Genomic DNA, 72,089 nt, shown 5'->3' on the forward strand with positions numbered 1-72,089 from the left:
TTAGAACCTGTCTACTCCCTTTCTTATTTTTCTCTTTTAGCCATCTTCTCCTTCGTGGATCTCTCTCTCTCTCTCTCTCAACCTCCCTTGCTTTCATTTGTGCTCTCTCCCTCTTTATTTCCTTGTTCGCACTTGTTCGCAATGATAAAACATCCATCCTTTGCATTGGGCACTTTTATTCCCATAGTATGTCATATCTATTTTCGTCTTCACATTGATATTAGTGTCAGTGTAACCATCCGTCATCTTGCGAGCGGAGAGTGAATATAATCAACTCTAACAACCCAAGATACAAAATCACAGGAGCGTCGATATAAGTTTGTGGCTTAGTGCAATTCTCAAAATAGACCGATTTGTTTATCTCAATTAGACGTAATGAAACCCTAGTCCTTCTAGAAGACAAGGCATTTAACAAGATCCGTCCCCAAACCACAGCCCATACAACATCTTTCACCACCAATATTCTCCTCATACAAAGCGCTGCATCCAGTATTTCTTTAAAATATTCTATTCGAGTTGAAAAGCAAATTATAATCCTAAAAAAAACATAAAGCTTAATTTTAGCATTGAAACCCAACTTCCAATAATCACAATGCATTAAGTTCATAATGCCGTAATGCTGAGAATGCTTAAGCCTCATTTAGTTTCTTCTTTGCTTGTCTACTTCTTTGTTTCCACCATCAACAAAGAGTCAACATCAACTTCCACTTAACTAATAAAAAAAACTGTCAGCCTTTGAACTAAAGTCAGTGAACTTAATTCGTGCTAGATAACTTTCCCTTAGAGTTGAGGCAGATGAGCTGTTGATCCTCTCTATCAAGTTGAGCTCTGATGTTAGTAGCCAATACAATCTGATGATGATGCTTGGGAAGGAGAGAACCACAGCAGCATCACTACCAGAGATGACTACCAGACCATCACTATCACCGCAAACACAACTGCTTGTTCGACATGAGAACCCTACTTTCCAAGCCAATGTCTCAATCTAATAAAGTCTTCTATTCTCCTTCAACCCTTGCTGCTACGTCCTTCATTCCCAGGATAATCTGCCACTCAACGTGTTACAATATCTATCGTCTCCACATGATAAGGCTCAAAAATCTCCAGACCGATGCTTAGAAGCTCTCTGATAATGACTGTATCTTCAGATATTCTTCTCCCAGAAAGGAATCGCTGCCACCTCCCTCCCACATTGAAAATCATACAACATCCCTCTGATCATATAAGTCTCCTTTGTGTGGCTGTAACATGTCCTTTCGTTGAACAACGCTTCCCCATAATTTGTCGACAAGCAGCCCAAAACAATGTGGATAATGAAATAGTGTTTGTGAATCCATCCTTCTTCATGATCCTAGTTTCCGACTGCAAGAAATGATATCATCCATCACTTGCTATGCCCCCTCCCTCCTCTTCCATATGGCCACCTCCCTCTTGTTGTAATCCTTCCTCCAATCAACAAAGTTGTGGCTTCAAAACTTTTCCTTTAAAGCTAAGTTTAGTCTTGATTCTTTACTTTTCCTACACGCTTTCTTTGCGTGTATTTTCATAAATATCATTAATATTGAAATCACATCTTGTTCTTGGATACATTCATATGCCCAAGTATCAAGGAAATATCCGATCATGTCTTGATTTGAAACACCTATTGAAGTCAAATTTTCATGTTTTTTGAATAAAGTTCACCTCATTCATGGAATCAATCTCATGGCTACTTAAGTTTCTGAGTCATGTAAATACAACCTACCATAACTCTCAACCTGCTAACTCTCTCAAAACTAGACTTCTTGTGTCCAAATTATTGCAAGCTAGTGTGTGCTTGCTCCACTTCACCAAGATGTAGTTTTGCACTTATGTGTGATAGATCCATCTATCGCGAAAACATGTGACACCATACTACCATCAGCATATACACTGGTATTAGCCTTGGTATATAACAACGGCTATCACAATGAACTTTTAATCCTTCCCTATATAGGAAAAAAAAAGGGCATTCCCTATCAATTCCCTAGTTAAAAATACACATAAGTAGGAAAACTAACTAATAGTGAAAATGGAACATTCCCTAGTTAGAGAAACTAGGGAGTTGCAAATAGGAAAACCCTAGAACAGACCTACTATAGTACTCTTAACACCTCTAGACTTGCATTTTTGGACTAACAAGGTAATTAATCTAAAGTCTCATTCACTAGATAAAATGATAATTTTTCACCACTCCAAGCACGAGAAGCATAACAATACTCAAGTATAAACGTAGTGAACACCAATAAGTGTAATATTTCTGTTGAAAATATTACGAGCCGCGTGAGTCTCATGCAATGACAATTCCAGCATTGAAGATACGGACGGTGAGAACTTTAACGGTACACGACAACATGACCCTCCACTGGCAAAAATCGAGACTAAGGTTTCAAGAAACTGTGCCGCCATTCTTTCGCCTTCTATGCCGCCAACAATCATTAGAAAAATCGTCTTCTCTCCTCCAAGTGGAGTATCTCATGGCTACAGAAGCTTCCAAGAAGCTTCTTGGAAGCTTCTAAGGGGGCTCTCTAAGCCCCCTTTCTCATTGAAATTCCCACGCAAGTCCTTTTTAACCCCCTTTTTGGACCCTTTTTCCTTGCTCCCCCGGGATTTAAGCACCCTTCCCGTGAAAATTCCCACTCAAATTCATATTACTTGTAGGTTTCTTAAAAAACCTTTTCTATTGCCCTTCTCAAGCGGTTTTTTTTACACTCCCCGGGAATTAGCCCTTTTCCCCCTTGCATCCCCCATAAATCTCACACTAGCCGGGTTTTTAAGCCCCTTTCCATAGCATTTCCACAAGGCTTTTAACCCCGTTTCCTTTTAAAAGCCTCCCATTGCATTCCTACACAAGCCATATTAGTAGGTTTTAAACCCTCTTTTCCGTTGGTTCTCCTTAAGTTCACTCTAACCACCGGATTCAAAAACAATTTTTCCTATTGCAACTCCCACAAGTTTTTCTAACCGAATTAAAAGGCCCTTTTGAACCCTCTGAAAGCCCAAATTTCTTTCCCCTCTTAAGCTTCGAGGAGGAAGCCTATAAGGTCTTCCAAAGCTCATTTTCACAAGACGGAGCATCAGTCGGAAGCCAATTCTCAAAGGGAATTGCGCGTGCGAGGGAGACGGGCCAAGATCATAAGTCTGCAGCCAAGGCAAGAAGGTCGAATTCTTGATGGCCCCTAAAAAGGCACAAGGCGCACAAGGCACAACGGCAGGAGGATCATCTCCTAACATTCATGTGGACATTTCACCAAATCCACAAGTCCAGGTTTTCTTCCTAATTTGGGTTTACGTCGAAATATTGCAATTGTGCATGGATAATTTATGGAATTAGGATGCACTTTTGGCTATTTTAAAGGAAATAACTCACAATCGAAGAATCAGTCATTTGTATTTTTCAAAGAAACAAATGAAAGAAGGACATAAGACGTCTATGCATTCTTAGCAAGTTGTTTTTATGCATTGCAAAGTAACGAATTTAGATCAACTAATGATCATCTTTACAAAGTCGAAATTATTGTTGTACACTTCGATTATGCATGGAAAGATAAAATCGCATGTTGCATTATTAGACTCCTCTTTCTTCGCAAGGATTCATTAAAGAAGATTGCTAATGACCTGTAACGTGTCCACTAGAATCATCCCGGACACGTCTTAGCAGTCCATCGGGAAGGATGTCTAGAAAGCTCCACCCGGCACTCCCATGGAATGTTACGGGACTTGCGATCTAGGTCTTCCCGCGTCTGCCACGTAGCGGAAGTATCCTGGCCGTTCCCACTTAGGATCGACCTGAGTTTGGGTTTTCCTGTTTGGTCATTAGCTAGCAACAACTAGCGTCAGACCCGAGCGAACTACTTTACGCAGAAACGCCAGGTCCGAAGCGGATTCACGCTGCACTTGGTTCAAGGAGAATGGGAAACGAGAGGGATGCAAGGCTTGACCTCTCTGCCATAAGGCATAGTCCCATTCCGTTCCCCTAAAACAGCGTGAATCGGGTAATAGTTAATTCTAAGTCATCGTTCTCGTTACTTGTTTCGGAGATGACGATCATCCTCTGTTCGTCGAAGACTTTGAGAAAAGTTCCCGGCTAACCGGGACCACCCATCCATAGGACGGACCCATGGTCCATCCTCCGCACTTTCCTCGGTTTGTTTTAGTTATGTAATTACCTACCACATTAGTTTGACATATAACAACCAGCTTCCTTGATTAGCCCTGTTAAGCACTGGTTCCTTCACCTAATCTTATCACAGGACATAAAGAAAACAATGTCAAACAACTCCTTTATTATCATTTTATCCTTTTATCTTTGAAATACAAGGAGTTCCCGCCCGTAGGCGTATTCATAATCCGCCCGAAGGCTATCCAGTAATCCACCAGGGATCACTATTCCAAGTTTCCGCCCGTAGACTAGTATGCGGGCCTCGAGATCCAATCCCGAGTCACGTTAGCCTCTTGTGCAGGGCCCGGAAGGCGAGGGATTTACAGCCAGAGCCCCCCCTGGCACCCAAGCGTCCTCCTTCTCCAAGTAGAACTCAACGGAGAGACCTCTCACGGCGGGTTCGGTCCACGTTCCCGGCGCGGTTAACAACCCCCTTGGTTAGGGTCAGGCAGGCAGTCGGGGGTAACTGAAGCTGCCTCTCCCTTCAGGCTTCAACCTGAAGTATTTAGATATCTTTTCATCCTTTAGTTCATTGAGCAAACAATGCAAACAGTCCTTTCTAAACTGTTACAAGCACAATCAATTTCAATGGTCGTTTAGCTGGCAAACTGTTAAGGAGTGACTCCTTTTCTCCGAATGCAACCCGCATTCGATCCGGAATCAATTGCAACTTGGCAAGATTCCTCTCATTCTTGGGTTAGGGTCATACCCTACCAATACTTTAGGTTTTGTTGTGGCAGGATCCAGCGACCATGTCGCTTTAGTTTATTGTCTGGTCATTTGCTTCAAGGCAAACACCTAACCTTTCCTTTTCCTTGGCAGTTATCCCCCAAGAAAAGTGAGTAACAGGATGATTACCCATCCTCTTGTAAGTTAAATTCTTTCAATAACTTGCCAACCTCATTTCGAGAGATGATAAAACTCTCTTGTGGGCAAATCTCAAGTCTATACAAAGTTGCATCTTTTTGCACATGTATTGCATCTATTCCACGGGATCATTCTACCCAATTGCTTAGCGTTTTCCGGTCACGAAACTTACCTCCAGCCGAGTGGCAGGGTTTTAAGGTATTCTCCAAACCATTCCTAATTATGTTGGCCCATGATCCTAAAAATAGGCAACTCCGTCGGAGTTTCATCATTTTAAACGAATGATTCTTGGGATAAAACCTTAGATCATTTCATGCATGAACTTCCAATTGATTCGACATTTTGTGAACGTGTGTAAGATCTTTGGGTTTGCGGTTTTAGACTTGGCAACAAGTGTAAAACTAGGTCGAAATCTTATTGCACTTGGCACTTGGGATACCTTTCATATCGACTGAGCCATGCCCATATGAATCCCTTGTGTTTTAGGTTACTTAGACAACTCAATATTCTTGTATTGCAACAAGGATGAACCTTCTAAAGGTAATAAACTAAATCTAATGGAGAACAATAATTACAACTACACCAATACGCGTAAACATGCGATTTATTGCTTCTACGCATCACATGGTTCACAATAACCCTATCCTTCCTTGGTAAGGTAAAAATGCCTGGTAATCTGGACACTAACTTCCCTAGGTCCTACTAGGACTTACATCAAACAATCATGCCACTTGCATGTCCATAGATCATTTTCGTGCCCTTTTATTCCTTTTCGAATAACATCTTATGGGTGCTAACTTTTCCTCATGAATCATTACAAGGAAGATCTATCTAAAAATGGGACATGCCATTAATCTTCCCATGCCTAGTAAAAAGGTGTACCTCAATAATTTCAACCTTGTAATGAGGTAACAGTCGTCCTAGGCTCGTCGCTTTTGAATGCACAAAAGGAAACTTACTAATAAGGTCCTGCAAATGCATAGACACCTTATACTCTTTTCATTAACTCCATTGAACGTACCAATGATCAATTTCCATATCTTAGGCTATCTCTAATAAATGTTCAAATAGCCAATTCATTTTCCAATTGCATTTAACTTGACTAGTTGCATTTGACATGCATGAGTGCCTCCTAATCCATGAAGTTATCGTGATTAATTCAATACTTCTGTGTGGAATCCAAATAGATAAAACCTGGACTTGTGGACTCGGGGAGATATCCACTTGTATACTTGGAGATGAACCTCCCGCAGTCGCACCTTGTGATCTTTTTGGGGCCATCGTAGGCGTAAATTCGACTTCCGATTTGCCTTTGTGGTCTACGGAGTGTCTTGCCTTAGCATGCAACCTTCCGACCTTTGCCTTTTCTCGTAGGCGGAAGATTTCTTTACGGGATGTCGCTTGCGGCAAAAGGGCTTTAAAGACTTATTGCGAAAGCCTTTTTCGAAGGGTCTTGGGGTTCTTTACGGCCTTCACCTCCTCCTCTTCAAAGTCCCGGGGAGGGGTATGAAGGGGTCTTTTTGGAAATGTGGTGGGAAGGGACCTTAAGGAGGCCCCCCCCTTAGAAGCTTCTAAAGAAGCTTGTGAGAAGCTTCTGCTTCTACAGAACCACGGGGGGGGGGGGGGGGGGGGGGGGCGTGATCCACGTGGCGGGCGGCCTGAGATGGCCGGCGGTCAGGGCGGCAGCGATGGCGGATCGTGGCGGTGGCTGGCGGACCGGCAGCTAGCGGCGGACTGGGCGACTGTGCGCGGCGGTGTCGGCGACCTCCTCCTGCTCGGTGACCAGCACGGCGACCTCCTCACGCTTTCCCTCCTTCAGCTCCTCTCTCACAGCTTCTCTAGCACACCCCCTGCTAGGGGGTGTTTATATAGGCATGGGGGGTGGGGAAGAGGGCCTCCACACACGTGGAGGACTCCCCTCATGCAGTCCCCACTTCACTCCTTCTTGGCCATCCCCCCTCCACACTCCCTCTCCTCCAGCCATGCATCGGCTGGGGGAAGGGATAATTAAAAAAAAAATTTGCCTTGTATTTATCCTATTGCCCTTCCCAAGCGGACGTTTCCTCGCGGTTTTTACGGTCCTCAACCCCGGCCTTTAATTCTTGACGTGGAGACCTCATTTTCGAGCGTGCATGGTGTGGATTAGGTTACCAATAATCACGAAGTAGGGGAATACTCTTGCACAAGGTTTACACGGCGTGCGGGAAGTTAATATTTACGGTACGCGGTACGCGGAAATATTACATTCTCTCCCCCTTAGAAGAATCGAGATGTCCTCATCTCGAGGTAAACTGGGGATATTGAAGATTGGGAGAGCTTTCATCCATCCAGGTAGCATCCTCCTTAGGATAATCTTTCCACTGGACGAGGCATTCTCTCAAGGTCCTGGATCTTAGTTAGCATCTAAAATCTTGTCCGGCCTTAGTTCAAGGTCTCCTTGACTAGGCATTACAATTTGTTGGTCAACAAGTACATGATTAGGGTTAGGTACATACTTCATTCTTCAATAGACTGTTATGGAATACATTATGAACCTTTAGGTTTTCAGGGAATTGCAGTCTATAAACATTAGGTCTTAAGCACTTGAGGATCTTGTATCGTCCACAATACCTTGGACTTAGCTTCCTGCAATCTCCTAAGGATAGAGAACTCTTCTTTGGGCATACGTGAATGAAGACCATGTCTCCTTCCTCAAATATTCTATCTTGACACTTCAAATCCGTGTATGCCTTCTGTCTATCCTTCGCAGCTTTGATGTCCCGAGAAAGTGAAATCATAAGCTTCGCACAATATCTTCTATTTAAATAACCGGCTTGCTTGTATACATGCTCTCATTCTATAGTAGACATGTCCATTATTGACAAAGAAATCACGATACTTAGCCTCTAGCTTTTGTTCCTGGTCCTTGATAGAGACTTCCCTTAGCATCCTTTGATAGGCTAGATCATGGCATCCTTCCTCTCTAGTTAGCTCAAGTATTAGGTCGTTTGGCATGGACGCCTCTGTAGCTAGAGATCTAGCTATTGATAGATTTTGCAAGATTAATGAATTAAGGAATGCCTTGCGATTGAGTGCATCAACAACTACATTCTTCTTTCCAGGTCGGTACTTGATCTTAAAATCATATTCCTCCAATACTTCAATCCATCGACGTTGCCTCATGTTGAGCTCGTTCTGGGTAAAAATCCATTTGAGGCTCTTATGATCGGTTACTAGAGTGAACTTATTTCCCAACAGATAGTGTCTCCAAAGCTTTAGAGCATGGATGACAGCTAATAACTCTAGATCATGCGTGGCATAATTCTTTTCGTGACTCTTCAATTTCCTTGAAGAATATGCTCATGATTTTCCTACATGAGCACATATCTTAAGGCAAGCATGCTAGTATCAGTTACTACCTCTACTCCTTGCTGTGGTCTAGAAGTTTTTGGATCGGTGCTGACACCAAACTTTGCTTCAACCTATCGAAGCTAGTTTGTTCGGCAGTTGACCATGCAATGGACGTTTGCTTCCTCAATAATTCTGTCAAAGGTGCTGCAATCAAGGCATAGTTTTAGATGAAGATCCTATACCATCCTGTCAAGCCAAGAAAACTACGTATCTCTTTGACAGATACTGGTATTGGCCATTCAAGCACATCTTTGACTTTGGCTGGATCTACTGATATTCCTTCTGATGATACTATGAATCCTAGATATTCAATCTGACGTTTGAAGAATGCACACTTCTTCATTTTTACATACAGCTTATGAGACCTCATTGTCTCCAACACAATCCGTAGTTGAGGTTCATGATCTTCTTCCTGTTTAGAATAGACTAAAATGTCATCGAAGAAGACAAGCACGAAGTCATCAAGATATGGTCTAAAAATATCCTGCATTAATCTATTGAAGGTGGCAGGTGCATTTGTAAGCCCGAATGACATAACCAAGAATTTAAAGTGCCCATATCTTGTATTGAAGGCCGTTTTTGGAATATCTTCATCTTTGATCCTGATTTGATAGTAGCTTGACCTGAGATCAATTTTGGAGAAGATCTTTGCACCTTGAAGGCGATCAAGAAGCTCATCTATTCTAGGGATAGGATACTTGTTCTTGACCGTTGATTGATTCAACCCACGGTAATCAATACATATTCGAAGTGTTCCATCTTTCTTCTTCTGGAATAGAACTGGGGCTCCCCATGGTGAATTGCTAGGCCGGATGTAGCCTTGGTTTAACAGTTGCTTGAGTTGTTCCTTCAACTCAATAGCTTCCGATATAGTCATTCTATAGGGTCTCTTCACAATTGCCACAGCTCCTATTACTGTCTTGATCTCATGATCTACTTTTCTTTGAAGTGGGAGTTCTGTTAACTCTTCAGAACTACGTCCCCGTATTCCTTTAGCCAAGTGACCAAATCACTTTACTTCAATACTCATAGTCAAGACAATCGTTGATTAAAAAGTTTTATTCCATTCATATCAGCATAGCCCTTTCAGGCACAATTATTTCTTGGGGCGATGGAATAAGTTAATACATTAATTCGAAGAGAATAAGATATTATTGCATTCAGCTACAGGAACTGAGTAGTAGTACGGATTGGGGTCATTGATTTTCAGGAATCGATAGTTCATTGGAAGATTAGGGTATCTCTTCCTTCGATATCCATTCTTCTCACGACGCCCCAAAACCTTGATTCGGTCGGCAGGGATTCTTTGAATCACTTCCCCGTACACATACTTATTCTGGTTAACCCTTCGACCTCCAACCCGTAGGGTCGTGTTTGCGTGAGCCTCAATAAAGACGAACAGCTTCACGATTTTCAAATCCTCCATCCACTTGATTCTCTTCAAGTTAATTTGAAGGTACGCAAGTTGATAGGCAGTTATGTAATAGATCCCTAAAACACCCATCCATCTCCATTCCACGTACACAGGTGATGGATTGTAAATGCGGTCTAGGATGTTCATCATTTCAATTCTCTGCCTATAATGCGGAGAATGCATTGCAGTCATAAACATGACTCGGAACACTAAGAACCTGTTCCATGCTTCATAATTCTGCAAGACAGTATTCAAAGTAAGGAAATGTTTGGGACACAACATTTGCTTTACTTCTTCTTATTAAAATTTCCTACAAACAAATCCTTTGTTGGTTCGCTCTGATACCAACTGTAACGTGTCCACTAGAATCATCCCGGACACACGTCTTAGCAGTCCATCGGGAAGGATGTCTAGAAAGCTCCGCCCGGCACTCCCATGGAATGTTACGGGACTTGCGATCTAGGTCTTCCCGCGTCTGCCACGTAGCGGAAGTATCCTGGCCGTTCCCACTTAGGATCGACCTGAGTTTGGGTTTTCCTGTTTGGTCATTAGCTAGCAACAACTAGCGTCAGACCCGAGCGAACTACTTTACGCAGAAACGCCAGGTCTGAAGCGGATTCACGCTGCACTTGGTTCAAGGAGAATGGGAAACGAGAGGGATGCAAGGCTTGACCTCTCTGCCATAAGGCATAGTCCCATTCCGTTCCCCTAAAACAGCGTGAATCGGGTAATAGTTAATTCTAAGTCATCGTTCTCGTTACTTGTTTCGGAGATGACGATCATCCTCTGTTCGTCGAAGACTTTGAGAAAAGTTCCCGGCTAACCGGGACCACCCATCCATAGGACGGACCCATGGTCCATCCTCCGCACTTTCCTCGGTTTGTTTTAGTTATGTAATTACCTACCACATTAGTTTGACATATAACAACCAGCTTCCTTGATTAGCCCTGTTAAGCACTGGTTCCTTCACGTAATCTTATCACAAGACATAAAGAAAACAATGTCAAACAACTCCTTTATTATCATTTTATCCTTTTATCTTTGAAATACAAGGAGTTCCCGTCCGTAGGCGTATTCATAATCCGCCCGAAGGCTATCCAGTAATCCACCAGGGATCACTATTCCAAGTTTCCGCCCGTAGACTAGTATGCGGGCCTCGAGATCCAATCCCGAGTCACGTTAGCCTCTTGTGCAGGGCTCGGAAGGCGAGGGATTTACAGCCAGAGCCCCCCCTGGCACCCAAGCGTCCTCCTGCTCCAAGTAGAACTCAACGGAGAGACCTCTCATGGCGGGTTCGGTCCACGTTCCCGGCGCGGTTAACAACCCCCTTGGTTAGGGTCAGGCAGGCAGTCGGGGGTAACTGAAGCTGCCTCTCCCTTCAGGCTTCAACCTGAAGTATTTAGATATCTTTTCATCCTTTAGTTCATTGAGCAAACAATGCAAACAGTCCTTTCTAAACTGTTACAAGCACAATCAATTTCAATGGTCGTTTAGCTGGCAAACTGTTAAGGAGTGACTCCTTTTCTCCGAATGCAACCCGCATTCGATCCGGAATCAATTGCAACTTGGCAAGATTCCTCTCATTCTTGGGTTAGGGTCATACCCTACCAATACTTTAGGTTTTGTTGTGGCAGGATCCAGCGACCATGTCGCTTTAGTTTATTGTCTGGTCATTTGCTTCAAGGCAAACACCTAACCTTTCCTTTTTCTTGGCAGTTATCCCCCAAGAAAAGTGAGTAACAGGATGATTACCCATCCTCTTGTAAGTTAAATTCTTTCAATAACTTGCCAACCTCATTTCGAGAGATGATAAAACTCTCTTGTGGGCAAATCTCAAGTCTATACAAAGTTGCAGCTTTTTGCACATGTATTGCATCTATTCCACGGGATCATTCTACCCAATTGCTTAGCGTTTTCCGGTCACGGAACTTACCTCCAGCCGAGTGGCAGGGTTTTAAGGTATCCTCCAAACCATTCCTAATTATGTTGGCCCATGATCCTAAAAATAGGCAACTCCGTCGGAGTTTCATCATTTTAAACGAATGATTCTTGGGATAAAACCTTAGATCATTTCATGCATGAACTTCCAATTGATTCAACATTTCGTGAACGTGTGTAAGATCTTTGGGTTTGCGGTTTTAGACTTGGCAACAAGTGTAAAACTAGGTCGAAATCTTATTGCACTTGGCACTTGGGATACCTTTCATATCGACTGAGCCATGCCCATATGAATCCCTTGTGTTTTAGGTTACTTAGACAACTCAATATTCTTTTATTGCAACAAGGATGAACCTTCTAAAGGTAATAAACTAAATCTAATGGAGAACAATAATTACAACTACACCAATACGCGTAAACATGCGATTTATTGCTTCTACGCATCACATGGTTCACAATAACCCTATCCTTCCTTGGTAAGGTAAAAATGCCTGGTAATCTGGACACTAACTTCCCTAGGTCCTACTAGGACTTACATCAAACAATCATGCCACTTGCATGTCCATAGATCATTTTCGTGCCCTTTTATTCCTTTTCGAATAACATCTTATGGGTGCTAACTTTTCCTCATGAATCATTACAAGGAAGATCTATCTAAAAATGGGACATGCCATTAATCTTCCCATGCCTAGTAAAAAGGTGTACCTCAATAATTTCAACCTTGTAATGAGGTAACAGTCGTCCTAGGCTCGTCGCTTTTGAATGCACAAAAGGAAACTTACTAATAAGGTCCTGCAAATGCATAGACACCTTATACTCTTTTCATTAACTCCATTGAACGTACCAATGATCAATTTCCATATCTTAGGCTATCTCTAATAAATGTTCAAATAGCCAATTCATTTTCCAATTGCATTTAACTTGACTAGTTGCATTTGACATGCATGAGTGCCTCCTAATCCATGAAGTTATCGTGATTAATTCAATACTTCTGTGTGGAATCCAAATAGATAAAACCTGGACTTGTGGACTCGGGGAGATATCCACTTGTATACTTGGAGATGAACCTCCCGCAGTCGCACCTTGTGATCTTTTTGGGGCCATCGTAGGCGTAAATTCGACTTCCGATTTGCCTTCGTGGTCTACGGAGTGTCTTGCCTTAGCATGCAACCTTCCGACCTTTGCCTTTCCTCGTAGGCGGAAGATTTCTTTACGGGATGTCGCTTGCGGCAAAAGGGCTTTAAAGACTTATTGCGAAAGCCTTTTTCGAAGGGTCTTGGGGTTCTTTACGGCCTTCACCTCCTCCTCTTCAAAGTCCCGGGGAGGGGTATGAAGGGGTCTTTTTGGAAATGTGGTGGGAAGGGACCTTAAGGAGGCCCCCCCCTTAGAAGCTTCTAAAGAAGCTTGTGAGAAGCTTCTGCTTCTACAGAACCACGGGGGGGGGGGGGGGGGGGGGGTCGTGATCCACGTGGTGGGCGGCCTGAGATGGCCGGCGGTCAGGGCGGCAGCGATGGCGGATCGTGGTGGTGGCTGGCGGACCGGCAGCTAGCGACGGACTGGGCGACTGTGCGCGGCGGTGTCGGCGACCTCCTCCTGCTCGGTGACCAGCACGGTGACCTCCTCACGCTTTCCCTCCTTCAGCTCCTCTCTCACAGCTTCTCTAGCACACCCCCCTGCTAGGGGGTGTTTATATAGGCATGGGGGGTGGGGAAGAGGGCCTCCACACACGTGGAGGACTCCCCTCATGCAGTCCCCACTTCACTCCTTCTTGGCCATCCCCTCTCCACACTCCCTCTCCTCCAACCATGCATCGGCTGGGGGAAGGGATAATAATAATAAAAATTTGCCTTGTATTTATCCTATTGCCCTTCCCAAGCGGACGTTTCCTCGCGGTTTTTACGGTCCTCAACCCCGACCTTTAATTCTTGACGTGGAGACCTCATTTTCGAGCGTGCATGGTGTGGATTAGGTTACCAATAATCACGAAGTAGGGGAATACTCTTGCACAAGGTTTACACGGCGTGCGGGAAGTTAATATTTACGGTACGCGGTACGCGGAAATATTACATGACCGTAGAAATTTGCAAGGCATGGAAATGATGCTAGGGCTGCATGAAGTAGATTAAACTCTAGTCAGTTGGCATAAAACTCAATCAATTACGTAAGTAGTTACGAAAAGTTGTGTAATGATCATTCAACATACGAATAACTCATTCAGAAATGGAATTAGGAAAAGGCTGCATGGTTCGTTTTAACATAAAACCCTAAAAAACTTAGTGGCATGAATCGTGAATGCATCAATAGAAATTATGCTGTAACTTAACATACGCTTTGATCTTAACCAAAAAAGGTAAGGGTTGTAAATCTAATCATATGTAGGCAATTAATCATGTATGGTATTGTAATGAAACTAGTTTTTCTTCTCATTGGTCAAGACAATATCTTCATAAATAGACAAGTATATTGTTTTACCCTAAACACCTGAACCACAAAGGACTCGCTTAGGAATGGTTAAATTGATGCAACATATCCCAAGTGCTAACTAGGATTTAGCACGTTGAGGACGTGACCTAGTCGCACTTATTGCCAAGTTGATACTCTCATACCCTAAAGACTTGCCCACATTCACAGAATGTAGGGACGATAGGACATACTTGCAAGAAACGATCTAGGGTTTCTACTCTAAGGATCGCTCGATGAAAAAAGAAACTCAGTTTGAATTGGAACCCTAGGATCGACAATGTCGGCCTAGTGCAATCAGGAACGGATTGGATATGAAGACACCTTAACTCTGTTTCCTATCTAATCATGATTTCGTGATTAGAAGACACCGTTCGATGGGTAGAATAGTCCCATGGATTAGATGCGACACTTGTGCAACAAGTTGCAGAGTCGCATGATCTTGCAGTTTGATCACAAGATGTCAAGAATCGCGTGGTGGAGGGGGTTGCTCAAGATACTGCGCCGTACACACACAGAATGCATAAGGAGAAGCTCACTCAAGAGACAAGAAGAGAGATGGAGGCCAAAACGTTTTCTTGCTGATTTCTTCTTCTTCTTCCACACTCTTTACAATGTACACAAAGTATAGATAAGATACAACATAAAAGGAAAGTGGCCTACTAAGTCAAACAATGCATAACCGACTACACTAGTCGACTGGCGCTATAACTATGCCAGTTGTAAATAGGTGTAACAAACTGAATATAATAAGTAATGAGTCAGTGGCCATGTGAGAGTCATAATGACCACCGACGTGCTAAGTGTAGACGTGTGGACCCATCTAACCAGGCGGTCCATCATCCATGTCCACATGTGTTGAGCTTGCCATCTCAACACTCCCCCTCAAGCTCAACTGCATCTCTGCAACTCCAAGTAAGCTTCGAAACTTTTGAAGCTTCTCTGTACCCAATGCCTTCGTGAAGATATCAGCTATCTGATCCTGTGTGCTGACATACACCAAGTCAATCTCACCTGCTAGTACCTTCTCTCTCACAAAGTGGTAGTGTACCTCAATATGTTTTGTCCTGGCATGGAACACAGGGTTCCTAGCCAACTGTATACTGCTCATGTTGTCACAATAAATGACAACTGGACCTTCCACCTGCACATCCAAATCAGCCAGTAACTTTTGCAGCCATACTATCTCACATGCTGCAACAGCAGCACCTCTATACTCAGCCTCTGTACTCGACAAAGCAACTGTAGATTGCTTTTTGCTGCTCCAAGAAACTGCTGCACTACCAAGAGAGAACATGTATCCGCTGGTAGATCGTCTATCAGACATACTACCAGCCCAATCTGCATCTGTGTATCCAAACACCTGTACGTCTGTACCTGCCTCATAGAAAAGCCCATAATGTAATGTGGACTTCACATATCTCAATATGCGTCTCACTGCATCCAAATGTGGCTTTCTAGGTACTTGCATAAATTGACTCACAAGACCAACAGCATAGCTCAAGTCTGGCCTTGTAATGGTCATGTAGATCAAACTCCCCACTATCCTCCTGAACATAGTAGGGTCTTCTATCTCATCCCCAACATCAGCACTCAGCTTTACATTCTGCTCCAACGGGACTGAAAGTGGTTTGCATGCAGTCATACCATACTTGGACAACATATCCAAGCCATATTGTCTTTGGAACAGCCATATACCATCATCACATCTGATCACCTCAATGCCAAGGAAGTACCTTAGCTTACCTAAATCCTTCATCTCAAACTTCATCTTCAAATAGCCCTTGACTTCAGCAATCCCACTATCACTATCACCTGTAATAATCAAGTCATCCACATAGATGACTATGATGACCAAACCTGCATCTCCCTTTCTCACATAAAGTGAGTGATCAGCATCAGAAACATAAAAGCCAATATTGACAAGATACTCTCTGATCTTGTCAAACCATGCTCTTGGTGCTTGCTTGAGCCCATAGAGTGCCTTCTTCAACCTGCACACATACATGGGATGCTCTAAATCTTCATAACCTGCTGGCTGATCCATATACACTTCTTCCTGCAAATCACCATGCAAGAAGGCATTCTTTACATCCATTTGCTGCAACCTCCAACCTTTGGCTGCTGCCAAAGCAATCACACATCTGACAGTTGCCATCCTAGCAACTGGACTGAAGGTTTCATCATAATCTATGCCATATGTTTGGGCATAGCCTTTTGCAACCAGCCTAGCTTTGTACCTGCTAATAGAACCATCTGCATTGTGCTTAATCTTATAAACCCACTTACATCCAATAGCTTTCTTTCCCTTTGGCAATGATACTAGATCCCAAGTCTTATTGGCCTCTAATGCAGCCATCTCCTCATCCATTGCTGCATCCCAATGAGCATGACCAATAGCCTCCTCAAAACATGTGGGCTCAACATCCTCAACTAGTTTCACCATATAAGCATAATGGTGAGCTGCATAACCCTCAAAACCAAATCTTTTAACAGGGTATCTCACCCTGCTAGACTTGCGTACCACTGGATCACTCAATGGAGTCTTTGCATTAACACGTGCTCTCTGCACACCTGGAGTCCTCACTGAAGGAATGCCAAGCTCATCATCCAAGCTCTCTGAGCCACTGGAGTCTCCATCAAGAACTGCATCAATGCCTTCTGACACTTTATTCTTTCCTTTTTCTTTACCTGTAGTGCTACTAGATGCACTCGAAGATGTAGAGGTACTCCTTAGTCTCCCAGACCAAGGACTACCAGATGATGTCTCTGGTCCACTAAGAGTCCGTGATTCTTGCCTTTCAGCCTGCACATGAGTGTCATGATCATCATCAACATCCAATGCATCACCACTAGATGCATACCAACTGCTCATTTCATCAAAGATGACATCCCTGCTCACTCTGAACTTACATGTGACAGGGTTGTAACAGCGATACCCTTTTTGCTCTAAAGAGTATCCAATAAAGATACACTTTTCAGCCTTTGGATCCAGTTTCTTCCGCAACTCATCTGGCACATGAACATACGCAATGCAGCCAAATACTTTCAAGTGTGAAACATCAGGCTTCTTACCTGTAAAACATTCTTCGGGGGTCATACCATGAACTGCAGCTGTGGGAGTTCTGTTCATAATATAAACAGCAGTATGAACAGCCTCAGACCAAAAATGCTTAGGCATATTCTTTTCAGCCATCAAGGCGCGTGCAACTTCTGCAATATGCATGTTTTTCCTTTCTGCAACCCCATTTTGCTGTGGGGTATACCTGCATGTGAACTGTCTCTTTATCCCATGAGACCTCAGAAAATCACTGAACTCATTTGAGAGGTACTCTCCCCCTCCATCTGACCTCAGGCACTTTACTTTCAAGCCTGTTTCTCTTTCAACTGCAGCCTTAAAAGTTCTAAAGTGCTCAAAAGCTTCACTCTTTTCCTTCATAAAATATACCCACAGCTTTCTAGAACAATCATCAATGAATGTGACAAAGTATGAACTGCCTCCAAGAGATACATTTTGTGTAGGCCCCCAAATGTCTATATGCACAACATCAAGGATATTTCTGCTTACATCTCTGTCATGTGAAAAGGGTTGTCTTGCCTGCTTACCAAACTGACATGCTTCACATACCTTCTGAAATTCTGCAACTTTAAATGTAGGCAAACCTGTAACCAACCCTTTGGAGTGCATTAATTTCAGCCTTTGTACATTTGCATGTCCAATGCGTTTGTGCCAAATTTCAATGTCTGCAACAACACCTTTTCCTTTGGCATACATAGCCGCATTCATAGTAGGAATTCCAGCATCTAGAGTGAACATACGTCCAACTCTACTTCCCTTTGCTACCAACCTGCACTTGTCATTGAAGTCTTCTACAAAGCAGCCCTTTGCATTAAATCTGACTTGCAGCCCTTGCTCTACCATTTGACCGACTGACACCAAGTTCTTTGTAATAGATGGTACATGTAATACATCTGAAAGACTCTTTGTGTTACCATCATGCAAGGACAAGGGAACTTTCCCAATGTGTGAAATTGGGTGGCATGAGTCATCACCCGTCTGCACATAACCTGCATTCTGCAAATCCTGCATCTCTCCAAACCATTCTGCATGGCTGGTCATATGATTGGATGCACCTGAATCAACATACCAAACATCTTCATGTGTTCCCTTTCCTGTAACAGCATTCAGCATATGCTGCATAACAAACAAACGTTCATTTTTGTCTTCATTTTGTCGTGAAGACGATGCATAGTTTCCTTGCTGCAACTTACCACTGCGGATATCATCTCTCTTAGCATAACATTGGGCTGCAATATGACCTGTTTTGCCACAGTAGTGGCACACAATACCAGAGTTGTTAGAACCTCTGTTTTGCCATCCACCTCTTCCTCTAAAGCTCCCCCTGCCTCTAAAGTTACCACGACCTCCTGAAACCTGCATATCGCCAAATTGGTGATTCAATCTGTTTTGCTAGTTGTCACTACCACGTCCTGTACCACGGCCTCTTGAAGAGAACCTGCCGCGTCCCCTTCCAGAACTGGAGTAGAAAGCTTGGACCTGTTCACCACTTCTTTCAGATGTCTCACTCTGCATGTTGATCTCTTCAGTGATCATAAGGGAGACCAATTCATCGAAATCTGGAAATGGCTTTCTGACATATACGGAAGTTACAAAAGACTTCCAAGCCTTTTCATTGTTAAGTCCACCCAAGGTAGACGATACCAAATCATCATCATCGGGCATTGCATCAATCGCTGCCAATGCATCTGCAATGCTTCTTACTTTCAGTGCATACTCATTGATAGGCATCTTCCCTTTCTTCAATGTATTCAACTCTTGCTTGAGTTGAATCTTTCGTGCCTTTGTATTTACAGAAAACATACTTTCAAGTATGGTCCAAGCTGCATATGCATTCTCTGCATTTCTAATGTGTCCCAGCATGTTATTGTCAATTACTGCAGACAACCAATACATGACCTTCTTGTCTTTTGCATTCCATTCCTTTCGTGCCTTTGTCTCTTCTACAGTTGGAGGATCACTCACCTCCGGCTCCTTTTCTTCACCTGAAACGAACTCGTAGAGGCCTTTTCCAATAAGGAAGTTCGTGACACGAAACTTCCATGATGGGTAGTTGTTCTTGTCGAGCTTCTCAATGATGGGGCTTCCACTGTTCTCTGCCATTATCACAAAACTAATACCAAACAGCAAGCAAATCTTCTGCAACCCTTGACCTGTAGTACACAGCAATACACCAGACATCCTTTTTTACTGTCTGCTCAACAATACATGCAATCTACAACTAGTTTGCAGATAAGCCTTGTGTTTACTCACTGATAAACACCTTTGAACTTACAGAACTGAAATCTGTAACCTGCGCACCCACGTTCGGTCAATACAGTCGAAGTCACAGTGTACCCCGAAACTGCTGTCCGCAACCTTGCGGCTCTAAAACGGGCCCTGAAACGGCCTCAAATGCCCAAAATCTCTGTGGGAAGCCCTAAAAGGCTGATCTGCAGAATACACAGCGCTCTTCGCGCACACCAAATCTCACTGCAATCTGAGATTTTTGCTCTGCCCTGCTTCCGGTGCCTCCACAGGCACTATCCAAGAGAAGGAGTGGAAGAATGGGAGAGATTCTTACGCGTAGCTTGCTTGCTCGAACCTTGCTTCTTCTCCTTCACTTCAACCTTCGAAATCAGCCTCTCTCAATGGCGCGGCTCTGATACCATGTCAAGAATCGCGTGGTGGAGGGGGTTGCTCAAGATACTACGCCGTACACACACAGAATGCATAAGGAGAAGCTCACTCAAGAGACAAGAAGAGAGATAAAGGCCAAAACGTTTTCTTGCTGATTTCTTCTTCTTCTTCCACACTCTTTACAATGTACACAAAGTATAGATAAGATACAACATAAAAGGAAAGTGGCCTACTAAGTCAAACAATGCATAACCGACTACACTAGTCGACTGGCGCTATAACTATGCCAGTTGTAAATAGGTGTAACAACCTGAATATAATAAGTAATGAGTCAGTGGCCATGTGAGAGTCATAATGACCACCGACGTGCTAAGTGTAGAGGTGTGGACCCATCTAACCAGGCGGTCCATCATCCATGTCCACATGTGTTGAGCTTGCCATCTCAACACAAGAGAATGGCCAATTCCTCGAAATGAGATTGGGAAATTCTTGTGCAAGTTTATCTTGCAAGAGGATGAGTAGTCATCCTGATATAGTATCTTTCTTGGAAAAAGTGACCAAGATAAGGGGATTAGATAATTGCTTGGAAGCAAAGGACCAACCAATAATTTGGAGCAACATATTTTCTGTTAATAGAACTTAAGGTATTGGTTAAGTTGGGTTAATAGGGTACAGCCCTAACCCAAAGACATAAGGGTTAACAAACAAACCCTTGGGGATCTTGTCGAGTCACAATTGATCCTGGATCGAATGCTGAATGCATTTGGAGAGAAGGATTCACTCCTTAGCAGTTGGCCAAATTAACGACCATTGGAAATGTTTGTGCTTGTAAAAGTTTAGAGAGTACTATTTGCTTTGTTTGCTCAAGGAATTAAAGGATGAAAAGATATTTAATGCTTTAAGTTGAAGGCCTGAAAGGAGTGGCAGCCTCAGTTACCCCCGACTGCTTGCCTGACCCTAACCAAGGGGGTTGTTAGCCACACCAGGAAGGTGGACCAAACCCGTCGCGTGAGGTCTCTCCATTGAGCTCTACTTGGAGCAGGAGGATACTTAGGAGCCAAGGGGGGCTCTGCCCGTAAATCCCTCGCCTTCCGAGCCCTGCACAAGAGGCCAATGTGACTCGGGATTGGATCTCGAGGCCCGCATACTAGTCTACGGGCGGAATCTTGGATTAGTAATCCCTGTGGATTGTTGGATAGTCTTCGGGCGGATTATGGATAAGCCTACAGGCTGGACTTTATAAATGTATTCCAAAGATAAATATGCTAAGTTTTTGAAAAGGAACGTGCTTGACATTGCTTTTCTATGTCAAGTGCTATGATTACGTGAAGGAACCGGTGCCTAACGGACTAATTATGGAAGCTGTTTGATGCATGTCCAACTAAATGCGGTAGGTAATTAGAAAACTAAAACAACCTGAGGAAAGTGCGGTGGATGATTGAGAAAAGTGTGGTGGTCCCGGTTGGCCGAGAACTTTTCTCAATCATAAATGACAGCAAGAAGATCGTTTCAAAGGACACGAACAGCAAGGGTACTGACCTAGAGTCTAAGTTATAATAATCCCGATTTACGTTGTTTTAGGGGAACGGAATGGGGCTATGCCTTAGAGGTTGAGCTTTGCATCCCTCTCGTTTTCCATTCTCCTTGAACCAAGTGCAGCATGAATCTACTTCGTTCTGGCATTTCTGCGTAAAGTAGTTCCCTCGAGGTTCGATGCTAGTTGCCGTTTAGGAAATGACCATTAGGGAAAACCCTGATTCAGGTCGATCCTAAGTGGGAACGACCAGAATACTTCCACTACGTGGCATACACAGAAAGTCCTAGATCGCAAACCCCGTGACATTCCATGGGAGCGCCGGGCAGAGCTTTCTAGACCTCCTTTTTGATGGACTGCTAAGACGTGTCCTGAAGGGAACATGTGGACACATTACAGTTGGTATCAGAGCGAACCAAAAAAGGATTTGCTTTTAAGAAATCTTAATAAGAAGAAGTAAAGAAAATGTTGATGTTCAGAACATTTCCTTACTTTCGATGCTGTCTTGCAGAATTATGAAGCATGGAACAGGTTCTTAGTATTCCGAGTCATGTTTATGACTGCGATGCATTCCCCGGATTATCGACAAAGGGTTGAGATGATGAACATTCTAGATCATATTTCTAATCCATCGCCTTTGTACATTGAACGAAGATGGACAGGTGATTCAGGAATCTACTATATAGCTGCCCACCGGTTTGCATACCTTCAAACCAACGTAAAGAGGATCAAGTGGTTGGAAGACCTGAAGATCATGAAGCTGTTCATTTTTGTGGAGGCTCACGTAAACTCAACTTTACATATTCGTGGTCGGAGGGTTGAGCTGAACTCATATGTATATGAGGAAGGGACCCCTGTAATCCCCGCCGACAGGATCAAGGTGTTGGGGCGCTATGAGAAGAATGGGTTCCAAAGGAAAGGATACCCTAATCTTTCGATGACTTACCGATTCCTGAAGATTCATGACCCGAAACCATACTATTATCAAGTTCCCGTAGATAAATGTAATACAATATTATTCTCCCCAAACTAAATGTAAAAGTTGCTTTATCATCTCAGGAAATGTTGTACTCCGGAAAGGGCTAGACCCATATAAATGGAATAAGGCTGCTTTGTATCAATGTCTGTTTTGTCTATGAGAATTGATAAAAAGTTTAGTGGCTAGGTTGCTTGGTTGATAGCTAAAATGGAGATGAAATATAAATCATAACGATTAACGAGTAATAACGTTAAGAATCCTTTATCTAGGCATAACCCCAGGTACAGATTCCCAATTCGCCTCCTACATCAAGTACTGCCATAATCCAGGAGAAGAAGTTTCTTCTCAAGTTGATTAAGCCGCCTGAATTTGATGTGAAAGGCACGTCTGTCCAAGCAGATGCTGAAATTTGGATTGAATCCATGGAGGATTACTTTGAAGCATTCAGTACTGCACCCGCCAACCAAGCTATACTTGCCAAGTTGAAGCTCACCGGCGAAGCCAGGCTTTGGTGGAAGCAATGGTGCAGAGATCAAGGGATTGCGGAAGGATCCGTTACCTGGGAAAAGCTGAAGAAAGCGGGGCAAGGAAGATACTTACCACCTGCATATCGCATGCAGAAAATGAATGAGTTTGAGAGCGGAGTTTTGAGCCCGAAATGTGCCTAAAATTTGCTTAAAAATCCAGAATTTAGGGAAAAAATATTCGACATCGAAGGCGGCGGCTACAGCTAGGACGATTTTAAGCACCAAGTGAAAGACGACTTTTAAAAGGCGTCCGAGTAAAACTTATGGATTTTTGATAAATTTTTCCACTGTCGTGCGTGATGTCAAGAGTTGCCAGTCAATGCGGGATGCCGAGACGGATGCGCATGATTTTTCAGAGGCCAAAACGGAGCCCAGATGCGAAAGAGGCAAAAAATCGGCCAAATTGGAAAAGGTGGACAAAACTTAGGTCAAACGGGGGTGCCCTTTGGGACCTTAACCCCCCCCTCATTTTTTCACGTGGATATGCCGGAAGTATGTCGTGATCAACAACGCGGCACAAAAATCACCATCCCCCCCACAAATCGAATTTTGGGCTGCAAGCAACCTATCTAACAGACATTGGCCACCAACTTCTCCCTCTTCCTTGATCATATCGCCGGTCTTCGCATGAGATATGACTGATTGTATGAAGAGATCAAAATCTAGTCTTTCTCTCTCCTCCCCCTCTCTCCTCTCTATGGACTATTCATGTGCACTATCTTGAAGGAGGAATCGGGAAGGAGATTGAAGAAAACGGTGATGGAAATGGATGGAGATGCTGAAGATTGATGTGCAACATTGGATTGAGAGCAATGGAGGCTCCGTCCGCTGGTCACGCAGTCATTTAATGCGTCTCGGGTTTCGTAAAAACACGGTATGGCCATTTTTATGAAGAAAATGAAGGGTTTTTTGATAGTTTATGATGGTAATGATATTTTTATTAGATGAAAATTTGTTTGAGTACTGGTTGTATCATAATTAATTGCTTTTTATCAGAAAATTTTGATTTTGCAATGTTTTACTTGCGCTATTTAATTCTCGTAAACTCGAAATGCGGTTTTTAAGCAGTAAAATGGCAGTTTTGTCGTTTCGGGTGGGTGAAATGTGTTCCTATGGGGGGAAAATGGAAGATAAATTGAATGTCAGTATGCTAAAGTGATTGAAACAAGAAAACTCAAAAAATAGCATATTTTATTGACAAATAAATCAAGAAAATAAAAAAAATAAGGAGAAAAATAGAAATATGCTTCACAAAAATAAGGAAAAATATAATGATTGTTTGTGGATGTGTGATAGTGGCAAAGCATGAGGGTTAGCCTCAGTTTTCCCTATCTCCTTGTCAAATTTTGTGATTTATCGCTTTTTGTACATCAAAACATGACAAAATGAATCTCTATACCTATGCAACGAAAGCGATACCTAAACATAGGGGAGTAGGATGTTTGAATGGTGTGATTTGCATGCTAATTGTTGCTGATTTTTTGATGCATATCATGACATAGAGTTTGTTGTGTTTTAATTAAGAGGATAGTAGTACGAGTGTTGTCTCGGTGCTATCCTTACATTGCCGCAACCGATTAGTGAATGAGCATTGGAAAGCCTGGTTGTGCACAACACATTTCTGATCAAAAATTATGTTTGAGCACTCTAGGATCATCTACTTTTGCATGTGCATGTCAACCATGGTATCAGAATACAAAGGACTGGATGCATAGCACATGTTTTCGATTATGATGACCCATGCTTGAGTGTGGAGAGGCAACCTAAGCCGTAGGATAGACGTTTGTTTCTTAGGGAATCATTTGGTAAGGACACATGGTATCTCGTGGAATACTTTCAAAATGAAAGAGTGGAGTTTTTTCGTTTGTTCTATATGTTGAGCAGCGCATCAAGGGGCTAATCCCTGCGATGTAGGAGAGCTGCAATGGGGCCGCGGTGATTCCACTGAGAGGTTGCCTCCCATGTATGTGATTATTGTGGCATTTATTGCCAATGTGTATGGGTTCTCCCTCTGTGGAGTTTACAGAAAGGGAAACGTTGGACTACAAAACTATAAACGCATAGATTAGGCTTTAGGACAGTTCGTCCTTTAGCAGCAGATAGACGCTCTTGGCCTGCGAGGCCGTGTGGATGTGTTTGTCTATTATGAGCATGAGGTCGAGCTAGTGACATAGCCAGTGCCGGCCCATTTGAGGTCCCATCAGTGGTGCGTCTGCTAGGAGCTGCCAACAAGTGGTGGTTCTCGAATCTAGGGTTTTTAGGGACCAAACAGTTGGTTTATGTCCTCTGACAAGGACCGTCAAGCCAAAATATAAAAAGCAGAACGTGCTAGGAGGGCTAGATGGCGGTTGGAGATTGTAAGTCACTATTCTCCTCAAAGGAGTAGCCCGATACGCATAAAAGACAGTGGTCTTAGTAACCCAACTGCTGCACATAGTCCTTTAGGTGCAGGAGGAAGCGCAAGTTCTTCCTCTCTTCCACCAAGTCAACCCACTTCAAGTGGGGGTGTGATCCCATCAGTCCAAACTCCTATTGTTAATCCGATTGTCGTCATGGCACAACCCATTGCAATTCCTATAGGGACGCCGGATTTTCCAGCTTTAGGAGTGCCTTTGCCCATTTTTAATGGGTTAGCCGAAGAAGAAGCGGAGTTTCACATTTGTGAATTCCAAAGATTAATGTTTAATTATCGCATCCAAGATGAAGGACATCTTATGATGTTCTTTAACATGACGTTAAAAGGAAGGGCTGTAGTATGGTATCATAGCATAGAAACTCGAACCATAACCAAAATCGACCAATTTTATGCAGCTTTCTGAGGAGAATATCCCCCTGAAAGAGGTGGCCAATATTGGTTGCGTGTTTTGAATGTAACACGCCAAGACCCCCATGAGAATGTGAAAGCCTATGCCAAGAAGCTTAAGGAAGTATTTCGTAAGTTACAAACTTATATTCCTATTCCGTCAACTGCCCAATTGCAATACTTCTTGCATGGATTGGATTTTAATATTCAGGTACAATTGAGCAGTGTGGCTTTGGCTGATATAGACACCGCCATCACGTGGACAGAAGGAGTAGAGTCATGATTACAAACGGCCTACTCCTCTCGAATAAATCTTAATGCGAGTCTAGTACCTGGAGGTGATTTACCATTGATAAATGGAAGTCAAGGAATGCCTATGAATAACCCTAATGGGAGAGGAAGCATGGTTCAAAATGTACCTTTGCTGCCAGCTCCTCCCAATGTGACTATGCCTATGGCTAGTCCGTTGGCTCTACCAAATGTTGGAGGCCAAGTTTTGAACCCTAATGTTGTTCCTGTGAGTCAACAACCAATGCCCAATTAAATTGTTAGGCCAATGGAATGATGGATAGATGATCATGGCTATGAGTCGAGTGCATCTAATGTCCTTGGCGAAGTTAAGGATATGATGAAGCACAACACCGACATGATTTTTTGAACAATATCGGCAAATAGTTGTTGATGTCAATTTCCTAAATAAGCAGCAGAATCTGATAGGTAGTCGACGTCCTGAAGAGGGTGGTCCCTCAAGATTCAGCTGTAAGTGGTGTGGCAGACAACATTTCCCTAGAAACTGTCCAAATGTTAAATGTGATATTTGTGGGAAGTCGGGCCACTTATCTGCTACCTGTTGGAGTAAGATCAGTTCCCTCCAACAAGGGAGTAAACAGCTAGGTCCAGTTAATCATAGAGCGCAAGGTAATAACCTCCAGCAAAATGATGGACCAAGACAAATACTACAAAGGGGGAAGACCACTATAGAGGAGTTACCACAAGGCAATGGAATTAGCCTTATTGAGGCGGTACGCATCAATGGCACTGAAACCTCTAACCTGCGAGCCATGACAAGAGGCCAAAAGGCTAAAGAGGGTGATAAAGATAATGCAAAACCAGTTGAGGAAAACCCTAAGCAAGGGGGTAAGGGGACGCAAGTTTTGAATCCTGGCATGGAAGGTGGACCTCTAAGGCCTATTGACAAAAATTCGATCCTAAGAAGGATGAGGAAGTGCCAAGAAAGAAGACAAGAGCTAAAAAAGAAACACCAAAGCCGGTCCCAAGACCAAAATAGAGTGGTTTGGCGAGAAAAGAGAGCTTTGGCTACCTATCATGATTTTGATTTAGCAAGTTCTCTTTGCGAAGTCAAACTAGATGTAAACCTCTTACAATTGATTAAATTATCTCCAAGAGTACGCAAGAAATTCAAGAAGATTCTGCGTATTGGGTATATTGTAGAACCTTTGGGCATAGCACGAGTAGGGGAAGATTGGTTTGATCATGTTGAAAAGAATTGCCGTAGCATTCCAGCATACGTGGATGGAATATTAGTGGAGCATGCTATCGTAGACACTGGGTCCTTCGTCAATATCATAAGCTCAGAGTTGATGGAGAGGTTGGGTCTAGGCATCCAAAAAGATAGCTCTACCCTTCTTAGAATGGCTAATGATAGTCTAAGGCAACTAGAAGGTTACGTTACTAAAGTCCATGTTACAGTTGCAAGTGTAGCATGCTTCTTGGATTTTAGGGTAATAAGATTTGCAGGACATCCTAGCTATCGAGTCTTGATAAGTAGGCCTTGGATCTTACGAACAGACTGTCAAGTCGATATACCCGCCGGTCGAGTGGTTCTAGGTAGAGGTGCTAATCGAGTAATAGTCGATGCTTACCCTAAGTCCCCTCAAAGTGAGAGAGCTCCTTTATCCTCTACTGAATTAGAGACAGCAGATGATCCATCTGGTAGTGAGACATCATCCAGCGATGAATCTAAAGGGGGGTCCACTACAGAGGATATTTATCAGATAAATCTAAATGAGCCGATAGAGCCACAAGATAGGATAAGAGACACAGATGTGATTGAGTTGGACCTTGGCACGCCAAATGATTCGCGGCCAATTAAATTAGGTTCCATGCTCAGTTCAGCAGAGAGGACTATGTGTCTTTGATTCAAGAATTCCGCGATATCTTTGCTTGGAGTTATGATGAGCTGAGAGGCATTCCTCCCAGCCTGGCTGTTCATACTATTTCTGTAAAAGAAGGCAGTCGTCCTGTGCATCAGAAGGTAAGGCATATGCCTTTTGAATTGAGGGACGGACTGTTTGAGGAGTTACAAAAGTTAAGAAAAGCTGGTTTAATCTTCCCTGTACATCATACAGAATGGTGTTCACCAGTTGTTATCAAGAAGAAGAAAAACAACCAGAACTGACTATGTGTAGATTTCAGAGAGTTGAATAAGCAAACGGTTAAGGATTACTACCCGTTGCCATTTATTGACGAGATTTTGGATCAATTAGCGGGTAGGGAAATATATTCGTTTATGGATTGCACTTAATCATCAATGACTATAGTAGGAAGATGTGGGTGTATTTTTTTTCCTGATAAGGCTCAAGATTTTGGTAAGTTTAAAGAATGGATAAAACTTTTTGAGAGTGAAACAAGGAAAATTATGAAGAAGTTTGGAATAGATGGTGGTGGTGAGTTTAATTCAAAGGAGTTTAAAGACTTTTGCAAGAGCAAAGGAATTAGGCATCAATTTATGATACCTCATAAACCTCACTAGAATGGTGTTATTGAATGCCAAAATTGTACCATTATGGAACTGACAAGGTTTATGTTTAAGGGCAAGGGATTACCTAACAATTTTGGGCAAAAGCTATTAATACTATAGTTCACATTCTCAATCAGAGTTATACGAAGGCTTTGAAGGGAAAAACTCCCAGTGAGGTATTTTTTGGTAAAGAAACCATATATCTCACATTTTAGAAAATTTTCAAGAGAATGTTATGCATATATTCCAAATAATAAGAGAAACAAGTTACATCCAAAAAGCACAAAATGTATCTTCTTTGGTTATAGTGATGATAAAAAGACTTATAAAGTGTATTATCAAGAGACAAAGAAGTTCATAGGGAGCTGTGATGTGGTATTCAAAGAATAGCCACATATAGTGGAGGAGGAGAATATAAGCTCCTCCACTTTATCATCAAGCAAAGAAGTAGTCCACTATGAACCTATCCCAAGAGCTGTCCATGCTCTCAAGGAGGAGGAAGCATCATCTTTGGATGATGAGAAAAAAGTTTACCAACCTGCAATCACACCACCAGAAAAGACATTGCCACGATGGATGAAGCATATCTATGATCGCACTAATCCTATGCCTACTATAGTTGAGGAAAAATTTGGATGGAACAAGAAGGTCTATGAGAACAAAGGAGCAAAGAAAGGCTTCTACTCATAGAGTCAATATGGCCTTGTGATTGATATTATGAGAGAAGTAAAGGGTCTCATAACTTGGAAGAAGCACTCACTTGCCAATCCAACATGGAGAGCATCTATGCAAGTTGATTATGATAGCACGATAAAGAGTGACACTTAAGAGCTAGTGGATCAACCAAAAAAGAGGAAGATTATTGACACCAAGTGAGTTTGGAAGGTAAAGTATAAGGTTGATGGTGGCAACTTAGAAAATTACAAAGCCAGATTAGTTGCACAAGGATTTACACAAGTTGAAGGATTTGATTTTCATGAATCATTTGCTCCAACTATTTAACTAACCACTATTCCCATAGTACTTGATATGGATACTCATAAGAAGTGGACATTTTACCAAATGGATGTCAAATCGACATTCTTGAATAGTGACCTCAAGGAGGAGGTGTATGTGGCTTAGCCACTAGGGTTTGAGAATGTTCATTCTGAGAAAAAAGGTTGTAAGATGAAGAAGGCATTGTATGGAGGACTGAAACATGCCCCTAGAGCATGGTACTAGTGGATAGATAAATTTTTTCCAAGTTTGAATTTCCAAAGATGTGCCACATATGCTAACTTGTATGTTTACACGGATAGTAAAAATTTTGTACTGATTGTCATATATGGGGATGAACTTCTTATTCCAATGATTATAAAGATATGGTCCATCGAAATCAAAAGGCTATGAGCTCTGAGTTTGCAATAATAGACTTGGGCTTGTTGCATTATTATTTGGGGATTGAAGTCTTGGCAAAATCTTCATCTCTCAAAAGAACAATGCATGGAAGATCTTAAAAGAATTTGACATGACCAAATGTAAGGAGATAGCTACACCTATGGAGATCAATGTGAAGTTATCCATTGAGGATACATCAACAATAGTAGACTTTGGGAGCTATAGGAGTTTGATTGGCAACCTCATCTACCTACGTAACACTAGGCCAGATATCAATTTTGTTGTTGGTGTTTTGAGAAAGTTCTCAAAAACACCATAAGAAAGTCATTGGAAAGCTAGGATACAGGTGCTCAGATACTTGAAGGGAACTTTTGACTATGGTATTATATACAATTTTGGAAGCTCTCTTATGGGGAACTATGGCTCAGATTGGGCAAGTGATAGTGACTCTAGGAAATCAGTTTTTGGATATTGTTTCTCCTTAGGTTTAGAAATTTTCTTTTGGATCAATAAGAAGCAACCAACTGTGGCATTGTCTTCTCCTAAACTAGAGTACAAGGTAGCTTGCTTTGCTACATGTGAAGCAATATGATTAAGGAGGATCCTCTGGCATATGGAAGTACATGATGAAGATCCAACAGTACTAAGATTTGAAAACCAGAGTTGCATTGCCATTGCCAAAAATCTATTTTTTCATGTATGAACCAAACACATTGAGATACAGTATCACTATGTGTGTGACTTGATCTAGGATGGGATTGTAGAGCTCGTCCACTGTCCAATAGAGGAGAATGGAGTAGATATCTTCACCAATTTATTATGAAAGATCTCCTTCAAATTCATCTTCAAAGACTCAGCATTGGGCCAAGAATGTAGTTAGATGTAAGATATGCTCAATGCTCCACCCTAGTAAGGTGCCCCCAATTATCCATGGTGCTCTAATTTGTAAGGCCCCCATTATGAGGAGAAGCCATGTGTGAGCACATACATTGGGTGGGTCTAGACTCATATGTTAGATGAGACCTATGTGGCCGGATGGAAAAAAGGTAATCTTTGTGGATCTACTAGCCTTGTGTTAGATAGAGTAGTTATACCAATAGCAACTCAAGATACAAAGCATTGATTTGTGGGGTATGGGAGTTATAAGGGGTCTCCATTTTGGATTCAGAGCCCACGAAAGTGGCCTTGGGTAGGATGGGGGCCTCAAGGGGGCCTCCTGATGAGGGTCCAAGAGTAGCACCCCTAGCTCACAACTGTAAGGAAAATATTCCAAATAATATTTATTTGTCAACTAGAAAAGATTCATAATATGGTCAGACTTTCCAACCAGATTATCTTCGTGGGCAATAAAAGGAAGATCCCTCAAAAGCCATCATCAATCTATCTCTCACCGAGTTAGATTTGTTCTAGCTTCCCTTAGCTCTTTGCCTATCATTTTTTTGGATCACCATCTAAGATTCATAGTGGAAGGGCATGGGTGGATAGAGCCATCTTTGTATTAGTTTGTTTGAAATTAACGTAGTCTCTATTCTTCTTATATTTACTATGTGTTCTCTACTCCTTACTAAGATTATGTCAGTTGTGCCATATGAAATTTCTCCATAGGTGACCTTAGTTAATCAAGAAACCCAGACTCAAGTCAATCCTAGTTCATTTGACCCAAATATTTTTGTTGTCATATGCAATTTGAAGAATCTAAGAGATTTAACCAATGATATTCCAAGGAATGTTTGGGGAGCATTGCTTCAAATTTTCTCTTGATGAGCCATATGCACATTGTGAATTGAAAGTTTTTTTAGGTGGCATGTTGCAAGGTGTAAGCTTAAAATGAGGGGGAGTTGACCTAGTATGGGTGTTGATCACAAGCTGCCACCTCACACTCCATCAACATCAACCTCTCCTCTCTTGCACCACCTCAATTGTCACATTCTCTCCCAAATCACCATCATTATCATCTTCTTTCCTCCCCTCCGTTATCTTGGTAGCCTGCACCTCCTCGCTCCCCTCCTTCATGCCAAAAATGCAACTATCCCTCCATAATAATAATAAGTTTCTTTCTTTTTAAAAATATCCCCCATTAAACTATTAGTCAATGAATCTCTCTTCCTCTCCATTAATTGATAGAGAGAGAGAGAGAGAGAGAGAGAGAGAGAATAAGAGAAAGAAAGAGAGAGAAAGAGAAACAAATAGGGAAAATACAGCAATAAAAACAAAGAAGAAAGAGGGAGATACTCTCTCCACCTCTACCTCCATAAAAGTTGCATGTGTTACAATGTACCCTCCCCTTTCATTAATGTGGTATTTCATGCCAATATACCTCCCCCCCTATTTATGAATATATTTTCTAGCACCCTCGTTCTAAATGTCACATGGAGTGTGGACTAAATTCTAGGAAATCTTTTACTCTCCTTATGCCACACATTGACACGTCAAGATACCATGATATTAGCAAAATCTAACCCCGTCTCCTCATCTATAAAAGGATGACCATTAGAGAGTAATGGGAAGCAATAGATAGTTGAGAGTAGGGCAATGCCAGGAAGAGATGCATAATAAAAGATGAGTGTGTGTAACAGAGAGTGATAAGGCAACATCTCAATTTTGATGAAACATTTGGCTTTGCCATAAGGTAACATCTGAATTTTCATGACACATTTGGCTTTGCCATAATTCCTATCCACCCTCTTCTATCCTTATCCATCATCTTTGTTTCATCCTATCCACCTTCTTTTTCCATTCCTACCTCTCATGTAAGCTACTCATGAATATATGTGTGCATCATGTGGATTCAAAATAATGTATCTTTAAAATACAATTTTTATACATTTTTTATATATAGAAGGGTGTAATATAAGGGGAGAATTTACAAATTGAATAGAAAAGGGTTACATTTTATTCATGAAAAATTCACAGATAAGGATATTTATAAATAGGCCTTGAACATAGGTGATGTGGAGGATATACATATAGTAACTTCCCCAAGTCCTACCTACCCTTTTTATCCCATACTACCTACTTCTTTTCTATCCATCCATCATGCCCCTGCGCAAGAAGGTGAATGTGTTAAATGAGACAAGGCCCTCTAATGTAGCAAGTGTGTTATCAATGATACTTAGGGCAGGGAAAATAGTGGCCAATGACACTATCCATTTCAATGTACAATATGATGTATTCTTTGCCTAAGTATTTGCATGTAAATTTTTACATAAACTTTATTATTCCTATAGATCAATTATAGACTATTAGATTAACTGTCTATGTAATGAATAAGTTTCAAGTTTCAAAAATGACCATAAATTATATACTTAAGCTTACTTATGATTAACGAATTTGTAGATATTTTATTTGATATTTATTTATAGATATATCTTTGAAAACCATCAAATTTATCCGAAACTATTGTGCATTTTTAATCATATATTTTATGGTTAAATGACCATTTATGCATGCACATCAATAATTTAGAAAAACTTAGGATGATAGCATTCTTGCTAGGAAGTATGAGCTTGGTATTAAAAATAATACATAAATAATTCAATAAATTATTAATGCATGTCTTAAGTTGTTATCATTCATTAAAAATCTTATTGAAACACCTAATTGGAAATAAAAAATTTATATATTATTTCACTCATAGTCAAGAAAGTAAATTTCAACAGACAAAATGATATACTAAATTAATATATAAAAATTATTGAGCACTCTAAAAATTAAAATAGAATGGTTAAACTTAGCCACATACTAATAAAATCATGTAATTCTAGATATGTGATGCATAGAAAATCTATCAAATGAGTAGATTGTACCTCCCTCAAGGGCAACTATCAAGACTCAATTTGAGATCATTTATGTTCTACTTATGAGCACTAAACAAACGTCTAGGTACGAAGGTCCCATATGGAAGATTTCCTCCTATAGCTACGTGTAACCAAGGGGGCTCTAGTCTCAAAAGGGTGTCCATAGAGTGAATAATGAGAGAGCTTAATAGCCTTTGTAAAGGCTATATAATCCATATTATTAAGGCTAAATAGGCTATCCTTTCACCCTAAGTTTTTTAGCATACTTGAGATAGAGTGAGTCACACACACACACACACACACACACACACACACACACACACACACACACACACACACACACACACACACACACACACACACATGTAATAGTAGAAATAGAGGAGAAGAAAGTGGGAAGAGGGAGAAAGTAGTGGGAGGAGAAGAGAAGGTGGTGAAGGGAGGAAGAGAAATAAGGGAAGAAGAGTAGGAGAAGAAGAGAAGGGAGAAGATGAGATAAAAAAGAAGAGAAGAAGGAAAAAAGAGAAGAGAGAAGAGAGGTAGAGAGAAGGGAACTAGAGAAAGAGAGGTAGAGAGAAAGAAGGGAACTAGAGAAAGAAGGAAAAAAGAGAAGAGGGAAGAGAGGTAGAGAGAAGGGAACTAGAGAAAGAGAGGTAGAGAGAAAGAAGGGAACTAGAGAAAGAAGGAAAAAAGAGAAGAGAGGTAGCACTACAACAAAAAGGCCTCATAAACGCACTTTTAGACACGATTTTTGAATATAGAGAAATTCTTACGGGCGCGTCTATCCGCCTGTCTATTTGCGCGTCTACCATTTCACGTCTATAATCGCATGTATCAATGAATTTACACGCACAAATAGACGCGCAATAGACGCACATATACACGATGTCGTGCTGCTACGCATCCGAGCCGTAAACGCCTCCATTTTTGTTGTGCATCTGTGTTATCTTTTTGCGTGTGTTTCATTGTGTTTGATTGCTGCATTATTTTTTCGTCCTTTTCAGTATTCGCATCCAATGTACATACACCACTTGTGTGTTTGTGTTTGTGTGTGTTTCTGTTTGTGTGCATGTTGTGTGTGTGTCAGAAAAATATGAAAAATTGATGCCAAAGAATATTATTATGCTGTCAATTTCAATGATGAATTCCAAGAAAAGTGCAGGATACCGTGGAATCAAAGGAAGCTTACATTTAAGCTATGAAGATAAAGGTTGCACGTGAACAAGGCCAATGTAACATGCGGGATAAAGCATTCTTGAAGAAGAACATAGCCATGGGTTATGTAAGTTCAGGGAATCATAAGAATGGCACAAAATTGAAAGTTTCAGTCAGAGGGAAGATAAATGATGCTTTTGTTACAAAGATGCCATTTACAGGGTTGGTCTAATAGCCACAGGGGCTCCTCCACGTGGTCACTCAGAAATACTAGATGCATCAGAGAAGGTTGTCGGAGAAGTTACCAGCGGAGGTTTTAGTCCTTGCTAATAGGAGCAACTAAATTTGTTGGGCCTTTTTGGGGAGGCTAGCCTATTCTGGTCAAAGGGGGAGCTTTTTCTGGCTCGTTCTACTACCGTGAGATGGGGGCTCCTACCATGGCGCTGTCTTCTTCGAACGGCATCTGATTCCAGGAGAGCGACGTGAACAATGACCAGCTGTGACTCCCACTTCAACAGCTCTATTATGCCTTGGTGTAGGCCAAGCAGATGGCGCCTGTGATCAGTCCAGACATCGTCTAGCAGCCAATCCTGGCAAAGCTCATAGAAAGGAGCAGAAGAACCATCTCTTGAATCGATCAGTCTTTTGCATATGACTTTGCTTATTTGCCCATCGATTTCAAAAACCGATGCAATTTGGGACGCCACCAGGTGCAAAAAAACGAGTCTGAATCCTTATCCACAAGAATTTCAGATCTAAGGCGGATCAGAGAAGTTTGAATTCTAGGCTGAAATTAGACAAAGGTCCATATGGGGCATTGCAACCAATCCGATTCTGATGACGGGCAGCACCATCATCTCCATGGTCTTCATGAATTTCGCCTTCTATTCTGCTAATCCGGAAAACATGTGTCCTCATCATCAACAACCTTCGCCCTGACCAGAATGTCGAGTGGAGAGGGGGGAATCGAATCCACAGTTTGATGCAGCAGTAAACGACATCACGATCTTAGAATACCATGTTGGGGAATATGGGAATTTCCCATAAGTTTGGGACACGTGGTCAAATCTTTGGATTTGTCATAACTTGAATACTATAACTCCAAATCGAGCGCTCTATAGCTCAATAGATTCCATTTTTCAAGCGCTTTCCAATGATAGGTCACATCATATGGTTTTGAGAAACTTATGGGCATGTTATCCGGCTGCCACCTTTTTAGTAATCAAAAGATGGGAATTGGGAGATTCCCAAACTCACTAATATTGTGTTTCAGCTAATCGTTTGACGCAGGCTTGATTCGGATGCAGGGAGTTTCAGGGGAAGGGGAAGTTCTTGATCGAGGAGGAATCTCACAGTCTCAGCGATAATGGATTCAAGGAACAGGCCGTAGATGCTAGCGCACATCAACAAGTCGCTCACCACCACCATCTACGACACTCTCTGGGTGCCCAGCAAGTATATGAGCTCAATGATGCTGATTTGAACAAGGTGGCTGAGTAAAAAGTTAGCATGCATCAAGTGTGGAACTTTCGGTGCTTCAAGTCTGATTCACAGGCAACTTGCCACTGGGGACTTCAAAGGAAATCTTCATATCTGGGATTTAGAGAAGCTGAATATGCTTGTGTTCCATGTTAAAGGTCATGAAAGTATCATCAATGCCATTGATGGATGTGGTGGATTGGGAATTGGTTATGGTGCTCCAGAAATTGTAACAGCTGGGCATGATGGAAGGGTTTGTGTTTGGAACCAGCGCCAGAAGGATGACCCTGTTGTTGCGTTGTTGCATTTGAGCCTGAAACACAAGAAAGTGCAAGAGATTGTTGGACGGTCACTTTTGGGAACTCTTACAATGATGAAGAGTGGTGTATTTTGGCAGGTTATGATAATGGTGATATAAAACTGTTTGATTTGAAGATGTTAGATGGGAAACCAGCACAGATAATGGGGTATGCAGTGTCCAGTTTGATCGTAAAGACATAAAAATGAACAAATGTGTTGCAACCACGTTGGAATCAAAATTTCATGTGTTTGACCTCCGAATTCAACATCCAGAAACAGGGATTGCTGCCCACAGAAGTTCATTGTACTGGCATTGTATGGATTTTTGAGAATTGTTCACAGGGATTGCTACCCACCAGAACTCATCAAGCCTATGTGCCAATGGCAGAACTATCCTCGAACACCTGAATGCGAAGCTGGTTATGAGATACTATAGATTTATCTGAACATGGACCTCATGTAATTTACTTGACAAGCAATATAGTGAACTTTGACATCATAAATTCGATTTCTTCTTGTTAGCCTCTTTCCTTGCTGTAACTTGAACCCCGTGTTCAGCAGCTCTTACACGAACTCTACGACATTTTTGGTGAACCCGACGTGAAAGTGCTGCGTCAATTTTCAGCAAGATGGGAGACTCGCAAGAAGAGATGACGGATGAGAATGTCATGAAGCATCTGTTTCAGTCATTTACATCCTATATGCAGCAGCAAGCTCACGCGAAACATGATAGTGATGCCATGGATGCCTTGAAAGCTGTCCAACAAGAGATGAAGCAGTTCAACGGCCAACAAGTTTTAACTTACCTGCATTTGTATGAAGAAAAGATGAATTTTTTTGGGGTTTCTCAAGATGTTTGGAGCCGCTACTTCTTGCGGATCGTGGTTCGCGTGCTTGAAGTTCGAATTTCAAAAATTCAAGGAACACATGCTGGTTGGACAGAGTTTAAGAAGGCATTAAAAGATGAATATTTCCTGGAGGATACAGGTCTTATGAACCGCAGGAATTTCTTAGCATGGGTTTCTATGCCTAATAAGGGACTTTCAGTTACCGCCCTTCTACGAGAGTTTGAGAGCCGCTATGATCAGTTGGATGGGACTGAACAGCAAGCTTTGGAGATGCAGTTACAAGCTGCAGATGCTGATTTACAGGAAAAGTTGGATGATCTTTTGGAAGTTCAAGCTACTGATTCAGGTTTAAAGACCGAGTGGAGACATGTCATTGATGCTGTGAATGCGCTTGTTAAGAAGCAGCGCAGGAGGATACGATTGCATCGTAATACAGGATCTGCTTCTGAAAAATCCTTGGAGACCTCTACTTCTACCCCTGCTGCAAGTTCTATGCCTAAGCCTACTCCTCCTATTGTAAATCCACCAGTTCCTGCTGCTCCAGTGCCCTTATCAGTAGATGATGTTATTAAAGGCTTGGCATATTTGACGATAGAGGCAATCAAAGCTGAAGTTGGGAAGTTAAAAGAGCAACTTATGTTAGTACCTGTTGTAGCACCTGCTCCAGTGACTGCTTTTCCAACTGGCCAAAGAAAAGGGAGACGATGTATTTGGTGCGATAGTATAGAGCACCAACACTGCAAAGATTGTGATGCTTTTCAGGAAGCATGTAAGAAGAACGTAGTGTTTTGGGGACAAGATGGGAAGATATGGCTGACAGAGACTGGTGCTCCTCTTGACACGAACTTTGGTAAGGGAGGCATGAAGAAGCTCGTTGATGATATGGCTGCGCGATTAGCTTACGTGAGTGTTAGAGGAGATGTTTTAGCTTATGGAGTCCATCTTGAGCAGAAATCAGATGGAGATTCTGCCTTATGGTCCTCTGCCTTGGAGATAGTGAGAAGAGGGAAAGTTCAAGCATCCACTATGACTTGTGTGGGCTCCAACATCCGAGGAGAAACGGGATGGGATTCTCCTGTTGACAGGTATTCTATTTTTGCTTATATGGCAAAAACACAGGGTTTAGATGCCATGGTTGAGGAAAAGAGAAGAAGAGATGAGGAGGGTCTCAGCACCTCCAAAAAGACTAGAGGGGGTGACTTTGTTTCACCACCTATTACAGCTCCACCTATGACGAGTTCTCCAGCTCAATCAGGTCCTGAACAACCTATGGCAGACAAACAGATGAAAGAAAAGAGACAACCAAGAAAGGAGCCAGGATTCAAGCTCTTGTCAGACCTTGATATGCAGACGGATATGAGTAAGATTTTTCATGAAAGAATTTTAAATAGTGAAGTCACTTTTACTGTTGGAGAAGCTCTTGGGATTGCTAGAAGAGAAATACAGGATCAAATGCAGGATCTTTTGCGGAGGAAACGACATGCAATGGAAGGACCTGCTTTACAGGGATTATGGCATGGAGCTCTTGGGGAAGAGTATGATGATGCAGTGATGGTTGAGAATGCTTCTGTCAATCCGCAGTTGGAGAAAATAGTTCAGCCTATGCAGTATGAAGATGATGATACCCCTATCCTCATTCCTCGTAGTCATTTTTCATGCAGTCATTGGGCTAGAGCAACCACTGAGATGGTGGTAAGGATTGGAGAGAAACAGATTCCTTTGGTCGCTTTAGTCGATCATGGTTCCGAGATTAATCTTATTGCTCGAGGTGTTTATGAGGGTGGCAAGTGGCCTATGGATGCAGAGCATGGCTGACGCATGAGAGCAGCCAATAATACTTCTGGTAATATGTATGTTGCTTGTCCGAGCATCCGAATTTCTATTGGTAATGTTGAAGAGGATTATCATTGCTTTGTTCAGGATTCTTACTCTTCTCCGATTATTCTTGGACAGCCTTTCATTACAGAAGCAAGAATGGAGATGAAAGTGATGGATGATGGCTCAACCTATGCTCGGATACGCAGTAAGGATGGTATGCGAGCTATTCAGTTTATGACTGTTGGAGTAAATCATCTGAGAAACAGGGACTCCTTGCGTGAGGCACCACTACCTACAAAGGAGTTGGATTTTCATTAGGTACCGCTGTCTTGCGAGACGACAGTGGTATGGAGCGGAGGAAAGAGGAGATCTCGCCTCCTGGCAGCCAGTCTTTCTCCACTAATTTTTATGGGTTTTCTTCAGATAGTTCAGTGAGTTATCAGAAAATTTCAGATTTGTCTAGAGCTGCCAGGCAGTACATTGGTCGTAAGGAGAAAGAGTTGAAGACTGCATGTATTTTGCAAGCAGATGAGCATGTGGATGGGCTGTATGAAGGAATGTCTTATGCAGATACATTGTCTGAGATGGGAAATATGCTGAAAACTGTTGTATGTAAGGGTTCAAGGATCATACCTGTGCAAACCTTGGATATGCATCAGGAAATTTCTGATTTTATGCTGAAAACAGAGTTAGAGGCTGAGAAAAATCAGCAAATCGAATCTATAGCTAACCTTGATCAGCTTTCAGAGTTGCAGAGGGCTGAAACCTTTTAGCCAGCAGAGTTAAATGCTGGAAAAATTCAGCATATAGAGTATGAGGCTGCATCATGGCAGTCCACAAAGCAGAGGGCTGAAACCATTCAGCCAACAGAGTTTAATGCTAAAAAATTTCAGCATACAGAGTTTCAGGCTGCACCCATGCAGTCCATAGAGCAAAGGGCTAAAATCTTTCAGTCAACAGAGTTGAGAGTTGCTGAAAAATTGCAGAAATTGCAGCAAAGAAGAGAGTGCCTGACTGATGCCAAGGTTGACACGAAGTATAAAACAGTTGATAAGAAGGTTAAGCTGATTGCAGGCCCGCTTCCTCCTGATAATGATGAGCAGATAGAAAAAGCTATGAAGCAGCCTATGTTGAGAGATCCTGCAAATATTGGACATGAATTTACAGCTCAAACTCTTGCAGAATTGAAGATTGAAAATGATGATTTCTTGCTTCCAGTGGAAAAAGAATGTTTTAGAGAGATGCTTGGACGACATGGTAAGGCATTTTCTTTCTTTCCTCATGAAATTGGCTTCATTAGTCCCGAATTGGTTGCGCCTATGGTCATCTTCACTGTCCCTCATGTGCCATGGAATATACGTCCTATACCTGTGCCTAGAGCACACTTGCCAAAGCTAATAGAGTTGCTGAATGAGAAGATTAAGATGGGGATTTTGGAACCCTCTTCTGCACCTTATTCTAATAGGTGGTTTACTATACCAAAGAAGAATGGAACCTTGAGATTTATTCAGGATATGTAGCCCGTGAATAAAGTGACAATCAGGAATGTGGGAACAGGTCCAGTTGTGGATGAGTTTGCTGAGGCTTTTGCAGGACGAGCCATCTATTCCCTAGGTGACTTGTATTCTGGTTATGACCAGTTTCAGCTTGCCTTGGAAAGCAGGGATTTTACCACTATGCGGACACCTATTGGTCTTGTGAGGATGTGTAGCTTGCCTCAAGGTGCCACCAACTCAGTTGCTCATATGATGAATGCTATGCATAGAGTTCTGCGAGACTATATTCCGCAGTATACCATGCCTTTCCTAGATTATGTGCCTATTAAGGGTTGTGCAGAAGAAGAAAAGAATGAGAGTCTTGATTTGCGAGGATGTAGACAGTTTGTGGCTGAACACTTGGTTGCGTGTGAGCAAATATTGACAAGGTTAGAGGAGGTGAATTTGACTCTTTCAGGGCTGAAATCTGTCTTTGGTGTTAATGAAGTTATCATAGTTGGGCATATGGTTGGTTATTATGGCAGAAAGCCTTCACCTGCAAAGGTGGATGCCATAAGCAGGATTGCAAAGTATTGCTCGACTACTTCAGAGGTGCGGAGATTTGTGGGAGCTTGTATATTTTACATGATTTGGATTCCTCATTTTGCTCACATAGTAGATGTTCTCTATCAGTTGCTTCGAAAGGGGCAGAAATTTCATTGGGATGAGAAGCATTCGAAAGCCATGCGTAAACTCAAGAAGTTGTTGCAGTCAGCTCCTACTCTTGGCAAGGCGGATTATCAGTGTGGACGGCCAATCATGTTGACAGTTGATACCAGCCCTATTGGCATAGGATGGGCAGTGGGACAGGATGATGCTGATGGGAATAGATATGCAATCCGTTTTGGAGCTAAAGTTCTTAATGAGCGGCAGATGAGATATTCGCAGATTAAAAGAGAGTTGTGGGGAGTAGTCACTGCATTGAAGTGTGATAAAGGGTATTTTATTGGTGCTTCAATTGTTGTGGAAACAGATTGCTTGCCTTTGCTTGGCATGATTACTAGCTGTTCGACTCCAGATATAGCGATGCTTCGGTGGATTGCTTACATCAAATCATTGAATTTTGACACATAGCAGGAAAAGATAATCTAGTTGCTGACATGCTGTCTAGAGCGAGATATGAGGATGAGGAGTCAATGCTTGCAGAAGATGATGAGACAGAGTTTGCAGCTTCTGTCCTTGTTCATGATTGTCATGTATCTACTGTTGAAGCCTTTACTGAAGAACTCTATGTTGACGAGTGGCTGCAAATTGGTCAGTATCTGAGTTCATTGACTCAAAGAGCTGATTGGACAGATGATGTATTCAAGAAAATCAGAAGAAAGGCTTATGGGTATTTCTTGAAAGATGGTTTTCTTTGGAAGCACCCAAAGAAGAGAGGTGGCCTACCCTTGAGAGTAGTTTGTGAGGCAGCGATGCAGATACAGATTGTGCGAGAGTTTCATGAGAGTTCTTAGGCTGGTCATAGAGGTGTGTGGGCTACCTATGAGAAAATCAAAGAAAGATACTGGTGGAAAGGGATGTATAAAGATGTTTCCCACTTTGTGGAGACTTGCAGGGTCTATCAGCTTTACTCTTTAGTGCGGCATCGTGATGAGTTGCATCCGACCTATCCGCTATGTATGCATTATAAATGGGTGGTTGACTTGGTTACTTTGCCAGTGGGACTTTGGCAGATGAGATATCTTGTCTTGGCTAGGGAGGATCTTACAAACTATGTTGAAGGTAGATCTTTGCGGACGAAAACCACAACTACAGTATGTAAATTCTTGTTGGAAGAAATATTTTGCAGGTATGGATGTATAGGCAAGATTACAGTTGATCGTGGAGAGCTAGATGCAGACGAAGCTAGAGAATTTTTCTCACGGCTTGGGATTAAGTTGGCTCTTACTACTGCCTATAATCCAGAGGGGATGGCAAGAGCGAAAGAGGACATCCGCCGATAGTTAAGGCATTGGCAAAAGCTTGTAGAGGTCGGATTGGAGATTTTCCAAGATTACTACCTTTTGCATTGTGGGCAGACCTCTCTACACATAGCGTGACTACTGGATATATGCCTGCAGAGTTGATGTATGGGCAAAAACCTGTCATGCCTACTGAAATTTGTGCTCTCACGTGGAGTGCTCTTCCTTGGTATGAGAATTTATCAAGAGAGGAGCTTCTAGCTCTTCGGATTCGTCAACTAGAGAGAAGGGCAGAAGATGTGCAGCTAGCAATTGATTGTTTGAAGGCAGCCCGACTCAGAAACAAGGACAGGTTTGATTTGAGGCATCGCTTGCGGCCTAGAGCCATAAAAGAGGGAGATTGGGTTCTAGTCTACGACAGTAGCCTAGAGAATCAGCATAGTAGCATGAGAAAAATGGTTCAAAGATGGTTCGGACCATATGAGGTGAAACAGGTTTTTCACAATGCTACCTATGAGTTGGCTGAATTGGATGGGACGGTATTGAGGGTGCCCATTGCTGGAAAACGAGTCAAGATTTTTAAGAGAAGAGAAGATGAAGAGTATGCACTTGAAGCATTGGCAGAAGAAGAGCAGTCAAAAGAAATTCTAGCAGAAGAATCAGAGAATATGGATGATGAAGCTGATGGAGAAACAGGTCTATCGGAAACTCATGAAGGACTAGACCTGTTTGTGGACTTAGACGATCATGGATAGTTGGCTCATCCGGAGAATGCACAGGTTTAGAGGGGGTGGATGTCGTGCTACTGCGCATCCGAGCCCTAAACGCCTCCATTTTTGTTGTGCATTTGTGTTATCTTTTTGCGTGTGTTTCATTGCGTTTGATTGCTGCATTATTTTTCCGTCCTTTTCAGTATCCGCATCCAATGTACATACACCACTTGTGTGTTTGTGTGTTTCTGTTTGTGTCCATGTTGTGTGTGTGTCAGAAAAATATGAAAAACTGATGCCAAAGAATATTATTATGCTATCAATTTCAATGATGAATTCCAAGAAAAGTGCAGGATACCGTGGAATCAAAGGAAGCTTACATTTAAGCTATGAAGATAAAGGTTGCACATGAACAAGGCCAACGTAACATGCGGGATAAAGCATTCTTGAAGAAGAACATAGCCATGGGATATGTAAGTTCAGGGAATCATAAGAATGGCACAAAATTGAAAGTTTCAGTCAGAGGCAAGATAAATGATGCTGTTGTTACAAAGATGCCATTTGCAGGGTTGGTCTAATAGCCACAGGGGGCTCCTCCACGTGGTCACTCAGAAATACTGGATGCATCAGAGAAGGCTGTCAGAGAAGTTACCAGCGGAGGTTTTAGTCCTTGCTAATAGGAGCAACTAAATTTGTTGGGCCTTTTTGGGGAGGCTAGCCTATTCTGGTCAAAGGGGGAGCTTTTTCTGGCTCGTTCTACTACCATGAGATGGGGGCTCCTACCATGGCGCTATCTTCTTCGAATGGCATCTGATTCCAGGAGAGCGACGTGAACAATGACCAGCTGTGACTCCCACTTCAACAGCTGTATTACGCCTTGGTGCAGGCCAAGCAGATGGCGCCTGTGATCAGTCCAGACATCGTCTAGCAGCCGATCCTGGCAAAGCTCATAGAAAGGAGTAGAAGAACCATCCCTCGAATCGATCAGTCTTTTGCATATGACTTTGCTTATTTGCCCATCGATTTCAAAAACCGATGCAATTTGGGATGCCACCAGGTGCAAAAAAACGAGTCTGAATCCTTATCCGCAAGAATTTCAGATCCAAGGCGGATCAGAGAAGTTTGAATTCTAGGCTGAAATTAGACAAAGGTTGATATGGGGCGTTGCAACCAGTCCGATTCTGATGGGCAGCACCATCATCTCCATGGTCTTCATGAATTTTGCCTTCTATTTTGCTAATCCGAAAAACCTGTGTCCTCATCATCAACAACCTTCGCTCTGACCAGAATGTCGAGTGGAGAGGGGGGAATCGAATCCACAGTTTGATGCAGCAGTAAACGACATCACAATCTCAGCTAATCGTTTGACGCAAGCCTGATTCGGATGCAGGGAGTTTCGGGGGAAGGGGAAGTTCTTGATCGAGGAGGGATCTCGTAGTCTCAGCGACAATGGACTCAAGGAACAGGCTGCAGATGCTGGCGCACATCAGCAAGTCACTCACCACCACCATCTACGACACTCTCTGGGTGCGTAGCAGGTATATGAGCTCAATGATGCTGATTTGAATAAGGTGGCTGAGTCTGAAAAGTCAGCATGCATCAAGTGTGGAACTTTCGGTGCTTCAAGTCTGATTGACAGGCAACTTGTCACTGGGGACTTCAAAGGAAATCTTCATATCTGGGATTTAGAGAAGCGGAATATGCTTGTGTTCCATGTTAAAGGTCATGAAAGTATCATAAATGCCATTGATGGATGTGGTGGATTGGGAATTGGTTATGGTGCTCCAGAAATTGTAACAACTGGGCATGATGGAAGGGTTTGCGTTTGGGACCAGCGCCAGAAGGATGACCTTGTTGTTGCGTTGTTGCATTTGAGCCTGAAACACAAGAAAGTGTAAGAGATTGTTGGACAGTCGCTTTTGGGAACTCTTACAATGATGAAGAGCGGTGTATTTTGGCAGGTTATGATAATGGTGATATAAAACTGTTTGATTTGAAGATGTTAGATGGGAAACCAGCACAGATAATAGGGTATGCAGTGTCCAGTTTGATCGTAAAGACATAAAAATGAACAAATGTGTTGCAACCACGTTGGAATCAAAATTTCATGTGTTTGACCTCCGAATTCAACATCCAGAAACAGGGATTGCTGCCCACAGAACTTCATTGTACTGGCATTGTATGGATTTCTGAGAATTGTTCACACGGATTGCTGCCCAGCAGAACTCATCAAGCCTATGTGCCAATGGCAGAACTGTCCTCGAACACCTGAATGCGACGCTGGTTATGAGATACTATAGATTTATCTGAACATGGACCTCATGTAATTTACTTGACAAGTAATATAGTGAACTTTGACATCATAAATTCGATTTTTTCTTGTTAGCCTCTTTCCTTGCTGCAACTTGAACCCCGTGTTCAGCAGCTCTTACACGAACTCTACGACAACGCGCATATAGACACGTTGGTAGACACGCTTTTACAAGCACTGATAGACGCGAACGGAAAACAAAAAATGTCATTTTTAAAAAATATATATTTAATTTCTTTTTTAAATTTGAATTATGAAGCGCGTGTATAAGCATGTGTAGTCTGCATTATAGACGCACGTATAAATACGAATTATTTGCAATTTAGACGCGCTGATATACGCGCAAAACAGAACTGTTTTTTGTTCCCCCTCCCATACATCAAATTGTGTATTTGGAAAAAAGACAATGTGTCTTACCGGCACGAGAATTGAAAATAAAAGTCCATGTATTCATTATATATCAAAAGCATTTACAAGGGAAGTTTAAGTGCTTGCGACCTAAAGCATGGCCGCAAGCAGTAGGCTCAAAGAGATATCATACATATACAAGAAAATAAGGCCTCATGAGGAGGTATGGTGCTCCTCTACGAATCTGAAGAGGAAACATCTTCGCTAGTACCACCATGGCTACTAGCATCGCTATCCCCCTCCTCGCTATGCTCCACATCCGGGTTCGCCTACACACACAAAAGATCAGGGTTGCTTACATAGACAACGTGGAGAAAAAGTCATAATTAGCTATACTTTTAATAGGAAAGTAAGAAAAACATACCTCCTCTTGCTGTCGAATCCTCATGGCCCGGTTGTATTGGTCCTCAGTGATGAGACCCTCCTCATAAAAGTGAAGCCATGTCGCTATGCGATTATGGCCTCGATGGTAACCTACCTCTCTAGGAGTAGGTGTCCTACCAACGATGGTAGTTTGCAAAAAATTTAGAGATATACAAACAATTATGAGTCACAATATATTAAACTAAAATATATAAAGAATTGAAAGAAATATAAATTTAAAAAAACTAGAAATCAAAGTATACTTACAAACTCTGTCTCCCACGACTCTCTGCCGCCCGATCCGTAATGCGACGATCCCATGGTTTCCATTTGGATCCGTCGCGCCTCTGCGTGCTGGTGACTCTTCACTTTCTCAGCTGCTTTCTGCTTGGCTTTCTTCCACTCTATGCAGTGGCACATAAGTGGTTGGCTATAGGCTCCACGCCCCTTCTCCAGCCTCCGCAGTGAGTCCCTCGCCCGTGTCATGAGGTGGGATCTTTTGTTGTGAAGCATATCCCTCACTTTTGTACGTCCCCAATCATCCGAGAATCGCTGACCCTCAGGATTTGGGTACCTCCTATGGACTGACCTCAACACCTCCTGCCACAAGCCGCTTTTCTGATTTTTGAAGGCAATGAAACAATCTTTATATGTCGCATGCACGACGCTCCTCATGTACGCCATTACATCCCTTCCCTCATCATCATGAAAGATGCCACCAGCATCAGTAACTCTATAGTACTGGCGTACAACCTCCTCTACGTGATCTACTGGTGAGGGTGATCGCTCGCCACCTCCTAGGCAACCCCCACACAAGCCTCGTCCTCCCCCTCGACTCTCCCTCCTCCCTCTCTGTCGACTACCCTCTGCCTCGCTGGACGCACGAGCTTCTGCAGATGCACGTACTTCTGTAAATGCTTATGCTTCAGTCGATGCACGTGGACACGTGGAGTACCTGCATATGGAGTACCTGCATGAGGAGTACCTGCATGTGGAGTCTGGGAAGTAGTGCTAGGCAAAGATGCCAGAGGCGTCCCAGACATGACACTGAACATCTCATCCGCTCTGGGAGAGCGGCCAAGGTATCTGGTCATCTCTCCCATGAAGTCTTCCCTACTAGGAAAACCTCCAAAAAATGCATTGACCCCCTGCCAAAGAAGGCCAATGTATCATTCATGTGATCCACATTCGGGTCATTGCTAGATGAACCAGGATACGACATCTGCAAACAAAACACAGGAAAAAGATAAATTTATTTGCATACAAAAAATCATATATTACCTACATTTTCAAAGAGCTTTCTTTAGACATTGAGCATAACACTTAAGTGCTAATGCTTCTCTTAAACAAGAAAACTGATAAACACAAACATGGGATTGGTCACATTCATCATTGCAAAAATATATTGTTTACTATCAGAACTGGGAGACCTGGCGCGTGTATCCCCGTGTCTAAATTGCAGGTTAGACGTGCCCTCAGACGCGCTCCAGAGTGAACCTTCTGTCCAGCGCGTCTATCTGCGCATCTAAGATGTAGCACAGACGCGCTGTCAGACGCGCATCCTAGGTCAATGTGCGTGTATAATCGCGTGTAGACTGCAGGTCAGGATGCGGTGCCACATCATCAGATGCTCCCTCCCGGGCGTCGAGAGGCTGCAAAACGTCGACGCGAGGAGGCAGAGTCTTCAACAAGAGTAGAGACTGACGACCATGATAGTAGCCCTCATGAAATGCCCCATCAAGTCATAGAGGATGAGATTTTGGACAACATGGTACACCATCTATTTTCACAACCGGTTCAGGGAGAAGGTCACTCTATGAAGCCAGATGATCCACTATATGTAGCATCATCTATTCCGTTGTATGAAGGTTGTACGTACTCCGTTCTTCATGCGTCCCTCGAGATACTTAACTTGCAAACAATTTATGGATGGAGTAATGTTAGTTTGGATGCGCTATTGAAGTAGGTATCAATTCAGTTTGGCTTATGAATCATAATATTAATTGTTCTATTTTGAAATTAGACAGAAATATATGTTGGTTCTTTTTTAACTCACTTTTAAAAATATATGTAGGTTATTATCACAAATGCTTCCAAAAGGAAACAAATTTCCAACTAAGAGAGAGCAAGCAAGACATTACTTGACATCTCTGGGAGGCCTTGATTATGTCAAGATCCATGCATGTGTCAATGATTGTGTCTTATTTCGTGGGATTCATGAGTTCACACGAGAGTGTCCTGTTTGTGGCGAATCAAGATACGAAGTGGAGATGAAGTCAATGGATGTGCCTCGTAAGGTTTTGCGACATTTTCCGATTGTTCCACGTATAAAACTTATGTTCAAGTGTAAGTCTATTGGAAAGCTCATGTCATGGCATTCTAGTCATCGTTCAAGTGTTGGAAAATGGAGGATCCCTGCAGACACACCGGCATGGCAACATATAGATAATTTGTGGCCCGTTTTCAAAGAAGAGCCAAGAAATTTGAGATTTGGTTTAGATATGGATGGAATGAATCCATTTGGCATCAAAAGCACATCATACAGTATATGGCCAGTGGTATTGGTGAACTATAATATTCCTCCATCCATGGCAATAAAAAAGGGATATGTGATGTTGTCCCTTCTGATTCCTGGAAAGCACAAGGTAAAAAAACATGGACATTTACTTAGAGCCTTTGATTGAAGAGTTAGAAATGTTATGGGAAGGTATTGAGGTGCAAGATACAAGTGCATCTGCATCCTCTAGAGATTTCACATTGAAGGCCATGTTGTTGTGGACCATGCACGACTTTCCAGGATACGGAGAGTGTTCAGGTACATGTATATACTCTATATTTGAAATTCAAGACTTGAATCAATTGCATTTTATTAATTCACTTGTTTTTTCAGGTTTAACCACATCAAGATATCATGCATGTCCTATTTGCGGTCCCTCTCTAGTTTCCTCTAGGCCGGCACGTTTAAAGAAGGTTATCTACGACAATCATCATCGATTTCTTCCTATTGACCATCCCAAATATGTTCTCCCTACTAATGGAATGACTCCACAATCTCTAACCATTCGAGATTGGAAGGAGAGATGGATTAATGCCGACAGCCACCCTCCACTCGGCATGAGTCAGTAAGAAGTGCATTTCTCTCGATTGACTTTAAAGTATTTAGCATGATGAATTGTTTACATAATATATTGTTTGTTTGTTAGGTTCTCTATATTTTTTCGTCTTCCGTACTGGACTGAACTCAAGATCAATCACCTGTTGGACCCCATGCACATATTCAAAAATGTTGTATCTACATTATGGGATCACTTGATAGGGGCTCGTGATTCAGTAATGTAAGGGAGGATTTACGTAACATTGGTCACATGAGACAAGCCTGGCCATGCATTGGACCCAGAGGAAAGATTGAGCTACCCCATGCACCTTGGATGTTGTCAAAGAATGAGGAAAAAATAGTGAAGGAATAAATTTATAGCTTTCGAACACCCACAGGATGTATGAGATGTCTCAAGGGAGCCTTCATAAAGAAAAAGAAAAGAGGTGTGGAGCAACTATCTGGTTTGAAGTCCCACGATTGGCACAAAATGATTCAAGTAAGGGTATCTCTAACCATCTCAATTCCTCTAAGGGGGAGAGGATGTAACATTCCCTCCCCCCCATGTGCCTCGTGCCTCCCCCCCATAGAAACTCCCCCCCCCCTTTTTCTATTTTTTTCAAAAAAATTTCCCTCTCCCTCCCCCCTCCCAACACTACGTTGGGGAGAGAGAGAGAGAGAGAGGGAGTGAAGTGGAGAAAGGGGGGCATGCAACCCAACTGGTGGCGGAAAGCTGTGCCCCCCCTTTATCAGACCACCCCTCCTCCTCGTCAGGCACACCCCCCCGGTTGCTACAGGCGCCCACCCCCTGGCTGTCATCCTGTCCAGCGGCCCCCCTCCAGCGTCCACAGGCTCCCCCTCCTCATTCGATTGATGGCTGTGGGCCCCGTGGGGACAGTGTGAAGAAGGAGAAGGAGAGAAAGGGAAGGAGGGAGAGAGAGGAAAGAAGAGAAGGAGAGAAAGAGAGAAGGGAAGAAAGAGGGAAAGAGAGAGAAGGGGAAAGGGAGGAGGAAGAAGAGGGAGCAGAGGGAGAAGAGAAGGAGAAGGAGAGAAGAAGAAGGAGTGGGAGAGAGAAGAGAGGTGGGAGAGAAAAAGTAAAGGAGAGAGAGAAGAAGAAGAGAAGAAGGAGAAGAAGAGAGAAAGAATTAGAGGAAGAAGAGAGAGAGAGAGAGAGAGAGAGGAAGGAAGAGAGGGAGTGGAAGTTAGTGAGTAACTTCAAGGAGCCACACTCAAACCTCCCCTCGGCGAAGGACCCCCACCCAGTGATCTTCCTACCCAAACCTATCGTTGTGAAAACCGTCAAGGTCCAGATTATCTAATCGCCACGAGGCGAATGGCTCCCAAGAAGAAAATCGCAGAAAACGTAGGTGCCAAAGCTACCGTTGGTACCGGTAATGCGAGAGAGGCGAGCGGAGCGGCCAACGTAATAAACGCCCCTACGAACACGAATCAAACCCAGGTTCTTTAAGCTTTGTAATTAATTATGTTTTATATCTCGTGAAAGAAACGAAGGGGTTAGCTACGTGCATGGAAAACGGACGAGTCTTAGGCGCTAGGTTGTATGCGCAAAATGATAGGGTATGGAGTTCGCATAAGTTTATATGCATGAAATGATAGCTTTTACACACAAAAAATGATAAGGTTTTTGCATTATTTCACATAAAATAATAGCTTTTAAACCAGTTCAGTGCATGAACAGTCATTTAGAAATCATGCTTCGCGATCATGACTAAAAGAAACACATGAAATGATGGATTTTGATGGATAGAAACCTAGACCTTCATGAGATCCTGTGCATTAGGAATAAGTATAATTGCATGCGAATCGTTTTATCGATCTTGTTGTGGACTATCGCAAATGGATACGCTCCTAGCCTAATTGAAGCTGGTGACCTAACCTTAAATGGATCGTTGACCCAAGTTATGCTTGGTTGTTTGAAAAGGTTGTAAATCCCTTGAGCAAGTTTTTTGATACATCCAAGTTAAATTCTCATTGTGCATGCAATGGGATTGCGATGCCTTGAAGCAAGAGGTTGTGCATTTAGCTATTTGTTAATGTGGTTTTGATGATAATCCAAGTGGGGTGTGTTTGATGATTGCATGGCCGTGTCTGAGATGACTGATTGCCATGGAAACAAAAGGGATGTTTTCCCTAGTGATTACTTTTAAGCTGGGTGCTTCAGCTGTGGTTGATTTCCTAAAGGAATAATTAAGGAAGGATGGTGCTACCTACCCCCCGCGAACCGTCAAACCCTAACCAAGGGGGTTGTGAATCCGCGCTGGGAATGTGGACTGAATCCACCATGAGAGGTCTCTCCGTGGAAATTACTTGGCGTAGGAGGAGGCTTGGGTGCCAGTGGGGGCTCTGGCCATAAATCCCAATGCCTTTGGACCCTATACAAGTGTTTTACGTGACTCAAGATGGGATCTCGAGGCCTTGATACTAGTTACAAGGAGGAATTTTGGGAGGATAAACCTACGGGTTTTGTTGCCGGGAGACGGAAGGATTTTTTCTGCGGAGGCAAAAAGGAACACTTAATTCTCCTGTATGGGCGGGAGACAAACATTAATTTGAAGATAAGTTAAGGAAGTGTTGGATCCTGTTTTATCTTGTCTTCGTGTCTGTGCCCTAAATTACGTAAATGGACCTGTGACTAACGGGTTAACTAAGGAAGCTGCTTTTATGTGTCAAACATAACATGGTAGGTAATTAGATAACTAAATCAACCCCCGAGGGAAGAGTGGTGGATGTGACGAATGGGTCTATCCTACGGAAGGGTGGTCTCAGTTAGCCAAGATCTTTCCTCAAAGGAAATGTTAACGAGAAATGTTAGGAAAAAGTCGGTCTATGACCTTAGACAATGTTGGCTAGGAACCCAAACTTCAGGTCGATCCTGGTGGGAACAGCCGAATAAGTTCCATTGCAGGGCAGGCTCGAGAGAATCTAGTTGGCAAACCCCGTGTCCTTCCTTGGGAGTGCCGGGTGACGTCTTCTAGAAATATCTCTTGACGGACTAGTAAGACGTGTCTCGCGATTTGAGGAGCGGGCACGTTACAAAGAGTTAGGCTAATCTTCACCAAGTTAGGCTAAGTATATACAAAGGCTGAGGATTTTATTGACACTGCACCTTAAAATTAAAAAATGAAATGATTTGAAATAAAAATGTGCATCTTAATGCGTCCTATGCGAGGCAAAAATGAAATCCACTTATCAATTCCATAATGCATTTGCCAAAAATAATTTTAAAAATGTAATCGAACCTAATTAAGAGTCACAAATATTTCAAAGTTGTTATAAATAGCATCCTCCTATTTAGTGGCAACATGTACATGAGCAATCCACCATCCACGTGCCCTTGGACTTGGCAATGGAGCCAAACTATTGTGCTTTATGCTCAACATTTCAGGTCCAATGGGCACACTCTTATTCTTTCAAGAGCTTGAATGCATGTATCATAGACTATATTTCGCCTAGTCACTCCTATAGAGATGGAAATAGATCATTGTATTGAGCATAGGGCCACGTGCTTGCTACCACGAAGGTTGCAAGGCCTAGATCCATGATCCAAGTGAGCACTCCATTGCCCCTCATCCCTCTATGACCCTTGTCACAAGAGAAATCATGGTAGGTATGAGAGAGTACTAGAGTGGAGACTAGAGACTTCACTTTCCTTGTCCCTCACTACTCACTCACTCTCTCTCCCTCAATCTCACACTCTCACATACACACTCGCTCAAGCAAGACTTTGGAGCAAGAAAGTAGAGGAGAAAAGTTTTCACAGACAAGAGTAACCATTTCCATTCAAGCTTGTTACTTTTATATATGAATTCTAGGGTTAGGGTTTTCTCTTTCCCTTGGGCATCTTGCCCAACTTCTGGTTAATTGACTTGTGTTCTCTCTTTTCCACACTCTATGTGATCTCCATTAGAAAATATTTGATCAAATAATCAAATTTTTTATTTCATGTATTTCACATGACAACAAGAATAAAGATGTTTTATGAAAAACTTTGACCTCGTGCTTAAATGTTTAAACCACAATGACCTCTAAAGAATAGAAGATTTCATTCCCTATGGCACAAAGTTATAAAGATTGAGGAAATTTTAGCATCAATTAGAAGCTATTTGAGAATGAAATATAATTTTTATCATTATTAAATATTTATAAATCTTATACTACCTACTTGTTGATAATAGTAAAATGTATCATATTACATTTTATTTTTAAGTTATACTATTTTATTCCAAATCATGTTATATTAGTATATTGTATTATGTGTATATTATGGAATATATTATCAAAATATATTTTAAAAATATATATATTAAATTAATTTATTAATAATTAATAAATATAATTTATATATTAAATCATATTTTGTAAGATTATGTATATTTAATGTATCTAATATGTAATGTGTAATATCATTGAGGATTTTGAAGCCACCTTAGTGATAGTTTAAGAGTAGAATCTCTAGCACGGTAGGATAGAGAGTATGTAGGCAAAATCTCTAGCTGTGAAAATAGGGGCAATATCCCAATGGTGGGTTCTTAAGAAGGGGCGAGGGGATCTAGAAGGTTTGGGAGCAATCTGCTCATGTCGCCCCTCTCATACTACAGGTGTTGCGGCCCTAATCTTTGGCAGTTATATCCCCTCCTCTTCTTTGACTACTCTCCAATGTTTCATTTTCTCAAATTGAAATAGATTGTGCAGTGCAAATTCTGGTTCGAATCAGGGTATTATGACCAAAACTACCTGCGCCTTCGAATCAGAAATCTTGCTCTAAGGCTTCAACAATTCAACAAAGCAGAGAATGATTGCCACTCCACAGCGTGTCTACTCTACTTCACGGGTGATTTTTGTTACGTTGGTACACATTACAGACCTACTAATTACAATAGGTTTTCAACTTTTCCCTACTTCATTTTTTATTTTGAGATAAACTACATTGATTATGACCATTTCAATCCATACAATTACTACAAATCACACTACTACTCTTTTGTATGATTAGTATTGAATAATATTAAGATCAAATACCAAAAGCATTTTCTAAATAAGAATCATGTATGAAAATTAAATGCAATTTGTATTTCTGTAGCAATGAGATTAGGCACTCATTCTTGAGAATTCAATGACTTCTTCTTCTTCTCGATTGCTTGATTGATCTCCTGGAGTGCTTGTCACTACCTTGCAAATGATAGCTTCTTTGATGTGAATATAAAAAACATGATTTCTTGCACTATTGAAAATACTCTTTTTGCTGTGAACATGAAATACATGATTTGTGTAAGGTTGAAAAAAGTCTCTTAGATGTGAATATGGAATAAATGGTTTGTGCAATGCTTTTATCAATGAGTGCTTTCAAAATACTATCCTTTCTTTCTATTCTGTAATGCTATATACCTTAAGATTTCGCCTCAAGGCTAAACCTAGCCTTATATTTCTTGTATCCTTCCGTAATATTAGAGCATTTTATCAAGTTCTTATACATCGTATTATACTTTATTGTATAGAACTTTCCATTATACTGTATTTTCATAGTAAAAACGTTACCATCAGATTTTATGGTTACATTCTTTATAATTTTGCAATAAGCATATGGCTATACAATACTTACAAATACTCAATATGATTTTGCCATACTAGGATGTAATTTGATCTTCTAACAACACATATCATGATCTTTCATCAATCTATAGATTACAAAATATGGTCTTTTTTTTTTGCAATATAAGAAGTACTTTTTGTTATTTTATTCAATACAATCTGAGATTTGGCCATGAGGTCAAATCTTTTCTTATAATATAAGATGTATTTATGTTATTTTTTCTAATATACTGTGAGATTTCGCCATGCGGCCAAATCTTCTCCTTAAGCTATCTCTTGGCCAAAATAAGGACTCTTGTAGTATCACAATATCTTGCAACAAATCAACCACTTCGTTTATTTTACTACAAGAATGACATTTCACCATTTGGTCAAATGCTTTCTTATATTATCAACCCTTACTTACTTCCAAAAGGAAAGGCTAGCTTCTACTTAGAATTCCTTACTTTCTATAATTTGGCCATGCGGTCAAATCTTTTCTTGCAACAAACAAACCACTTTTTTGGAAATTTATCCTTAAAAATTAAGACTAAATCTATGATGGGTTTGATCACACAAATTTTGGGAATGCTAGATTTGGCTCTATGGCAAAATGTTCTAATAAAAACATCTTCTATATTATCTCCAAAAAGGAAGACCATGTTCTATTTGGAACTCCTTGATTACCTACTATATTTATAGGAAGTTTCACCATGTGGTCAAAACTTGTCGTGCAACAAACAAACCACTTTGTTTTCATAATCCATTTCTTTCATGTCAATTTTTCATAACTTCCTATGTATATGTTTATATATAAATATCATATAATTTTGCCACAAATTGGCCACTTTTTCCATTCCACTACAAAATAAAAATTGACCATATGGTCAAATCTTTCATTTTGTTATCAATGCTAGCATTCAAGAATCTCCCATTCTTATTTCATTCGACCATATGATCAAATCTAATCTCATACATCTTGCAAACCATGAGACCACTTTTTCATTCCACTATAAAACAATATTTGCCTATATAGTCAAATCCAACAAATGAATCACTTTCCTCATATGGTTATGAAACTAGATTTGGCCATATGCTTAAAACCAGTTTATAGAAATCATCTTATCTTGTAGGTTTCATCATGAGGTCAAATCTCCACCTTTCAAGTGTTTTTCACTTTACCTTATATTGATATCTATGGGATTTGCTACATAGCCATATTTGTTTATATGTGAATCTCATATCACAATAAACCACATCCTCTCTTTAAATAGCCTTTAAAAACCCTATAGTTAAAAACCATGGCAAAGCTTCTAATCTTATAGGTAAGTCTTATGACTAAATAGAATTTGACCACATGGCTAAAACCAATGACAATGTTTCTACAATATAGCTCATTTCAAGGGAAACTTACATGTGCACAAATTCAAATTTTAACTTTGGGCCAAATGGAATCATGAGATTGCTACATAATCACATTGATATATGGGTGGATCTCATATTGGAATAAATCTCATTCTTTGATTAAATAGGATTTGACCACATGGCAAAAAATCTTAGCAAAGTTCCTAGAGTATGATCCTTGCATAGGAAACTTACATGGAGAAGAAATCCAATTTTTAACTTAGGGACAAAATCATCCATGACATTTTCTACATAACCACAATGATTTTTTACTATATCTCATACCACACTCACACTCAACATCTCATTATCACTTGACCATTTGGTTAAGCCCATGGTCAAGTCTCACTATTAATAGAATTTGATCTTCTCACCGAAGTCCATGGCAAAGTTTTTACATAATGATTCTTGCAAGAGAAACATAATTAATGCTAACTTAGGGCTAGAATAATCCATGAGATTTGATACATAAGCACACATATTTATGGTTGGATCTCATACCACACTTAATCTCATATTTCAATATTTCATTTTATGGAAGAGTTCCTTTGGAGTACATTTGTCTTGTATTTCGTAAAATCTTGTGCTGTTGTGTTTTCAATTTTCAACCTAGAAATCTTATAATACATTTATTTGGGTTTTGTGAAATTTGAATATTTTTAAATCCATTTTTGTTTATCAACTTTTTCTCTTTGTAGAACTATTCAATGGCAAAGAAAGAAAGCACATCCAAAAAGGAGACCCAAACCATTGATGGAGTTAGTGGTGATTTTGTGTATCCATGGTATGTGGATGTTTATGATAGTCAAGGAAAAAGGGATGACAATGTTCTCTTATTCACTTTAAAGAGTGATATTGCATTTTTCAACAAGATGGTGTCATAGAGAAGATAATAGATGGATGTGCTGGGAAAGAGGGAATGCCATGTAATCTTGTTAAGATGAAAGGGAAAAATGTAGTACACAAACTTGATCCTTTGTCATTTCACTTTGCCCGTACTAAAGAGGACGAAGAATATTCTTTGAAAACAATGGGATGGACCTTATTTGAGGTGGTAAAGGGCATAGAAGACATTATATTAGCATTCCAAGCTATTCAAAATAGTAAGCTACTTTTCCTATCAAGAAAAGGTGATCGTCCCAATAAAAGAATGAAGCTCCAAGATAAACAAATAGACTTGAGATCTTCCCCTTCTCCTCAAGAAGAAAATAATTCATGGAATCCCACAAGCTCAAAGTCAAAATCACCTCAACAAAGTTCCTTGTCACAAGCTCTTATTGTTAGTATGGCTGCTAACACCATTGAGAATGATGCCACTTTACCTTCCATGCTAGAAGTTACACTTTTAAAGCCAATAATTTCTGTTGAGGTCAAGCGAGTAGAAAGAACATTTGATTTTCTTGAGATAGTTAAGAAGAAGGAAAATAAGAAAAAATTAGGATTTCACATGTTTGAAAAATTCTTTCCATTTGGTCCAACAACACAATTTCCTATTCTCATTGATAGATGTTATGAGGCACCTCCTTTGTATGCTTATAGGTCACTATGCTGGGCTTATGTAGAGAAGCTAACCACGTCTTTCATAAAGAATCCCATGAATCCAACAATAGCAACATATCTTATGCCTTTTGTACAAGACAACAATGAGAAGAGACCCATGCATCGTGATGAGGTGGATGCTAGCAAGTTGGACACTTATAGTTATTGGATCATATCGGGGCTTCACTCAATTCATGCAGCAAAAATATATATTCAGAGTAATACTACACGTTGTCTAGCAACCAAGCATTTATGCACCATGAGAAATGCTAGAATATTAGTTGATTGTCTTGCGAAAATGTGCATTGATCTTTCACGAATGACAAATATAGAATCACATAATGTTATGAAGAATTCCCCTTATGTTGAGCAACTTCAACAATTAAGAGATCAATGGCTAGCATTTGGTTCTCCACCAAAACCCAAACAAGGGCTTTCTAAGACAAGCTCTCAAAGAGTACCATGGCAGGTAATCACATATAAGCTTACATTCTCTTTTTGTGAAGATTAGTGTGATGCTCTTTCTTTTGTTCTATACTCACTATTTTGATCTTTTTTTGCAGAGATTTGTGGCATACATTGGAGAAAATTGTGCATCTAGAGGTTGCCATATGATTGTTAGCTCCCAAGAAATATTTGGTAGCTGGATCAAAATCATGAAGAGATACTGTAGAGGTGAACTTATATCCCAAGAGGAGAGTTCGAGAAAAAAGGGAAGGCAACCTTCTCCTACTACATTTCATTGCCTTATGGGTTTAAAGGATGGAGATATCCTTACACTACAAGAGGAGATTAATGAAGGTCATATCATTTTTCTTAGAAACAAATGGGATAAGGAAGATATGATTGACATGGAAACAAGGGCTATGCAAATCAAGCAAGATAGGGTCCTCAAGGAGGAATTAGTCACTCTTTTCAATGTTTCAGTTCCAGAAAGTAGTGCTGTGATGAAGACTTGGGAAGAGCTTGCTGATGATTATGATATCAATGATGAAGTCTACACAAAGATTTTGGGCATTTGTAATTTTTGGGTATCAAAGAAGCTCACATGTGGAGCTGATGCAGGGTCCCTACCAAATGGAGCAAAAGATATTGTGAAGTTCCTAATTAGAAAAAAGTAAAATCCTCTTCAATCCTCCACTACTTCCCCTTGGCGTGTATATGTTGTCGAATGCAATCTAGAAACCTTTGATCTTATACATAATGTTTACAGAGATTCAATTACCATTGGGGTTGTTGTTCTAGATGCAGCACATGGGATTGAGGGAATGAAATGGGACTCTATAAAGTTTGGAAATGTTGTATCCACTCTACTACAAATGACATGTGAACCTAAACAATTCATGTTGTTATCATTTCTTGATCGAAAGCAAATGGCAGCTTTGGAAAATGCTCTTGAAAGCATTTCTTGCAAGTATCACATGCTAGTTGGTAGTGTTGACTTCCTACCAATGGATAGAGCGTTTGCTTTTGGATCTATAGATTCTTTTGTCGTTTTGACATTAGTGACCATGGAGAAAAGCTTCATCAATTTTGAGTGATATATAAACAGTGTCAAAAAGCCTTCCCTTTTGGACTTTGAAGGCTTGGACAAGGAGTGTAATGATGAAGATCTTGAAGAAGAACAAAGGATTGCAAAGGCCATTTTGAGAAAGAAAATGAAAGTTATGGAAACTACAATCAAAGCATTCAATGATGCTCATGAGGTTGTATTTGATGTATATGCAAGTGGACTTGCATCTAAGGTAGCATTGGTAAATCATATGAAGACTATTGCAGTGGTTTGCAACACTCAAGAGCAAAGAGAGGTTGAAGCACAATTGTTGAGGGTCCATGAGAGTGACAAACAAAATTCAAACTCCCAAGAGGTTCCTTCTACTAAAGTTCAAGTTCTTGAAGTACCACCCAAGGACATAGAAGAATCAAGCCAAGATATAGCAAGTCTAATTATGAAAGAGAAATTAAAGGCTACTTCAGGTATTTAAACTCTGTTCCTTCTCCTTTCATCAAGGAATACACATTGATGTAATTTTGATTTTTTTCTTGAGAAGTTACTTCCATTAGCATTTGCAATATTTTCTTTCTTTGATGGTTTAAAAAATCTATTTAAGTAAATATTTTGCCAAAATAGTAGTAAAGAGCTCATTAAAATTTATCATCCTTTGTAAGGATAACTGTTTAATTGTAATCTAGTGTGTAAGAATCCTTATCATAATGAAAAGTTTGAGCCAGCTATGCAAAATTTACTTAAGTCTATTTTAGATCTTATTTCAATTAAACTCTTATATGTGTTGTGTAATGATCTTGTCATGTTAGTTTTGGTTAAATTTGTTCATATGGTCAAATCTCTTATCTCTTATAGCCTCTTTTACTACATCACTAGTGTATGTCTATGCATGTACCTTTGGATAAGAGAGCCAAGAATATATTATACACCCCAAAAAATATTCATTGCACCTCCCAAAGGAGTTTAACCTCACTAGCAAATATTGCAACAAAGATTTCACTCCAATGTATCTTTTGAGATGTGTATATGGAATATTAAGGTAAAATCCTTGTTACAATTCATGAGTTTAAATATCTATGGGATATAACTAGTTCAAAAATAGAATGGTTAGTCCTTAAGAAGAAACTATGAAAACTTATCAAAATAGAGTATAACTTATCTCAATTAAATTGTCATGTGTCACTTATATGTGACATAGTTTTGGTGGTCACATGGTCAAAAGTATCATGTTTAAATTTTCTTTTAATAATTAGGACTAATAAACACCTTCTTTGTACATGCCATTTTGAAGGCTTTTTTAGAAACTGAGTATGTTAAATATTATAATGATAATATAACTTTTAGAACTAATTACAAGAATCTATTGTTAGTATCTCAAGTATACTTATAATTAGCAATAAAAAGTAGGTATGGAAAAATGAGTTTATTAGAATAGATTTTACTTCAAAGAAATCATAATATATATTTTTTTCACCTCATGATATTACTCTTGGTTAGATTTGACCACATGATCAAATGTCTCTTTTCTTAAGACATCATTTATTAAGTAGTACCTATGCATGTATTTATCAATGTGAAGTTAAATTTCTTTAGTGTTCTATGCCAGTTTATAGCTCAAACATTAAGTAGAATGATGAGGAAGTAAATGAATCTAATGTGCTTCTTTTTGTTCTTTGTTATAACTTCAACTAAGACATCTATGGTTGGATATCTAACAGATTCAACAACAGTAGAGCATGATGATGTGATTGATATGTCCTTGATAAGAAATGCAACACAATTATGTGTAATACTTGATCTCAATGGCATTCTTTTACAATGATGCTTAGCTAAGTCTAAAAGGTTTCAAAGCTTTCAAATGGGAAAGCAATGGGTTGTTCTTCGACCAGGATGTATGGAGTTTCTTGAAGCCTTACTTGCAAGATTCCAAGTGGGAGTTTGGTCAATAGCTTTACATAAGAATGTCATGGAAGTTATTAAGTGCTTGGAGATCCATGCAAAAAGGAAGTATCATTTCTTCATGATTTGGGGCCAAGAACAATGTCATAAACATCGACTCAAAATCATATATAGGCCAGATAAGATGGGAGTAGAAGCAACATTCAAGCCTTTGAAGTATATATGGGATCAATATGGAGATGTTTGTCAGCATACCAAGACTATTCTCATAGATGAAAATCCTTACAAAGGATGTCCAAATCGTATTGAGAATTGCATTTATCCAAAAACATTTGATATTGATCATGAATACTCTATCTTGATCAAAGAACTTCTACCATACTTGACTCACTTAAGCAGATACCATGATGCACGTGAAGTCATAAAGTTTGATTGATATGGACAGGATCGAGTTCAATATGGACATGAATTGTATACTCAATTCAAGGTTGTCATTGATGAATGGACTAGAGCAGAGAATGATGGTATTTCATATTCATCATCAGCACCACACGAGACCATGATTGATAAAGATGGTATATATGTTCCAACCTTCAATTACTTCTTACTTCAAGAGACCATCTATTATACAAATATCCTTAACAAATTTCTCATGTCATCCGTATCTTAGATTGAACAGCTCACAATTTTCCATGTTGAAGCAAACTCCTTTCGTCTCTACTTTGAAAGTTATGGAAGCAATGCAACTTGCTCATGAGTTAGGATATCACAAACATTTCATAAATGGTAGTGCAGCTAAACGTTTTATACAAAATCTACAAAATTTGTATTTTCCCAATATACATGATGTAACAAGAAGGTGGTAACTCTATATGGACTAATTTTGACTTTCATAATAAATATATCCCTATATTAAAGGCTTTTGCATGGCTATGAAATATATGCTTGTTAGAAATTTAAAGTGTTTATATAGTTACCTTGGTGTTTCTAAACACTACCAATATCAATGAGAGAATCTACTTGATGTTTTTTATTCTTTCAATAACATTAGTTAATTGTGTTGAAATTTCTTATAAAGTGGTTTAAATCCAATTTGGTACTTTATGACCGTCTAGTATACAAACATACTCAACAAATGCCTCACGTCATTTGTCACTTACATTGAACAAATTACAATTATCCAAGTTGAAGCAGACTCCTTTAGTCTCTACTTTGAAAGATATGGAAGCAATGAAACTTGCTCATGAGTTAGGATATCACAAACATTTCATAAATGGTAGTGTAGCTAAACGTTTTATACAAAATCTACAAAATTTGTATTTTCCTAATATACATGATGTAACAAGAAGGCGGTGACTCTATATGGACTAAATTTGACTTTCATAATAAATATATCACTTATATTAAAGGCTTTTGCATGGCTATGAAGTATATGCTTGTTAGAAATTTAAAGTGTTTTATGTATTTACCTTGGTGTTTCTAAACACCACCAACATCAATGAGAGAATCTACTTGATGTTTTTTATTATTTCAATAACATTATTTAATAGTGTTGAAATTTCTTATAAAGTGGTTTAAATCCTATTTTGTACTTTATGACCGTCTACTATACAAACATACTCAACAAATGTCTCACGTCATCTATCACTTACATTGAACAACTCACAATTATCCAAGTTGAAGCAGAGTCTTTTAGTCTCTACTTTGAAAGATATGAAAGCAATGCAACTTGCTCGTGAGTTAGGATATCACAAACATTTCATAAATGGTAGTGCAGGTATCTAAAAAAGTTGTATTTTTCCAATATACATGATGCAACAAGACAGTGACTCTATATGGACTAGTTTTGACTTCCATAGTAAATGTATCCCTTACATTAAAGGCTTTTACATGGCTATGAGATATATCCTTGGATTTTATACCATGTGGCATGCAAAATGCAAAAGTGTATACCTATTGTGCACAAACATTTTATTCTAAAACAAATTAGCAAAGTGGAGTGTAAAAATTAGCCCTTCAATGATTTTCAATCTACTCGTTGTTGCTGTGTTGCTGGAGGCTAACACCAAGTTACCTCATGTTACTAGCCTCTTTAGACTTAAATGATTAACCACCCTATATGATATGCACAACCAAAAAATCATACTTTACTTCATTTTTCAGCACTTAAACGCTTCCACAACTTTTTTTCCCCCTACCGCTCATGTGTTGCATCGTTGCATAGGTTTAGGGTTTTATTTTTTATCATTTTCAATGTATAAAACAATAAAAATGCTCTAAAATATACACACAAGGGTGAGCTGAGGCTTAACCTCATGCCTCAACCTTGCCAAACATTCACACACATTATCCATATTTTTTCTTGATTTAGAAAGCACGACAACCTATTTTTCCCTTTTTTTCTATTTTTCCCTATTTATTTATCAAGAAAATAGAGCATTTACTGGTTTTTCTAGTTTTTTTTATTATGAAAACTTAGAATTCCTCATTTTTCACATTCCATCCCTCATGCATCATTTTTATCAAACCCGAAATGACAAAAACTTGATTTTCTTTATAAAATGCGTGTTTTTCGGGTTTTAGAAAATTATTTTCAACATCATGGCATCATGTATTCTAATTTTTTTGACATAGAATCATCAAACATACAACAAAAAACATTCTTACCAATTTGCATCCAATATGAATATCATTCGGCCAACCATAACTAAAAAAGAAGCATTTTTTCCTTTATAAAATAGAGTTACTGGGTTTTTTATGGTTGCAGGTTTCTAAATTGGATTTGGGATAGCAAAACAGTCCTTCATTAATGCTCATCCCATCTCCAATCATACATATCTAGCCCCAAGTCAACTTAGAAGTGATCCAGTACCATGCGGGACAAGCATTCACCACCCCGGCTTCATCTCCCTTCACACGTAAGAAATGCCCCTTCTAGGATAGAGAGGGAGGAGAGAGAAAGACTAGATTCACAACACACCATCCAAGCAGCCATTGGAGGAGCGGAGGGCGGTGATACGGAGCAAAGATCTTCAATATCTTCCTGCTGTGGTTGCTTTATGGGGTTGTATGGAGGTGGGAGATGGGCTTATAGCCCCTTCTCTCCACAAAAAACTCGTCACCTATTGTCCCCATGGCTTTTTTTCCTCCTCGGCAACAAAAAAAATGCCCCCCCCCCCCAGTCGCATGAAAAATGGGGGGTCGAGGACCCAAAGTTCACATCCCCTCTTACCCCTTAAGTCCATTTCACACTTGGCCTCTTTTGGTCTTAGCCTCAGGCACTTCCATTTCCATTGTTGGAGGGGTTTTTGTCGAAAGGTCGTATCCACCGGGGATCAGAGATAGAAGGAAGTAGAGATAGGATATGGAAGATAAGATAAATAATAAACAAGAGGTAAACACAATAATGAAAAAGCATAATGAATCAAATCAATATGTATTGACATAACCTGAAATCCTTTGTTTGGCACTACTCAAAAGCAATCTCTAAGCATTAGATCTCCTAGAGCTTCCTCGTAGAAGAAAAACGTGCATCAAAGTAATAGCTCCTTCTTTGCTTGCTCCGAACCCAAATCCGATGGCTTTGTTGGCTTTGGAAGGGGAGTAAAACCCTAAGACACTTACTTAGGGATCTCCCAGATCACTTCTTCTTCTTCTTCCAATTTAAAGTGCAGTTTTCAGCCTGTCAACACTGATCACAACATGCCCGATTTTGCCAATCTCTCTTTTTTATGAAAAATCCCATAATTGGCTGAAAATACATACTCACACTCTCCCTCTCTCACACTCCCTCTCTTCCTCTCTCATGCACAAGAGTAAGGAAAGAGCAAGAACAAGAAGAGAGCTAGTTTGCACAAACACCAAGAATGAACTTATCCGTTCACTTTTTGACTTTCATACATGCCATTCTCCCCTTGGGCACCCAACCCTTTTCCATGATCAGCCATCCCGCCGCCTTGGTCCTCTTTTCCCCTTTCCTTTTGTCCTTTCTCATCCAATTTTTTGACCTTCAAATGAAGCTCATGCATGCCTTTAACTGATTCATCTAATATATCTTTCTCCCTAACATTGAGAACATCAAGTGTAGTCATAGGATTTGGCCCATAAGTGGATGGCTTACCGAATACATCAACTGTTTTTCCCTTAACAGTGGACAAGCTAGATGCATGCAATCTTTCTCTTCTTCTTTGCTTTTTCACCAGTGCGATAACAGCTTCCTTGACCTATCTCCACTCTGTTTGAAGACATGTCTTTGTAGTCAGATCCTCTAGCAAATCATCAAGCTTCTTTTGAAGCTCAGGATCTACTGCTTGTAGAAACAATTCAATTTTTTGACTTGCAAGAGCTCCTTGTTCTACAAGATTCAACTGCTCAAATCAACTTTCAAATTCTCTTAACAATTCTGTACTAGCCACAAGACCCTTATTGGGTTGTAAAACCCACTCCTAAAAAGTCTTGCACGTAATCAAACTGGTATCTTCAATGTAAAATTCTTCCCTGCCTGAGTTTCTTCTTGAAAGCTACCCATTCAGCATCCTGCAAGTATAATTTAGTAATCCGCGCTTTCAGTTCATGTACAGTAACACGTACAAAATACTGGCTCCACGCAGGTTGTGCCACCCCAAAGAATTCCATCTTTTGAGCATAGGTATGTACATATGCAGATACATTCCTACCATTGAACTTTATCTCACACTCAATTCCTTGTAGAGCATTCATTACAATACTTTTTTTTTAGCAGAATCCTGCATCACCTATTGTTGTTGTTTGTACATGCATAAGCATATTCATATTTTGCACCAATTGTTGCAAAACATCATTGGATATTATGTTCAAAGGTTCTCACATCTTGTGTTTCCTTCTTCTGATGACCTTTCACGTCGAGTTCACCAATGTGGGAGGGGTTTTTGTCCAAAGGTCCTATCCACCAAGGATTAGAGATAGGAGATGGAAGAGAAGAAAAAGAATAGACAAGAGGTAAACATGACAAAGACAACGCACAATGGATTGAATCAATATGTATCGACAGAACCTGAAATCCTTTGTTTGGCACTACTCAAAAGCAATCTCCAGACATTAGATCTCATGGAGCTCCTTTGTAGACCAAAAATGTGCTTCAAAATAATAGCTCCTTCTGTGCTACTTGGAACCCAAATCTGATGGCTCTATTTCCTTTGAAAGGGGGGTAAAATCGCAGAACACCTACTCCAGGATCTCCCAGTTCACTCCTTCTTCTTCCAGTTCAAAAAGTGCAGTTTTTAGCCTCTCAATAGCGACCACGACGTGCACTATTTTTCCAATCTCTCTTTTTTATGAAAAATCCCATCACGGGCTAATCTAGCAAGATGAGGGACCAAGAGTCATACTGCAATGAGGAAAGGCTGTTATAGAGGAGCTGCCTCATGGCAGTGGAGTCAGCCTTATTGAGGTCTTACGTATAAATGATGCTGAAACTTCTAATCTACGAGCCGTAACAAGAGGTCAAAAGATTAGAGAGGGTGACAAAGAAACTTAAAACCTATCGAGAAAAACCCTAAGCAAGATGCTAGGGAAAAGCAAGTTCTGAATCCTGATATGGAAGGTGGACCTCTAAGGCCGATTGATAGTAAAGTTGATCTCAAGAAGGATAAAGGATTGCCAAGAAAGAAGGCAAAAGTTAAAGAAGAGGCACCAAAGCTGGTCCAAAGATCAAAGGAGAGAATGGTTTGGTGCGAGAAGAATACACAACAATAATATCAAACATTCCCATGGGCATCAATAAGCATCTACATTATATTTCATCATGTATATCTCAATCGTAACACATAGGACCTTCATCACATGAATGCATATATTCATCAAGATTTCATACCATAAGCTATGGAGTATTTTTGTATATTCAAAAAATCAAAATTTTATCATGACTTTGAAACTCTTTCCACCAAGCACAAAGAAACTTGTTGTTTGGAGCTTCTCTTGTATGGATTTACAACACAATTAAGAGGTGTTGTAGGAAAAATATCCAATAGCTCTTGATAGTCAACATGTTGCCAACTAGAGCATATCGATGGCCATTCCCAAGAGATTGAGGCCCACTCTAATACCAATTTTTGGATTTAAGGTTGCAAAACTACAAGTACACTGCTTGAAGAGGTAGAAGCTTCAAAGGAAACAACACAAAGTGTATTGAGATGTATCACCTGAGAAGATTTAAAAGACTAGGTATGCCCTAAAAATGAATAGGTATATATTCAAGGTCAAGGGAAAAAGACCACCTAAGAGGAAAATGGTGCCTTGACTGTCCTAATTGTGTTTACACACTTTGCTACCAAAATGTGGCAACATCTATTCTACATGCCTTATTGATTCTCTTTATCAATCCATCATCTATAGATAAGCTGATTTAATGAAAAAACATACCTACAATCTTCTACCACATTGGTACCATTATCTATGAGTTAGTTGATCACAAGGTTGTTGTAACATTTTCATCTAGTAGCTACTAAGAGATACTTGGTATAATTTAGGGGTTTCTCAATCATCACCAACATGTTGGGGCCTCTAACCACTATGATTTCTTTATCACTCATAAGGTCACATGAAGTTTGATGTAGGATGAAGAATTGTAGACATTTTTAATGCCAATAGCCTTGTATTTCACCATGTATATGAGTCAATATCCAAATGGAATATTACTTTATCTCCATTAAAATATAATCACTTATAGATGGTAATGAGATTCTAGGCCCATGTTCATTTCTTGTGTGGATTGATTATATTTGTCATCTAGAGTTGTGCATATCAGGAACAAGAAGACCAAATGAGGATGTGATAATGATATGCAATCAAATGGAACCTTGAGATACATGTGTAATCATATATATATACTTATTGCATCCAACTTTTAGGATCTCCTCATGCATCAATCCTCTAGAGATGTTCTTGTTTTTAAATTCTACATTGTTTTTATTTTATCTTATTATCTTCATCAATATCTCCTCACTTGTTAATCCTTTTTGAGGTTGACCATTATTGTAAAGTTCAAAATGAAAAAATGATGAGCAAGAGAAGTAAAAAAAGATTAGCATTGGTTATTATTTGTGACATTATGTGCATTGATATATGAACCATTATTTATCCTATAATCTACACAAGTACATTGTGATTATGTGTACAATTATTTACATGTTTAGCTTTGCCATGGTGTACCTATTTAAGTTGTTATTCCCTATAACTTGTAGATAAAAATACATTAGAAACTTATGTAATAAATAATAGTAGTGTACATTAGTGCATTTAATATCACACTTACATACATGCTTCTTTAGGTGACTAATGGTGACCCTTTTCTAGCTTAGAATAATTTAGACTCAAAAAACCTAGTTTAGGATCAATAGTCCAGATTCCACTACAAGGATATAGGGGAATAGCGATGGGCAGTTCTGATGCAAATTAGCAGCTTCGCTATTTGTGTTGCAAATGTGACACAAATAGCAATGATACTCAGACAAAAAAACAGATCGAAACCTGAGCGTAGAATTTTTCCACAAAGAGTGAAAGAGAGCAAAATAGATCATGCATTTGGTAGGGAGAGGGAGAGAAAGAGAGAAGGAGAGCTTCTCACCGTCGCTACCACCATATGCGAAGAAAAGGAGGAAGTACATGAAGGGCGAAGAGGAGCCGCCGTCGCGAAGAGGAGATGAAGAATCCATGCTTGGGACTTTGCGGTGAGTGCATTGCTCCCTCTTGGTTTGTTCTTATTCTTTCTCCTTTTCTTTTGTTTGTTTTTGTTGAGAATGAGTGCGTTGAGGGAGAAAGAGAGAAAATAAGAGAGGGAGAAGAAGAAAGAAAAATGAAGAAAGAACGAGAGAGAGGGAATAAACATGAAACATAATAAAGAAAGAGAGAAATAGAGAGAGAAAGAGAGAGAGAGGGAGGGAGAGAGGAGAATGAATGAGAAATAGAGAGAGAGAGGGAGGGAGAGAGGGAGGGAGAGAGGAGAATGAATGAGAAAAAACAAGGGGGTAAAGAAACACAAAGAGAGGGTTTGTTCTTGTTCTTTAATGTAACGTGTCCACTAGCATCATCCAGGACACGTCTTAGTAGTCCATCGGAAAGGATGTCTAGAAAGCTCCGCCCGGCACTCCCATGGAATGTTACGAGGTTTGCAATCTAGGGCTTTCCGCGTCTGCCACGTAGCGGAAGTATTCCGGCCGTTCCCACTTAGGATCGACCTGAATTAGGGTTTTCTTGATTGGTCATTTCCTAACAGCAACTAGCGTCGGACCCAAGCGAACTACTTTACGCAGAAACGCCAGGTCTGAAGCGGATTCATGCTGCACTTGGTTTAAGGAGAATGGGAAACGAGAGGGATGCAAAGCTCAACCTCTCTGCCATAAGGCATAGTCCCATTCCGTTCCCCTAAAACAACGTAAATCGGGTTAAAACATAACTCTAGGTCAATGCTTTTGTTGTTCGTGTCCTTTGACGATCATCCCGTTGTTCCTCGTGATTTGAGAAAAGTTCCCGGCCAACCAGGACCACCCATCCATAGGACGGACCCATGGCCCATCCTCCGCACTTTCCTCAGGTTGTTTTAGTTATTTAATTATCTAACACATTAGTTGGACATGTAACAACTAGCTTCTTTAATTAACCCGTTAGGCACTGGTTCCTTCACGTAATCTTATCACTTGACATAGAAAAACAATATTAGACAAGTTCCTTATTCACATATAATCATATTTATCTTTGAAATACAAAGAGTCCAACCCGTAGGCTTATCCACAATCCGCCCGAAGGCTATCCAGCAATCCACAGGGATCACTATTCCAAGTTTCCGCCCGTAGACTAGTATGCGGGCCTCGAGATCCAATCTCGAGTCACGTTAGCCTCTTGTGCAGGACCCGGAAGGTGAGGGATTTATGGCCAGAGCCCCCCCTAACACCCAAGCATCCTCCTGCTCCAAGTAGCGCTCAACAGAGAAACCTCTCGCGGCGGGTTCGGTCCACATTCCTAGCACGGTCAACTACCCCCTTGGTTAGGGTCAAGCAGGCAGTCGGGGGTAACTGAAGCTACCTCTCCCTTTAGGCCTTCAACCTGAAGTATAGATATCCATTTATCTTTTAATTCATTGGTTAAACAAAGCCAAACAGTGCTCTAAGATCTGTAGCAAGCACAAACATTTCCATTGATCGTTTTTGTTGTTGGCAAACTGCTAAGGAATGAATCCAGCGTTCGATTCGAGATGACTTACAACTTGGCAAGATCCCCTTTATCCTATTAACCCAACTTGGTCAAACCTTAAGGTCCATTGGGTACTTTAGTTTCTTGGTCTTTAATCTTCAATTAATCTTCCTTACTCAAGAAGGATATCAAAGTATACATCCTCTTGCAAGATAACTTGCATAAGGATCCGCCTTCCTCGTTGCGAGAATTTGGCCTTTCTTCTTGTGATCCAATCACAAGACCATATGACTCCGTACATGCTGTGCAAGTGCCGCATCGTACTATGCGATAATGGAGTCACGAATCAATCTGTTTCAGGTTCTTTAAGCTGACGTCGTTAGACCTAGGGTTTCCTAGCTTCATTTTTGTAAGATTCTCAGGGTCAAACCCTAGATCCTTTTACGATTACAATTCACTATCCCTACATTCAGTGAACGTGGGCAAGTATTTTAAGCTTAACTTATTCCCAACAAGTATTTCGCAGCATAGGTGTTTTAAGTTTATATCAATTTGGTTAACTCTAGAAGATAATTTCGAGATTACTTCCACTTGATTCGTTATCTTTGTGTCAATTGATTTTTCAATCCTAAACTTTATCGATTTGAGGTTAGGTTAATTCCAACTAATCTTCTCTTTTCTTTGCAAACAAAACTCATGCTAAATAAGCAACCTTTTTCTTGCTAAGTTATGCAGTTAACAATGATAATTTCATAGAGTTTATGCATCGTAAGAGTCCTTTCATGATTTGCACTTTCCATGATGATTCATTGTAAAAAGAATAGGGGTTAATAGTGCGAGACGCAGTTTTATACCTTTAGGCTTAACCGAAGTATACTACTTTAATGGGTAATAATCTAGCTCATAATTCATTTCAATGCATAAAGCTATTTGAAAAAAAGTACGTTTATACTTTATTTATTTTGCATGTTCCATTAGATGTATTAATGACTAAATTTCTTCGTCGTGAATAGCCAGGACAAAATATATCCTATTTCTAACAACTAACCTTACATGATTAAATTACAACAATATAAAATAAAAATTAAGAAGGAAAAACCTGGGTTTGGGGTGAGATATCCACATGGATACCGGGAGATGACCCTCCCGCAACTGCACCTTGGACTTTCTTAGGAGGCATCGCAATTGTAGTCCTTCGGACGTGGAAGCAGCTTTACACTCCTTTTCGGACTTCCACCGTTGCTCCCTTGCACCTCAATACCTTTTTTCTCTTTTTTCGAGTAGGGGAAAAAAAATCAAAGAACCAAGGGTATTTTGAAAAGGGTAAGGAACGGCT

General features: G+C 40.6%; 2 pseudogenes; both read left to right on the top strand.

Annotated features, from left to right (window-relative positions):
- Positions 1-36,246: 36,246 nt before the first annotated feature.
- LOC148036450 (uncharacterized) lies at positions 36,247-36,988 on the top strand (annotated as a pseudogene).
- A 7,935-nt stretch (positions 36,989-44,923) lies between these two features.
- On the top strand, positions 44,924-45,667 carry LOC148036451 (uncharacterized; annotated as a pseudogene).
- The last annotated feature ends 26,422 nt before the right edge of the window (positions 45,668-72,089 follow it).

Source organism: Lygodium microphyllum, chromosome 5 (genome assembly GCF_053477565.2).
Source record: "Lygodium microphyllum isolate KBCC chromosome 5, Lygodium_microphyllum_v1.1.10, whole genome shotgun sequence".
NCBI lineage: Eukaryota > Viridiplantae > Streptophyta > Polypodiopsida > Schizaeales > Lygodiaceae > Lygodium > Lygodium microphyllum.